Source organism: Amphiura filiformis, chromosome 15 (assembly GCF_039555335.1).
Source record: "Amphiura filiformis chromosome 15, Afil_fr2py, whole genome shotgun sequence".
NCBI lineage: Eukaryota > Metazoa > Echinodermata > Ophiuroidea > Amphilepidida > Amphiuridae > Amphiura > Amphiura filiformis.
In genome coordinates this window covers 50,768,811-50,840,899 of record NC_092642.1, presented here as the reverse complement: position 1 = coordinate 50,840,899, position 72,089 = coordinate 50,768,811, and the positions used below count along the sequence as shown (strand labels likewise).

The following is a 72,089-nucleotide window of genomic DNA, read 5'->3' as shown; positions in this document are numbered from 1 at the left end:
GCATATTAAACTAGGCATACAGATAGAATTAATGATTAAAAGTTAGCTTACTCCACAGAGATGGGTAGGCCTACTTAATATTTCTTTCTAATCAAATATTGGTCATACATATTGGGCTATTCCAGATAAAGTATGCCCACCCCCCATAGAGGATATGGAAACTTGATACTCTAAAAATCTGGAAATCCTCATACTAAGATCAAGAAAAGTCTGGAAATCCAGGTAGCAAGTGTGTTCAATGGGGTTGAGGAATAAGATTTTGATCAGGAAAAAAACTGGATTTCCATTAGCCATCCCAAAAAATTTTCTGGAATTCCAGGAGTGAGGAGCAAAAAAACTGGAAATCCAGGTAATATTGTGTTCAAGGGGGTTGAGGAATAAGATTTTGATCGAAAAAAAATCTGGATTTCCATTAGCCATCCCCCCAAAATTTCTGGAAATCCAGGAGTGGGGTTTAAAAAAATCTGGAATTCCTAAATGAAAGACAAAAGGGCATACAGGAATAGTATGACTAAAAAACTTATATAAGTGTTGCAAAATGCAAATGGAATCCCAATATAAGCCATAGAGGAATTATGCTTAAGATGACCAGAAAACTTGGAAAGCGTTAAAAATGAATGTGTATCTGATCTTCTATAAGGCTAGTGAAAGTCGATTCCGAGTTTATCGTCCCCCGCCCGCGTCACTTTTTGGAAACCAAAAACACCCGCGTCAAATTTTCAAAAATGCCAAAATAATTCATTATTTTCAAAGTATCAGTGTTTTCACCAGTTTTAGCAATTGGAAACATATATTTTTGTTTGTAAAACATATAAATTCATAACTTGGAAGCAAAACCAGGCTCTTTTCTAACTTTTCTAGTCCCTACCCATATAAAAACATGTTTATAAATAACATGTATGAGTGTGGCTTTAAATCAACACGCATTTTAGGTCAATAATGAAATCTGATGAAATAATGAAAAATGAAAAATGAAAAAGTCACCTCACCAACCTGGGAAAAAAAAAGGGACGATAAACTCGGAATTAACTTTCATTAGCCTAAAGTGAAGTGACCCAAAATAAAACAAATTAACGAAACAGCCACCAATAGGCCTATAGGCTTTTGACTAACACACGCGTCGCGTCACGTCACGTCACGTCACGTCACGTCACGTCACGTCGCGTCACGTCACGTCACGTCACGTTGATATCTTCATGAGCGAACGAACTTGCACCCGCTGGGCCTGTTGAAATCAAAACAAATCTTTGCCGGGGGTCCACTCTTGCAGTAATGTTCATGTCAAATCCGACCCCATTTAGGCCTAATGGGTTCTCTGGGTTCAAAAATCCCACTCAATCAGGCCCAGGAAACTCCACAAATTACCCTCACGGAGGCTCCCAATACCGTCTAAAAAGAACCCCAAGTGCCCCATCTACTGCAAGAGTGGACGCCCCGGCAAAGATTCGTTATGATTTCAACAGGCCCAGCGGGTGCAAGTTCGTTCGCTGTCGATATCAGCATGTGTGTATCATATGCAATAGAGCAGGCCATGGAAAACACGTGTGCAACAACGTGACCAAGTAAAACAAACACAGCTGTATGGAATTTTCCATTGAAAACTCTGAGGTCGTATTCTTGAAGACGGGTCAACCTTAGGCCTGGGAGGCTCTTTGGCCATGTCAAGTGGGGTGGGCTGGGTCATGTTATTGCGCGGTTGTGTTGTTCATTTTTTCGTGGCGTCTGCGGGTTTTTCTGCCTCCGCAGGAGGTAGTTTGCTTTGAAATTGACACCTAAAATGCCGCACATTGCGCGGCATGTAGGCCGATTATACAAATTTATATTCTGACAAGTACTCTAATTTCCGCCCAATATTGAGAGCCCAATATATATCCCCACCTCTCTGCGCCATACATAAATTCGCCTATCGCCATTTCCGAATGTTCAAAAAGGTAATCACGCTTCCTCAGCATGTGCAATAAATTAGCATTAACATTAATCTTATTCTATAGGGATTCTAGAAACACATAGCACGTGGCGCCAATGGCGTGGGTCTATCAAGTTAATGAATTATGCATTAGAATTTTTTCAAACTCATATGTTGTATAATTGAAGACCGAATTAAAAAAGACTAGATTGCGTATGCCGTCCTGTCAACCAAACCAAAAATGCCACCTCAATGCCTTCGGTGTGATCAGCAGCTTTATCGTTGAAGACAAGTTGGAAAACCGTTATGCTGTGGCAATGGGAATACACATCAAACAAGGTTTAATTTCATGATTACATGAAACCTGATTATTAATGCAAAAACTTTGGCTGGAGAAGTTGAAGCTGACGTTCATGGCGACACTTTGGATATGATAATTTGACATCATGGATTGTTTTGTGCAAAATTGGAGGTATTTTTGTGCCGCGGCGAGTCAGCAGACCGACTGGCATGCATGCTAGGCTCGACTAGGCCACAATCATGATCCGATGCATTTGAACTGCAATGTATGGTATGATACGCCTAGCCGCGCCTATGGCCGGCTTCATTGCTGCCCGGGCATTGCTGTTCAAATACATGTACTAACGTATTGCAATTTTATTGCGTTGATATAATTCGGAATAATTCGTTTTAAAGTATTTGCTTCCCAAATTCCCATGCGTGGTTGTGTTTTATGTTCTACTGAGTACTGTTGCAATATTTTTGCATGCATACCCATGACCGTTTCAAGACTTTGACTGAGAAATTTGCTTTTTGTTTGTTAGGATAAAAATAAAAATAAAATAATCATCTTTCCCCACACAATACTTCTTACAAACAAGGTGTTGATATTGGCCCTTTCGATGCAAGACAAAGCACAAATGAAGGAAACAAAACAAAACAATAATGTTTTTGATTTTTTATTCAATTACACATACAAAAGAGTAATGGCCTATAAAAGACCCCCTAAATATAATAATATTAATATTATTTTAGTACTGAATACAAAATATAATAAACAAGCATGAAAAAAATCTGATACGAAAATTTGTTACTCTGAAACGTTACAATCGTAATTTTCAGTCAAAAAATCCACGAGAAATGACTCTTGATACAACTTGGGCATATATGCATTTAACAACAGAAACGGCTGCCTGCATCTGGAACTCTTCATATCTGAAAGTTTGAAGGTCTTATTTCATACATCAGAATTATCTGCAAGATTGCAAGATGGCTTTAGGTGACCGTGGTCCTATTGGCTAATGCACAAATTTAGATTTTCTTGCTATTTAAATAATATGTTAAAGCTTATGCCCTGTAGATTACATTCGGTTCTTGAGATATGGCCTGTCAAAATGGTGCGAACCCAAAACAAAAAATTGGCAACAACTTTCTTTTTATTGTCTATATTTTAGACAAGTCCAGTTGCCAGATGATTTTCTAATTACATGTATGAATTATGCAAAGTAAAGATTTCAGATAGGCCTACAATTAAAAGAGCTATAGTAGGCCTACTGAGGCATGGTATGGGTAGAACACACACTGTAGACCTACTACAAAATTACGGTTGCGTTTTGGCAAATTTCAATTTGCATAATTAATTTGGGCCACTTAGGCCTATTAGAAAAGTTGATTAGGGTCCTAATTAATTATGCAAATGGAAATTTGCATGGAAAAAGGCATTCATGGGTTTTATATCTTATTTTGTAGCCGATCTGAACATTCTACTTTGTACAATTTTTGCATATATAATTAGAAAATAAGGCCTACCTGACATCATTGCATAACAAAAATAAAAGAAATTTGTTGCCAACTTCTTGGTTTCGCGCCATTTTGACAGGCCATATATTTTGGTAACCGAATATCCGATTAAAATAAAATTTTCAGTCTTGTAATCAGGAGAGAATGGACTCACATATTTCAATCAGACAAAAATCTATATCCAATAGCGTTACCTTAAAGCTAGCATTATAAGTGTCTCCTTAACTAATAACAAAAGGTGCCCACTGGTATCTTGGAGGCATTGTCTTTTTTAAAGACATTTCTTGTTCTGCGGTACCCAGTTCGTTGGGCGGGGTGTTATGTGGCCCACCTCGGGTGCATTCACCCAATGCCCCCCAGCTTGATAGAGGTCAAGGTTTGTTTGTAACTTTTAAGAAGATATCAACGTGACGTGACGTGACCGGGGACGTGACGCGACGTGACGTGACGTGACGTGACGTGACGCGACGCGTGTGTTAGTCAAAAGCCATGTCCATTTCATATGCTAGTCCATCAGGCTTTTGTCTAACACACGCGTCACGTCACGTCACGTCACGTCACGTCACGTCACGTCACGTCGCGTCACGTCACGTCACGTTGATATCTTCTTAAAAGTTACAAACAAGTCATACGGATCAGTTCACGATTTCGTTTAGTTTTTCCCGGGGTGTTTCCGCATCGAACCCGTCATTATCCCAGGCCCACAGTGAAATGGTTATCGGCGTGGCGATTGCTGACGGCCGCACACCACCAAATAAGCCCCATCGAAATGCACGTAAAAGGGCAAACAGATTCGCGATTTTACCTTCCATGAATTTCCAGACACGATCATTTATTTAAAAATGACTTTTTCTATGGCAAAATATTTACTTGTATTTGTATGAAAAAATATTCCTTATTAATTTTACTTGGCCTATACAAATGTAGGTCCTACCAGCTTTAAACCACGATGACGATTCGCATCACAATAGCCACGACAAACGCGGAGTGATTTTATTGTTGTGCGGTCGTAAATGGGCGACAAGCTGTCATTTACGCAATGAAGTTCAGGGCACACACCACTAAATAATCGTCCCATTGAAATACACGGGAAAATACAAGAAAGTAAGTTTGTTTTTCTACCCCATGTAACAACATTTTTAATATTTTGATCAAACCAATGTCTTAAATAAAGATTAAACTTTTATTTAAATTTAATTTTTTGCGACAAGTTAAGACAAACTTGAGAGATACGAACTCCTGAACAGCGCCATCCCGAATTTCAGCTGACACGCTCGCCTCCTTACCAGTTCCGGCCATGATATTGTTCCGAGGGCCTATTACCCATGCACATTCGATTCAGAAAATTTTCTGAACAGATATGTAATGTTGAGCTCCTATTCTATCTTTTTTTTTTTTTTAACCAAGAGTCACTCAAATTTGGTTCCCTCGGGACGCCGATATATTTCGCATAGGTGCTATTTTTTACCGGAACTATGAAGGGTTACACCAAATGCGGAAGGATTTAGTGTAGTGCACCCTTCAACATTTCGCGCCAACTTCACACCGCCGTCCAGTGGTGGCGCTACAGGGCGGCATTTGCCACCGCCCCCTCTAGGCCTACCCCCGAAATTTTTCTTCCCCTCCCGCCCCCAGAAGAAAATAACAAACGCCAAAAAATCCAAAAATGAGAAAAAAATGACGATTTTTTTTTTCAATTTGCTAGACAAATAGGTCAAATCCGAGGATTTTTGAGAGGGTCACCTCCCCGAACCCCAAAATTTCCCCCTAAAAACTTTGCTCCTCCCAAACCCACTTCCCCTAAAATGTTGGTGCTGGCGCCGCCACTGGACATATGCCTATTGGCTACCCTAAGTTTGCGAATGGGTGAGTTCTTGGTGACAGCTCCATACAGTTCGCTAGTTCGCTAGTCAGAACACGTAGGGCCTATTCCATTCGCTAGTCCGATAGCTATAAAAGTTTGCTAATCCAAATCTGAAATAGGCTAATCTGTCATCTCGCTCTAAACACTATGACTAAGCTATAGAGCCTAATCACTAGTCTGATATTTAAAAAAAATATTAAATAAGCTTCGCTAGTTTGAATCTGTATTGTAGCCGTAAACACTTAGCTCTAACCTAACATAAGTCACCCTTTGGCGTAACACTAAAATTCTAACCATGAAGAGCATCCCAAACCATAACCAAAGGGCCTACTATCCTAAACCTAAGAACCACGGACCCGCCTCCTTTTTTCCAACTTCAAGTAGCAAACCTTATTTATTATTCGGACTAGCAAGCTTTGATATTTAAATTCGGACTTGCGAAACGGAATAGAAAGAAGAAAAGAACTAGGGTTCATTGTGAGCACATGTGCACATGTGCATTTGGCAACGAATTGGCCTTGACCTTTATTTGACCTTTGGCCCCTCAACGGTAGATTGCACATCGGGTCACTGTGGAAACGTTTTTGGTAACATTTATTGTTGACCTCTGTTTTCAGGTCAAAAGTCATACGTGGGTCAAGGTTATTCAACATGTCAGGTCAAGGTCAAGGTTAATTAATTCGGACTAGGTTTGGATCAAATCCATTGAGTCTGGAGTGAGATCAAACTTTTAACACAAATGACCCCTCAATGACCTTTGACCTTGAAGCCATATAGGAAACTTAGTAGCCACTTACCCACTTGTGCTTCCCACAAGGTTTGTGGCATGTGAAAAAATGTCGTGAAATCACATTTTGGCCATATCAAGTAGGTCAAAGGTCAAATTAGGGTCATGGTCACACAACATTAATGGGGGTGGTCAGTGATTATTGTGACCAAAGCCTGGTCAAAATCCGATGTAGTATACGGGTGCTAGACTCATTTTGAAATGTTGCCAGAAAGATGAAAAATGACCTTTGACCCCTTATTTGTGTACATCTATATGAAGCATGGGCAGGGGATTCTTCTAAAATATTTTGGTGGAAATCGGCTTAATCGTCTAGAGGCCTTAGTATTTTTGTGTGAAAAAAATCACATTTTCAACTATATAATCAAGGTCAAAGGTCAAATTGGGGTACAAACCATAAATGGGAGTGGTCAGTGGTCATTCTGACCAAGTTTGGTTAAAATCCAACTTAGTATGTGGATGTTATAGCGATTTGAAATGTTGCCAGAAGAAAGAAATGCGGGTGAAAGAAAGCATTTGGCAACATTTGTTGCCAAATGCAAAAAGGGAGCAAAAGACAACCGAGACGAGAGCAAATATCCCCTACTGCGAATTATATGACCAGCTATTTACACCGCCATCAAAGAAGACCAAATAATACCGCATCATATACCTCACAGATTCTACAACACTGGCTAACGTGTTTTATAAGTCTGAAACACGCGAATGAGGTAGCTTATTTTGTTTTGATAGGCCATTTTCACGTGTGTTTCAGTGGGAGCATTATTTAGTGGTGTGCGCACTGTACGTAGCCTCCGTCGCAGGCTACTCGTGTTTTTATCACACTCATAGTTTGAGAAAAGCGAAAACGCACCGCCTGCAAAAGAGGCTACACTAAACTAGGATACGGGCTGTGGTTTAAAAGTAGTTCCAGCAATCCCGATTATTTTATTCATTGAAGCTTTGCTGTGCTTTGCGGCATTGATGAAAAGCTGGAATTCCATGGACTATTTCACGGACTATTTATCACGTAGGGAGATAAGGGTAATTGTGGAGTTAATAATTTATTATGAACTTTTGATAACATTTCAACGTGACGCGACGTGACGTGACGTGACGTGACGTGACGTGACGTGACGCGTGTGTTAGACAAAAGCCGATTGGACCAGTCTCGGAATCAGCGCTCAATGGACTTTCGCGTTCACTTATAATACGAGTATATTTCTATATTGCTGCATGGTTGACTGTGGTGGGTGTAATTAGTGGCGTCGATTTGTGGATGAAGAGGAATGGGTTTTTGGCATTGAAGAAAATAAGGGGGGAGTTGGCATTTTTTTCATAGGGCATTACGTAATTATTTATTGTTACATTATCCAGAGATGGAACCGAACCGAGACTGGGGCCAGTCTAGGTGTTATGTGGCCCACCTCGGGTGCATTCACCCAATGCCCCCCAGCTTGATAGAGGTCAAGGTTTGTTTGTAACTTTTAAGAAGATATCAACGTGACGTGACGTGACGCGACGTGACGCGACGTGACGTGACGTGACGTGACGCGACGCGTGTGTTAGTCAAAAGCCGGCCTATACATATCAATTTCCTGGATTTTTAAGCAATTTTGGACTGAAATTTACCTTATTTTGCATTAAAAAATGTTCCAAGCTTTTATTATAAAAATTGAGCCAATATTCCCAGTTTTGAGCAAAGTCTGAAATCACCCCTTTTGAGTGATGATGACTGAGTTGCATGCAAGACCTATTTTACCACTGACCTTTTAACAAGTTCAACAAAAGTCAATACTATTATGTAATTGTTCATGGTACATGGCACACACACAAAGGCAAAATCAATATTGTATTTCTTGGTCATAAACATGACTAACCTCATCTCCATGCAGTAGCTACATTGTACCTATCAACTGTTTTATTTACTGGGGTAGCCTATGCTAGAATATTTTAGCTGCATATCTGCATGAGAGAAAACAAATCTACCCATCGTCAGTGATCGTGGCTTGGGCCTTGGGGTTTTAATAACAAGCTTGATTACCGGGATTGATTGATTTTCGATCATGGATACAAATTTTAAGTTTAGCATTAGTTTTTATTATTTAGTTAGGTATTATAACATGTGACAAAATAAAAAAGTAAAATAAATTTAATAACAGGGCCTAGTATTAATGGCTACGAAAAACCCTTCTCTACAGGCCCAACCGACCCAGAATTTGTGTTTTTGAAAATTAAACAAAAAAGTATTTTGCTTAAATCATAAAAAATAGACCATATTTTGGCTGAAATTTATATAAAATATGTCAAAGTTCTTCAGATTTTGGTGATATTTTAGAGCAATTTTAGCTTCTCTCTAGAAAAAAAGCACAAAAAACACCCGACCGTACTTGAAGTTGAAAGGTCCATCTGCCCGTAGGGTGGTTTTTTCGTCGCCAAAAATACTTTTAGATTAACAAATAACATGACAGAAAAAAAAACAGACATTTTGACAATAATAGTTTTTTCTGATCATTTTAATGTAAATTTTGACAAATTGTATCAGCAAATTCATATAGCAATGAAATACCAAGCATACAGGTAAATATAAAATTTGAAAGAGGGACTCTAAATATACATTTGAAAATCCAAAAGAAAAAGTCAAGAAGTACATATTAAAATTAATTTACTATATTAAAAGGGCATTTCGTGATCCACAGCCTCATCCCCCCACTTTTCTCAAAAAAAGTTGAGATTTTTATATCACTGGAATACTCTGGCTACATACTCCTTTAAATGATGCTCCCGCCTTAAAAAAATCCGGACCGTGTTTTGTATCTGGAAAATGTCAGTACAAACTAAATGTCAGACGAATTCATCTATGGATTGCCTGAAATTGATAACATTTGAAAGAGGGACTATGAATAAAATATCAGGTTGGAGGTGTTTTTTGTTTTTTTAGTTTTTAGTTTTTTTAATTAAAAAAATCAATTTATTTGATTTAAATCGGGCGGATTTTTTTTTATTTAAATCAATTTTTTTTTATTCCAAGAACTGCTATACCCCATGATAAAGTCAAAAGAGAGCAGTGGAATGCTAGACATGTACCGTACACAATCCTATCAGGTATTTACAAAAAATCAAATCACGTTTTCAGATGTGAACATTTCAAAGGAAAATTTGGTAAAATCATGGGGAAAAAACCTGTTGAATTCTGCACCTTGAAAATGATTTTTTAGCAATAGATAAAATGACATCATAGAGGTATCTAATTGTATCCAAAGGATGTAGAAGCATTACATATGAAGTAAAACAGTCAATTCAAGAAAGAAATTAACTTAAATTTATCAAAAATGGTAAAACTGAAAAAGTTGATTTAAATCAGCGATTTTAAAAATCATTAATTTAAATCACTTGATGTAAATCGTGATTTAAGTCAATTGATTTTAAATTGACCAAAATCACTTTTTTTAGGGATCAAAAATCACATTTTAAACCAGAATATCACAATGTGAACCAAAAATCACATTGTAAACCAAAAATCACATGAATTAAGTAAATTTTACCCCAAAGTAAAAAGGGAAAAGATTTTGCTCTGTTGTTTAGTAAATTGCACAATACCGGAGTAAACGTGTTACTGAATCAAGTTTTACCATCCAAAAGAGTATGATTTTATCCAAGGTTGAGTAATATTTGTAAGAGTGTACAATTGTGCTAATTCATTTCATCTTTTTAATGGCAATCAACATGATGAATGATAAAGAGATTTTTACTTTCAAGTGATGCAAGACTACTCAACTGGTTTCTTTTTTTAATTTATAACAAGACTCTGCAGACACTGCTAGTTTAAGACTTTTGGGTATTACTTTTTTTTTTATACAATGTCACTATTAAATGATAATTGACATAGGTTCTAAATTATTTTAGTTAATTAACACTAAAAGTTTGGATTGTACACAGGCTTATACTATGAGTTTCTACTATGCACAATGCACATATTTATACAATTCACTGAATTCAGTCACATTAATTTGCTGGGGTATTTTTTGGGGGTGGGGGTGGGGAATTGGTGATTTTTGCTGACAAGGCTGCTGAATTATACAATCTTGGTATTTGAATTACGATAAATTACGGGATATATACTGGTACTTGTGAAAAATATTATGGAGACTGTAACATAATTATACACAAAATAATATTTATATAAATTATTGATCAAGTTTTAGCTTGTATGGATTTTGGTGATTTTGTCCTAAAAATTTCAGAATTCTGCACCCATGACTGCGGAAAAAAATTCCCAAATTTTTTCACGGCAGTGAAATGATGCCACTTGCCCCAACATCTCATATGCACAGTTTATCCCTTATATGTCATGTGTCTTGAATAGCTTGTAGCCCACCAACCATGTGGTAATAAGAGTCTAGGAAATAATTCCTAATATCTCATACCCTAGTTTGTATGCCTTTATCTAATCCTGCCCACATGACAGGGACTAAATTATCCCTTAAATTTGGTAATGAGTTGTTGAGTGTAGTAATTGAGTAGCCTTTTTTTATAAACATGTTTATAATTGGCTTATAGCCATCACACGCTGACAATACACATAACTGATTGGTTAATCAAAGCTAGGTAGGCAGGTCATGGCCAGCATACTGAATGTTTACTTTGTGACTAGGTTTATCTGTATTGAAAACTACACAATGGGCGATTTACTTCAGAAAACTACATGGCACAAAACTAAGTCCATTATCTATAGTTAATTGAATGTTTATTGACTCTTGTAATAACCCAGCAATGTGTGTTTAAACCTTATAATATATTTTCTGTTACAAAATATTAATTGGTGTTAAGTATGAGACAAATATCCCTGACAAAAGCTAGCAAGACCAAGACTAGCGGTGTCATTTGTTTACTTTAGTGATAGACATCTTGCAATCAAATTATATTCAACAAATTTAAGATATTGCCAACATGCAATAATAGTGGACATTTTGATACAATTTCTTCATAGTTATAGCCAAATTTGTTTCCTGTGGGTGGCTTTAAAAATTGTTTTCCAGAGTCAAGACGCAGATATCATTATTAAGCCTCATATCACTTATTTATTGTCGAGCAAAGTAGGTTAGATATGAATATTAAATGTTAGACCAAAGTAGCTCAAAGTACTATCTGAGACTATATTTATAATAATCACAGGTATACTAGTCTCAGGTACTAGGCCTATACACCTGATCCGTGACCGTGACTTGTCTTTTTGAAGACAACTTCTTGTTTCATTTCATTTTATTATTAGATGCATATTAAACCCAGTAACATTTAAACTTTTGATTGTGGAAAAAAATCACCTGGAGTGTTGATCTTGTGCCATGTCGGCCATGATATTTGGGAAATTCTAAAAGTAAGATTTCAGTTCCTCGATTTGAAAAAATAATTGATATGTTATTGACCTATAAAGTGCCATTTCATAAGAAACCCCTTTGACACTTTTACAATAATTATGCATATATGAAAAGGTTAATAAATCCACAGTAAAGTGCTCAACCAAGAATATAGCGGGAATATATTTAAAATAGACTTGGTGGTTTATTAAAGCTTGAAAAACATGCATATTATGAAAGCATGCATATTATGAAAAAGCATGTGTATGAAAAGGTAAATATATACTTGTGTTAATTTGGCTCCTACAATGTAAATGGTATTTTTGGACTGTGTTATTTATTCAGTTCATGACCGGTCAGAATGGAACACTTTGAAAATTCATAATTCGAAAAGTTTTTCCCCGATTTTGACCATCAAGATACTTCTGTTGATGAGTTATATGAACAATTGTTTGCAACAACAGCGGCAATATGAAATTTTGATGGTCGTCCTAATACCTGTGGGTACGTTGTAGGCCTACTATGTACGAGGGGCGGTCAAAAGTTCGTAGAATAAGGTATGCTACTTTGTCGCACGGTAATGAATTTGGTCTCATTTGAAAGCCTGTTCCTTCAAAACATTACTGCAAACTTATTTGATTTTTGCATCACTGTATATGGGCAGGACACTCTGCTGAGAAAGCCTACTTCCTTGAATTCACAGATACTACCCCTACCAGAAGTGAACACAGGGTCATCCTGGAAATTTGTTCCGACTGTGGTGAAAACTCACATAAAACTTAACAATGTACAGTTGCTGTAGATGGTGATGAAGTCCTTGATATTCAACAGCAACGAAATGGTCCTTAGAGTTCAAGGATGGAATGAGTGTCCTTGAAGATCATCGAAGGTCCAAAAGACTTGCTGACGTCACCACTAATGATATACGTGCTGGTACAGTAGGCCTAGCATTGATAATGAATAAAGAACCAAACAAGAATGACGAGATAGCCACAAAAAATGACAACTCTGATGAAAGTGTTTTCAACATAAATTTATTAATATTTGGGTATTACAGGGTGTCTTCTAGATGGAGTCCCAGTATCTTTATGCACAAAATTGATACCAGTTGACATAATCAGGTCAACGCCTTCTATACACTTAGAATAAGGAGCGAAACAAGTTTCGTCTATATGAGATTAAAGGTGATAAGACATTAAATCACTGGAATTATGAGTCTATTCAGTGGACGCACCTGGCATCTCCCACCCCTAAGAAGATCATCACTCAATCACCATAGTGGAAGGTCTTCCTCGCTGTTTTCTGAAATTCAGGGAGAATCTTGATGACAATTCATTTGCCAAATGAAAGTACAATCATGGGCATATATCATACAAAAATCAATCAAAAAATGAGGCAAGCCATCAAGTGAAGAAGGTTGATGGTAGGAATGGGACTGTTCTTGGATTTTGTTCTGAGATTTACCCTATTCTCAGTTTGCCAAGCTGCCATTCACGACTAACTAAATGAACCATATTATGGTCCAGGCACGGCCTCCAGTTAGTGAAACCTATTTTAGAATTTTAGACCTTCATAATAGTATACCAGGTTTGCTGGTGATCAATGCTGGTGAGCCTTCACTGAAGAGTGGCTCATGAAGCAATCTGAAAACTTCCGTTTTGTAGATAAGATTTCAAGAAAAATTGCGACAGGTGCATTTAGGTATGCAGTGACCACGTTTAAGATTGACATAGAAAGAATTTGGCTAGCCTACTCTTTCAAGTACCTTGTTCTAAGAACTTATTGACCACCCATGTGTACTAGAAGTCAGTCTCACATCGTCTATTTCAAATATATTACAATACATGTATTCTCCCAAAAGCAAGCTTGAGAACTAGTTTGGAAAACATAAATCCCGTTATTAAAACAACAAAATAGTCAGTGGAATGACTCATGGCTTTCCATGTCGGTCTACGGTATCAAGTCATATCGTGCCGGGGTCCGGGAATACTTATAGGGCCTACCCCACTAACGCATTAATTTTCTAAGAGTAGGACGAACGCAGTCTCATCCAAACTTGTTCAAATTTTAATCAACGTAATTTGTCAGTCAAATAGGCCTAGGCCTACATGTATTTGTTCACTGAAGACCGAGTGATTATTTGTTGTTGTTTTTCTTCGAAAATATGAGCACATGACACAGACAAGGTATTATTAATTGCACCATTCCATTCAACATCTTATTTATTTTTGGTAACAATAAAGAACCATTTCCTACATCTTCCAAATCTGGGTGTTTGCATTTGGAAGACGTGTGCGCACTTTATTATTAGTAATTACTCTTATCATGTGTCGTATTTTATTCATAGGTCCCAAAGAATTTATATAATAATAAGCTCTTTGACCATCCCCAATCAGGGAATTCCCTTTTAACAAAGGAGCACCATCGTAGTACAAGGTACTGTGCAACAATTAGCTTAAGCACCATCGGCGCGACATGATCGGACTCGTTCTACTTGCTGTGGCTTCATGTATTTATCATGTAGCCTATATATTATGTAATACATTTATTTCATTCAAATACAGTTTTATATTTAATATAAAAACAACATTTTGAGGCTTTAGGTATTTTAGTCTCAGCTCAAACCAAAGTAAGAAAGTTTGAATTCTTGTGCATATCCATTGACAATACAGCAATATGAAAGGTAGAAAAAAAAGATCTAGGCTCAAGAAGAAAGAACAGTATTAAATAGAAAATAATTAATTAAGGACATAATTAAGGAATTTTGCCCTAATTAATTTTTAGAAAGAACTGAAGCAAGAAATTGAGTTTCACAACCCAATCCTTTTATAGTTCGAAACGTTACAGTTCATGGACCTAAAGACCCGGTTTAACAAAATATTGCTATGCATTGAGAAAGCAAAATGGGGCCGTAGAATTGGTTCGTCAATTGAAAAAGTCCAACTTTTTTTAGTATTTTAAAACCCTCTATACCTCCATGGAATTCCAGATTTTTCATGCACAAAACAGGGTCGGAAATCCAGGTTTCTTCCTCAAGTATGCTTTGGAATTCCAGAAATTTTAGAATAAATTTTATTTGCCCACTAGGGGGGGGGGTTACATGTTTAAGGGGAATAGCCCATTGCCAAAACATCTCAGCCCCAATCGCGGGTCATATCATTAAAAAGTCACTTAATATTTTCCTTAGCCATTTGTTTCTGTGGAAGATCATCGCGTGCACCAATGTCGAAAAGTCGTCCTTTTCCCTTCTATGGAACAGGAAAATAGGGCTACCATTGAATCGCAGGTTTAGCAACCTCCTTTGAACCAAACGATAAAATTCGGTAGGCCTACTCTTTTCTAAAACATTTCTTGGCATTTTATAGGGCCTACGATGAATGTACATATAGACCGGGCTATAAATAATGATAGATTTGTTTAAACATGCTCAGTCAGTGGTGGCTCGGGAACTGGAAGAATTTTGGTAGGCCCCAAGCCGAAACGAATTCGTCTGAGCCCCATGTAGCCTACCATCAGGAGTAAATTAATTTTAAGGAATTTTTATGGTAAAATTCAAAATTAATAGTTTAATAATTTAAGATACTTCATGCTGAATTCAACCTTCTGCGCCCCTCCCGCACCCACCCCTTAGCGTTTCGCGCCTTGGACAAGGTTTCATATTGACACCCCCACCCCCATGAGCCAGCTGCTAGTAATCCAAAGTACATAGGCCTACAAGTATATATTTTGACAATTAAATGCGTCAAAGAATCCTATATTGGTAACATCAGGGTTTTTTTAAAGTTCGGTTTTGAAAGAATAAAATAAAATCTCAACAAAAAATGCCGCAATATTTTGGGTGACAACCACTGTGGGTGACAACATTAGCCTACAAAGAAAAGTTATTTCGGAGTGAACTCTAATAAACTTGATGTTTTAGTACTTAGTACTGAAAAAAGGTGTGTAAAAATCTAGATTTCGTGACGTCAAAGCTGGAAAGTCCTGGGTGGAGGGGGGGGGTGGATTTGCTACTCCTCTATGGGCCTCATGTTTGGTATTAAAAATTAGGGGGAAATCTGGATTTCCCACTATTTCCTCTATATGGGTTGAATAAGGGTTCCACACTTGGTAAGTTGTATAATGACTTTAAATTACTACTCCCCATTCCAGAAAAATACAGCACTAGGCCCTAATTCTTTTTGGATTAAAAAAATATTATCCTGTTTTGCCAAATGAAACATAGCTATAGTAGTCCTAACTGGCAATGAAAGTGAAATTTTAATTTTCGATCAATTTTTGGAAATAAGAGCCAAAAACATGCAACTTCGCATGTTTTCTTACAATTGTAGTCACAAAATTGTAAGACTTAGCACAAGTCTAAGCATTCAAAATCTTGAGTATAGGACAAGAGTTATCTCTTAATTTTAATATTATATGCTATTTTTGCTACTTGGTTATAAAAAAAGATTGGAAAATGTGTTTTCCAAAAATTAGATCTAATGCATAGCTTGAAATTAGTCTTTGTTCAAGTCTTTATGCTTGATTGTCACAGAATATGAAAAAGGTAGAAAGACGCCCTAAAAATACATGTTTGTTGGCCCTTATTTCCAAAAGTTGACCAAACATTAAAATTTTACTTTCATTGCCAGTTAGGCCTAACTAAAGGATTAGGATTTAGCAAAACAGGATAATATTTTTTTCAATCCAAAAAAAATTAGTTCTGTATTTTTTTGGAATGGGGAATAGTACCTGGAAATCCTGGTACAGTATCAGGAAAATACTGGAATTCCTGTCTGCTATTTTGAAACTTTAAAAAAAAACACACCTGTATTTCGCTTAATATTACATGAAAATCATGTTGTACAGTTGGGGAAAAACTGGAATTCCAGTCCATAAACATGTGAAAAAAACCTGGATTTCTGATATCCTCTATGGGTCCCACGTTTGGTAAATTGTGTAATGACTGAAATTAGCTGGAAATCCTGGTTCAGTAGGGGAAAAGACTGGAATTCCTGTCCATAATTTTGTAAAAAAAACCTGGAAATCCGATATCCTCTATGGGTCCCACAGTTGGTAAATTGTGTAATGACTTAAAATTACCTGGAAATCCTGTGTAAAGTAGTGAAAAAACTGGAATTCCAGTCCATAATCATGTAAAAAAAAACTGGAAATCCGAGTTCCTCTATGGGGGGTGGGCAGGATTTATCTGGAATAGCCCAATCCACTCAAACAGCTCTTCCTTAGCCAACACATAATATTCAGTTACCATGATTACACCACCCATCTCCGGCATTTACGGTAGAGGCTCTATGCACACACAAAGATAGTGTACCTATGACATGGCAACCTATATCTGTAGCAACGTACGTTTTCCAGATCCAACGAATTCACGAAAAATCTTGCTTTTTCTGTTTCATGGCACAATGTTTTTACGTACGTACGATGCCGTCCATACAAACGCACCCCCACACACCCTCCCACCCCACCCAACCTCACCTCACCCCATCATGGGAGTCAATCCGGGAGCCAGGAAGGACTGTGCCCCCCCCCCCCAATCTTTCGTCAAAATTACGCATTTTTTGCACTTTTTGACAATTTAGGCCGATTGGCCGCCCCCACATAGTCAAGCCGGATTGGCGCTAATAAAATGCCCCCCCACACCCCACTACCTTACACATCACCATCACACAAACACCACAACGTATCCGACCCCAAATGTTACGAATCTCTGTAACGTGTTTATCACAAACTAAGACAGACACAGCATAGCCCTACCTTTCAAAGTCTTTATTACCACCGGTACGATTTGATTTCCCGTCATTAGATGTCCTTTGAAGACGTTACAGAAGGTCCCTCTCCGATTTTACCATCCACCCTCAGCTTACTGCGATCTAATTCTTTATCTGTGAACACACTAGGCAGAGAGTCATGTTCTTCGCTGTCAAAACTATCATCAGTGTCAACACTGTCGTCAACATCAGCTGTAATTGACGAAGATATAAAGCATGTAGGCATATGTACATTGTACCAGCACATCACTAATCAATCACATCAAAGATACATGAGTATCTTTGATCACACTATCAGGTGCATGGTGATGTCTCCGAGAAATGTTGATGTCTTAATTTACTTCACTTCTTCACTGTATTAAGTAGTGCCAAAGAGTCTGCTTTTCTCTTATTGTTCTTGAAACAATTCTGCCTAAAATAAAGGCTTCGTAAATGCCTTTCTTTTCAGGTATGTTCTCAAACTCGTGGCTTTTGAGCTCATGTGTTGTTGTTTATTTCTATGTGTATGTTGGAGTTTGGAATAGCGTGTAAGGTCTATAAATGATAAATTTAGAAGTTTGCGGTAAACCATTATCAGGAAAACGTACACTAGGCCTACTGACATTTCCCTAATTGAAAGTCATAATACTCTTTTGAAAGTACCTGTATATTTCTAATTTAATGTTATAATTTTGAGTCGGTCGACAGGCAATCTGAAACCCCCGTATCCCATTTCACCTATAGCCACGAATCAAAATGATATCTTTATCGGTAGATCGCGATTAGATTTTTACGCCAACGCTAACTAAATACAAATGTCAAAATCACTCCACTATGACTCGTTCTCAATTGATTTACCTGCCGTCCACGTAGACGTGAACATGGACGTAATGGTGGTTTCATACTTTCTGCCCGCTTGCCGTTGAGCGGCGCGGCGTGACGCATGCCGCCTGCACTTTTCTAAAAGCGGAGCGGCACACCGCTCAGCATGACTATGAAAGCCAATGTTGCCGCTCAGCATCGCCAAAATTCGTATCTTGTTCTCATACGTCAGAGCGGCATCGCTCCAGAGTTGACTTGAATTGAACTTCCAGCGATGCTGCCGCTTGGGCAAATCGGTGAAGTGATCGAGATATCGGATTGCCGCTGGTCACCGCTAGCGTTTCTGGTGCGACTGCGCAGTGAAGCAAAATCGTCGTCAAAGCGGCAAGCGGCAGGAAAGTATAAAACCAGCATAAGGAAACTTTCAACTATTTTGACTTATCCTTCCAAATTAAACACAGTCTTTGCAAACTGTGCATTCGTGGACACCTGTATATAATAGGACACCCAGCAAACACAAAACGTTTTCAACATCATTTGCAAAAGGTTATAAAAGGTTGTTAGAAATGTCGGGTTATATAAAGGGTATATTAAGGGTATAAAACGTTTTCATAACATTAAAAACATTTCTTGATAATCAACTGCTCAGCAAACACAAAACGTTTTATAGAAAACTTTTAAATGTCGGGTTATATAAAGGGTATAAAACGTTTTTATAACGTTCCAAAAACATTTTTGAAAACTTGATACAAAACATTCTAAACAAAATGTTATTTTGGGGTAGACAAAATATTTTGCGAAAAATGTTTGCCCAAAATATTTGCAATAACGTTTTAAAAACGTTTTCATGACCTTTATATAACCCGACATTTAAATGTTATTAAAACGTTTTTTACCGAAACCAAAAGCCAAAATATAACTTATTTAAAACGTTTTTGTGTTTGCTGGGCATGTAAGTCTATAACATGGAATAAAAAAAACGATCGAGAAGATTCTATTTATATACTCGTTCACTTACCACCGTGTTCTTGGTAAGGTATTTCATAGTTTTCATTTATTTCAGCATCTGGCTTATTCTTCTTTATTAGTCGTCTTTTAAAATCATCAACGCAGCAACGAGTACGAGCACCACGATAAGTGCGCTGAGACCAATGACGATGATCTTGAATGTGTCTAATGCTCCATTCTCGATGGTTGTGGTTGTTTCGGTTGGTGAATTCGTTGACACTACCATACTGGATTGTCCTGTAGTGGACTGAATAAGGACATTTGCTGCGATTGTCGTGTCCTCGATGCTAGATACCGTGGTCTTGTCCTGGACGTTATTTTCTGTAGTAAAATTAACATCATGTGAGTAATTTCAAATATATAACATTACATTTTCAACAATTTACCAGGCCTTCAAACCTTCACGGTCACGGATCCTGACGCAAATATGGAGCGTTTCTGAAACAGAAAGTGTTTCTCATGGATGGCCGACCATTGTCGACAAAGATGTTTGATGTGAATAAACGCATACATTCCATATTGGTTTCGAAACATTCACAAACTTTGAGACACTCATTAGCCGATGTAGTGCCGAAAGCATGGGTGAATAAACCCTGGGATTTCGGCACAGCTTGATTTATTTAGGGTTAGGGTTAGTTAGGGTTAGGGTGGCTATCCTGTGATTTCGGAGCTGTCGAAATTCCGAGAAATCTCTTTCTATTTCAAAAACGAGTTTTATTATGTAAATATTTAAAAAAAAACTTGTAGAAATCTAAATGATACTTTTGCAAACTGAAGGCCCAATTGAAGCAATTTGGTGGAATTTGGTTTTTGGTGGACCATTTAGCACTATAAGTGTGGTCAAAATCAAATGTTACGAGTCAAGATAAGACCAGACTGGTCAAAGGTCAATCGGAAGTGCCACCATTTTGAAACGGAAGTTCCGTCGTTTTGTACCGGAAGTGGGCAATTTTTAACCGGAAATGACGTCAGAGGTATATAGAGGGCAATAATATATTTATCGTCATTTTGGGCGGCCCTCTATATGCAGGGTACCTCTGTAATACCAAGTCTAATTTTGCACATAAAGTTTTTCCTGCCCATGCGGCGACGATTTTACTCTATTTGAAATGTTCTTTTTACACCGTAATACTAACGCTGAGATATGATTATTTGACCTACCTGTTTCATTTTTATTTTCATATATATAGAGACACCAGGGCGACACATCTGTTAGTGGTTCTAAGCCCATAGGTAGCTCACTACCGTCCTTTGCCATCCGGTATATGTTAAAATGGGGATTGACGTTTTCCTTCATTGTGAAATAAACATCATTTCGGTACACACAGATGTTATCCACCTGTGAAAATTCTGTCTGATTGGGTGTCTGGTATAGAACAGTTAAATGTTCGCCTAGTGTTGTAGCAGTTGACACTCCGTCAAAATATATGGTCCAGAATAAGCTACCTACAATAAAATGTATGAGGGAGTGGGGTGTCCTCAAATTAGGATGGGTAAATTGAGAGTTTCGTCGTGAACATTACGTTTTGTTACCTGTAGAGATTTGATCATGTCTCACCTCCTTTTCCAGCCAAATCGACGGTAATAACTCTTGTAGTGAGGGATCAACATTTAACCACAAATTGCCTCAGGCAAAACTCACTTCCCGATATCCAAATACCACACAAGATCATTTTTATGTAACTCATTGACCCATCTGTGTTATACTGCCTCTAGCTATGACATCCTTGTGATCTGGTCAACTTATTGACAGATACGTACGACCATTTCTCTCCATTTAGTGAAACGTAATGAAAATCAGCCCTAATTATGACGTCATCCATTGGTTTTGCGTGTGGAATGTTGTCATCATGCAATACCAAGAAAGAATCTTTTTTTTTTAATGTAACATTTTATAGACATGCATCTTCCTACTATTTATACACCATATTTTTAAAGTTTAATTCTTAAAATCTTGAGTCCATAAATATACGGACATCCTGGGCAAGACGGGCCACTTGATATGGCCATGGTTTTCTTACCATAGCTAATATTCATTTGAGAACAGAATATACGTACCCAAAGAATCAACATCTACTGACGAAAAATCCGTGACACCATCATCTTGATCACTGATTGGTTCTATTGTACCACCAGGGGTGACTCGGAATATGTCACTATCTGCTAACCAGTAAAGATCACTTTTGGAATAAAGAGGGAGAAATTAATACAAATTATAATTCAAGATCAATACAAGTTGAAGCCAAATATTATGAAGCGACATACGGGTATGCTCCACCGGAAAGACCACCCTTTTGGAATTCGCAGCTCCGAAAGACCCCCTATATTTGACCGAAAGACCCTTTATGTCGATAATTTCAGCTCTAAAAGACCCCAAAATTGCTCATTCTCATATTTCTGTTTTTTCAGGCAATTTTCAACCAGGAAGCAAAAAAAGACCCTTGATTTTGACTCTTCGCAGCTCCGACAGACCCCTTTTTTACCGGCGCGCCGTCAGCTCCCAAAGACCCACCACCTCAAAATTCCGGGGAAGTATACCCAGCAAACACAAAACGTTTTCGACATGATTCGCAAAAGGTTATAAAAGGTTGTCAGAAAACGTTTAAATGTCGGGTTATATAAAGGGTATATTAAGAGTATAAAACGTTTTCATAACCTTAAAAAACATTTTTTTTTATTTACTGCTCAGCAAACAAAAATGTTTTACAGAAAACGTTTAAATGTCGGGTTATATAAAGGGTATAAAATCGTTTTAATAACATTCCAAAAACATTCTTGAAAACTTGATACAAAACATTCTAAACAGAATGTTATTTTGGGGTTGAAAAAATATTTTGCGAAAAATGTTTGCCCAAAATATTTGCAATAACGTTTTAAAAACGTTTTCATGACCTTTATATAACCCGACATTTAAATGTTATTAAAACGTTTTGAAAAAACATTTTAAGAACATTTTGTGTTTGCTGAGTGCAAATATTTTAACATAATGTTATTTAAGTGTTGACAAAATATTTTGCAAAAATAGTTTACAATAACATTTTTGAAAACATTTTTAAAATATTGTTGTAGTGTGTTTTCATACAAAACGTTTTAAAACGTTTTCATGACCTTTATATAACCCGACATTTTAATGTTATTAAAACGTTTTTATGTAAACCAAAAGCCAAAATATAACTTATTAAAAACGTTTTTAAAACGTTTTTGTGTTTGCTGGGTACCCACCAAAAGTTTTTGATGTGCCCCCCGGGCATATGATGTAAAGCACATCAGAACGTCCTCCCTTATGAAACCCGTCATGATCATGATAAATCTAATTCTGCTCATTATGACAGATGTGTGCAGCATCTTGTTAGCTCCAATTTGATACCCCATTTTACTACCAAAAGCTCGAAATTGACAAAGCTTAATACCAGTATATTTGAAATATTTCAAAACCATACGAGTACGACCTTGACACCAAATTTTTGTTTGTTCGGAAATGTTTGTTTCCATAAAAAATAATACTCTATAGCGATTGCCGAATAGGGTGCAACTCTACTAGTCTTATCACAAGACTGCCCTACCCCAACCCTAAACTTCGTAAACGAGGACTGGGCTCAAGTCTAGCAAGTTGCACCATATTCGGTAATTGTACCAACGTACCCTGTATCCTGTTCTACTGATATATCAAACCATCTGTACGAAGCTGGTTTTTCTGCAAGCGTCTCCATTTCCTTACCATTCATCGCAGACCGTTGCAATTCCAATGTCGATCTATTGGTTTTAGACACCCAGTATATGTATCGAGATTTAACGTCAATATCAATAACGGGATATCCTGTATACGCACAAAGGAATGTCAGACATTGGGCTATTCCATTTAAAATCCATACTACCCCTGTGGAAGATTATGGAAATATCTTCCACAGGGGGAGTATGAATTTCAAATAGAATCAGCACATTAGGCAGCTCCATTTGAATTTCATACACCCTGTGAGTAAGATTCAACCTGAATCTTCCACAGACATGACAGAGGGAGGTTTGAGTTTCAAATAAAGCTGCCTAATGTGCTGATTCTATTTGAAATTCATACTCCCCTTGTGGACGATATTTCCAAAATCTTCCACAGGGGGAGTGTGGATTTCAAATGAAATAGCCCATTGCATTGGCGGTAGAGTAAAATATGATGGCTGTAAAAGATCAATTTAAATTAACTTGATATTTTTATTTATAACATTCGGCCGAAGCCAGGCTAAGCCCAATAGTGCTCAGAGGCTACTAAATTTAAGGGATGACATCCGGATATGACGGGACAGGGATATGGGAAGAGGTCCGATTTTAGATGCAGGAGGAAAACCGGAGCACCCGGACAAAAACCTGCGAGGACGAGCATGGATCGGCAACCAAACTCACATGTGGCACCGCGGGGAATTGAACCCCGGTCACAGTGGTGAGAAGTGAGTGAGAAGACCACTACACTAACCCGCCTTCCAAATTAATGTCCCTTAATGACTGCATGCCGCAAGTGTGCCATCAATCATATGCTGCTAGGGATTCAATCATGTTTCAGTCACCGTGGTTTATTACGTTAACTCGCGTGTGGTTCACTTTTTGATCGGGCAGCTAAAACCCCCTCCCCTCTCACCCCTCACTCCCTCACACACACACCCCCGCACTCTCTCTCAATCCTATTATCTTACCAAAACATTCGCCACCTGCGTTAATCCCTTCCACCACATATTCCGGATGTCTACCATCGAAATCAAATCGCCCAATATTTGTAAACGGCGAAACGCAGGTTTCTTCTGTAATTTTCCAATCGTGCGCTTGTTCTATCCAGTATATTTGGTCCGAAACAGGATCATAACTTGCATCATATTGAAGTATTTGCGTGGATCCTAATCCTGGTCGGTACGGGGGTCTTGGAAGCTCAGCATACTGAGATATTGAATATACCGCCCTAGTTCTCATTGGGAGAAGGCCACCACATGCAAGAATGAAGTCATCTGTATAAGAAATGATAAAACATACTGAGTGAACTATTTTCATATCGTCATAACGATCGTGTATCGTCAACACGAGCTAAAACGATCGTCTCACCGAATGACGGTCCGCCCGTAGAAAATGGTTTTGTTTTTTCATCGCCTTAGCTTTTTTCTGAATGTTGTTTCCTCTTTGTAATAGGGAACCGTTGAAATGACATTGTAAAGAAACAAATTATTTCAATCCAGGCATCGACTTTAATAGTAACTGGGGCCCGAGATGGTAACTCGGACCCCGTGATAATACCTCAGATCCCGAGATAACTCGAAGACCATTAAAAATTTGTATACCAACAACTGTCAGCTAGTGAATAATTAGCTGGATTGGGTGCTGCCATGCTTCCGTACCCAATGGTATACCCCAACCACAAGACGAGCAGCTTGCTGATCTCAATCTCAGTTTCGTCATATAGCAAGCTCTTGCTGCTATCCTGGCGTGAAGAGATGAAAGTGTGAAGCAGGTACAGGTGAAGGAATCTTCGTAGCTGTCCAACTGTCTACAATTTCAGTTCAGTTCAGTTCAGTTCAGTTTTATTTCATCAAATTCCATCCATTCAATAATTACAATATAAAAAAGCTTTTACAAACATCGTATAATATGGTGAAAATGATGAGGATGCCACTGAACGCAGAGCGTGTTGTTGTGGCACCCTTTACAAAAGTTAGTATATTAAATAATTATGATAAACAAAATTTTAGAATAGTAATAAATACAATAGCAAGACATATGCCTTGTGGGTTAGGTATATTAAACTTATTATCACAAGAGCTAAGCTTTCAATTATAAATCAATGAGTAATGATGGTGAAAATAACAACCAAACCTACACAGTAGGTGTAAAGGGGTTGTAAAATCCCAATATCTATACTAATAAAATAATAAGCGGGCTGTATCTGTCTGTCTATCTATCTATCTATCTGTCTATCTATCTGTCTGTCCGGCTATGCGTTTCGCCGTGCTTCGACGCATCGCGCTCAAATTTCGCATATAGGTAGGTATCGGGAAAAGCATGTTGGCCATGTGGTTTTGAAGGTCATCGGAGGTCAAGGTCAAAGGTCAAAATTTCAAACTTTGTCCGATCGGGCCCAAACTTGGTGGGTGGCATCCTTGATGCGAGGGGAATATATGCCCGAAATAAAATCGAGGTCGACCGAGGTCAAAGGTCATTGCAGAGGGGTCAAATTTCAAACTTTGTCCGATCGGGCTCAAACTTGGTGGGTCGAAACCTTCGTCTGAGGGGAGCATGAAAAACATATGGAGGTCATCCGAGGTCAAAGGTCAAAGGTCATGGATTTCAAACTTTGTCCTATCGGGCTCAAACTTGGTGGGTGCAATCCTTGATACGAGGGGAATATATGCGCAAAACAAAATTGAGGTCAACCAAGGTCAAAGGTCATGTAGGGGCTAAGGGCTCTCACAGCCGCAGGTGCACTAGTAATATAAAACAGTTCAGGCATGGCATATTAAGTATTACGGTACAATAACAAAAGTGTATTTAGCCCGGGTGAAAGCATAAGGGTCAGTCCATATGATATCAAGGAGGTCCCCCACCTGACCCCCTCAGATTTGCTTTATATTTTAGTCATATGTTGTACCTGTAAAAATATTAAAAACCTGCAAGTTTGAGGTCTGTAGCTCTTACGGATTTTCTGTGGCAGCCATTTAAAGTTGGAGTATGTGGGTCTAAATGTGGACTCAAAAGTTGCCCTTGAAATAAATTTCATCTTTGGGAGTCTGCGACTTCTTTACAAAAAGAGAGAGAGGTCTGAAACCTTGTATACACACTAACTGCATGCCCAATTTGTCAAAAAGTAAAAAAAAAAAATTTCTGTAATTGCGCGTTGTGTCACAGGGTCATTAAATATGCAAGAAAAAATGTAATGTTTTGTAAACTGGCAAGTTTAGCCCCCCTAAATTCACATTTTTTGTCAGATTAATTATTTTTTGTTGTCATTGATGCTAAATATAGGATAAATACAATACATATCCAAAAAATTGAGGTCACAACTCATTTACATTTCGAACAGCGCCCTCACGAAGATGAAATTTATTGCAAATTCAACATTTTCAGGGGCCCAAAGTCGATGTGGTCCACCTTCAAAATTTATAAAACATCACTTTTATATGACTACTAGTCTTAAATTACAACTTAGATAAGTCCCGGTAATTGTCTAGGTTGACTTCATATAAAACGACAAGCCCAAAGTTGACCATTTTCTTATGATTGCATGTACTGCAAATGTGCCGAATTTGGAAGGCTTAAAAGTCAAATTGGCCACAATATCGAAAATAAATGATTAGATGCGTAGTTATTGGCCCTATTTACTTTTATTTCCATTTTATTTTCAATATATAGATTTTCTGTGGCAGCCATTTAAAGTTGGAGTAGGGGAATCTAACTTTGGACTCAAAAGTTGCCCTTCGGAATAAATTTCATCTTTGGGAGCCTGTAGCTTCCTAATAGAAAAGAGAGAGAGGTCTGAAACCTTGTATACACATTAATTGCATGCCGAACTTGTCAAAAAGTAAAAAAAAATAAATGTGTGTAATTGCGCGTTGTGTCACGGGGTCATTAAATATGCAAATAAATGTAATGTTTTGTATACTGGCAAGTTTAGCCCCCCTAAATTCACATTTTTTGTCATAATAATTGTTTTTTGTTGTCACTGATGCGATATATAGGACAAATACAATGCATATCCAAGACATAGAGGTGACAATTTATTTACATTTCGAACAGCGCCCTCGCAAAGATGAAATTTAAGTTGCAAATTCAACATTTTCAGGGGGTCCAAAGTCAATGTGGTCAACCTTCAAAATATTATTCATAAAACATCACTTTTATGACTACTAGTCTTTAAAGTACAACTTTGCCCAATCCCAGTAATTTTATAGGTTGACTTCATATAAAACGACAAGCCCAAAGTTGACCATTTTCTTATGATTGTATGTACTGCAAATGTGCCGAATTCGGAAGGTTTAAAAGTCAAAATGGCCACAATATTGAAAATAAATGACTAGATGCATAGTTATTGGCCCTATTTACTTTAATTTCCATTTTATTTTCAATATTAGGGCCAATTTGACTTTAAGCCTTCCAAATTCGGCACATTTGCAGTACATGCAATCATAGAAAATGGTCAACTTTGGGCTTGTCGTTTTATATGAAGTCAACCTAGACAATTACTGGGACTTAGCTAAGTTGTAATTTAAGACTAGTAGTCATATAAAAGTGATGTTTTATAAATTTTGAAGGTGGACCACATCGACTTTGGACCCCCTGAAAATGTTGAATTTGCAATAAATTTCATCTTTGTGAGGGCGCTGTTCGAAATGTAAATGAGTTGTGACCTCAATTTTTTGGATATGTATTGTATTTATCCTATATTTAGCATCAGTGACAACAAAAATTATTAATATGACAAAAATGTGAATTTAGGGGGCTAAACTTGCCAGTTTACAAAACATTACATTTTTTCTTGCATATTTAATGACCCCGTGACACAACGCGCAATTACAGAATTTTTTTTTTTTTACTTTTTGACAAATTGGGCATGCAGTTAGTGTGTATACAAGGTTTCAGACCTCTCTCTCTCTTTGTAAAGAAGTAACAGACTCCCAAAGATGAAATTTATTTAAAGGGCAACTTTTGAGTCCAAATTTAGACCCCCATACTCCAACTTTAAATGGCTGCCACAGAAAATCCGTAAGAGCTACAGACCTCAAATTTGCAGGTTTTTAATATTTTTACAGGTACAATATATGACTAAAATATAAAGCAAATCTGAGGGGGTCAGGTGGGGGACCTCCTTGATATCATATGGGACTGACCCATAAGCACATGATTGCACGTGCACTTGCAACGAGTCTAAATAATAAGCTAAGTTATAACTTACATAGCAGGTAACTATTTAATGTAATATTTTGTGAATTAAATCTACACCAAGATATTTAATGCAATGATAAATTAACATGGTAAATGGTGTATAGTTCTGCAGAGCAAAAAACAATTAAATGCAAAAGTGATAGTCTGCATACAAGGCCAAGCGAGCTGACAAAATTTATCAAATAGCACATTTTTAATATAACAAAATAACAATAATAATAATAACTAAAGACTGGAACAATACAAACAGACAGACAAACGGGTCCGATTTGATGTGGAAAATATATACTGAATTAATTTTATAAAAATTGATCCTGACAAATGAGAAGAGGAAAAAAACACACCAAAAAACAACAACTGCAGGTGTAGGCTAATCAGTGTTGTACATAATATGTGCTGATGAGGATTTTTTTAGAGTTGGATTTGAAAGATGGTACTGAACTACAAGATTTGATAGACTGGGGAAGTGAGTTCCAATAAAGGGCTCCTTGAATACTAATTATATTATCAGCCAATTTGGTGTTGGACATTTTAACGTGGAAATCATTGGCTTGTCTAGTATGGTGATGGTGAATGCTTTTGTTAGTTCTAAAAATCTCATTAATGGACAAATCTTTTGGGAGGAGATTGTGGTGGTATTGGAACATAAATGTCCTGAGTTGATGGAAATAAATATCTTGCACCTTGAGAGTATTGAGTTGTTTAAAAAGCGGGTCTGTATGGGCAAGCCAAAGAGAGTTGGTGCATGTCCGAATAATTCTTTTTGAATAAGGAATAATGAATTTATATGGGAATTATTTTTGTCAGCCCAGATAATGTTGCAGTAGGATAAGTAGGGTAGAGCAAAGGTGTTATAAAGTGTATGTAATGATTCCTGAGGTAGATAGGGGCGAACCTTACGGATAATACCATTATATTTAGAGACCATTTTGGATACATTGGAAGTGTGAGATTTCCATGAAACATCGTCATCAATTAATATGCCTAGAAATTTAGTTGTGTGAACTTTGTCTAAAATATGATTATCTATGAGAATTTTAATATCTTTGTTATGAATATTACTGTATTTATTTTTGAAAATCATGAAATTAGTTTTTTGATATTTAAGGAAAGTTTATTTAGTTTAAACCAGTTCGAAATGGTTACTAGTTCATGGTTAACTAGAGTTTCAAGGAGTTTTGATCTTTATGTGAAAAAAAGAATATTGGTGTCATCGGCAAATATGACGAAGTCCGCATTGTTGGAACAAAGAGGAAGGTCATTAATATAAATTAAAAACAAAAGTGGGCCCAATATCGATCCCTGTGGTACACCGCATGTGACAGATGTCATATCAGAGGAAATCTGATTGAAAACTACATATTGTTTTCTGTTATTAAGATAGCTGCGTATCCAATTATTAGCAGTGCCTCTAATACCATAGGTGTCAAGTTTATTTAAGAGAATTTCGTGGTTAAGCGTATCGAAGGCTTTGCTAAGATCTAGGAAAATACCAACTGTATGGAGCCTATTATCTAGATAATTGGTAATTTTGGTGTAGAGTTCATTGATAGCCATGTAGGTGGAACGTTTTTGTCTGAAACCAAATTGTTTGGGACTAAGGATATTGTGAAATGAAATGAAGTCATAAATTCGGTTATAGGTAACCTTTTCAAGTAGTTTAGAAATAGCTGGAAGAATTGAGATGGGTCTGTAATTTGAAAAGTCATGGGAGTCCCCTGACTTGAAAATTGGAGTTACTTTGGCAATTTTAGTTTGTCAGGAACAATGCCGTTTTTGATTGAACAGTTAAAGATATGACAGAGGACCTTGCTGATATTATTAATAATTGATTTTAATAGAATAGTGCTGATGCCGTCCACGCCCGAACTATGACTAGCGTTTAATTTTGCACATAATTTAGTTAGTTCATCTGGTGTTGTTGGAGATAGAAAAATGCTGTTCATTATGGAAGGTGTGGATCGAGCCTGAAAATCCCTGTCAGGAGATGGAATTTTATCAGCAAGGTTAGTTCCAATGTTGGTGAAGAACTCATTGAATTTGGTGGCAATTTCATGTGGATTAGTGATTTTGGTACCAGAGCTATCAGTGAAAAAATCAGGGAGTTTAGAATGTTTGTTTCTTCCAAGTAGACTGTTCAAAGTAGACCACATCTTTTTCATGTTATTATTATGGAGCTCAATTTCTTTGGTGAAAAAGGATCTCTTGGCAATTCGGAGGAGACTATTAAGGTGGTTCCTATATTTAGTATATTTAGTTTTATTATCAACAGTGGGTTTAGATATAAATTTTTTGTATAATTTATCTTTAGTTTTAATAGAGATTGAAGGTTGCAACGCGGCACCCATTATATGCATCAGATGACATTGATAATTATGTGATTGTCATACACGACTAATTGAATTTCAACTCTTTCAATTTAAATGCATCCCCACCGACTTCAGTTTCTACTTCAACTTCCTCTCCCAACAAAGTCTGTGCTACAGACCGTTTACCTATATTACCCATAGGGTGATAAACTACTGGGAACCACATACTCTTGGAAACCACGCTCGCTGCTAGCTCCGCTAACTATTTGCCTGGGCTATTTGTGGGGCATCGCGGTTTGTGACTCGCGGCTCATGTCCCCCTAAATCGTGAGTAGTTCTTGACAAAGATTATTCCAACATGGATTCGTCAAAAACGTCTTCGTCAACCGAAACACATCAATCAATGCATTGTGATTACTTGCTTTCTAGTAGCTTGTTTTACTTTCAAGTCAAAATGTTTGCTAAATAGGCTTCAAACCTCTCCCAGTATTAGTTTTCAGGAACTCTTCTGCATTGAACGCCATACTGTACATTCACTTTAAATTTGAGATTCAATAAATAAATGTTTTCTTTTTACCACTTCTTACCATGTGTTCCCGGAAAAGCCCCCAATTTTTTACGAGTCGTAGACTCAAATACACCTTTTCCAGTTATCACACGAATGCAGAGCAACAGCACACTGTTTGATTTAGTTAACAATATCTGAATCTTTAATGCAAAGTATAATATTTTTGACAATGACCATAAATGCATACACTTTATATATCACACTATTGTTTATCCGGCAGTCGTCTTCTTGTTGATTACAAAGTTCTGTTGCACTCAATGTTCCTGACGAATGATGTATTTCCTGGTTTTAACTTGTCCTGCGAAGACCACTGTTCAGAGAAGTCCACTGTCATGACTGTATACTTGAATTATATATCTATTGCGAATAAAATCCTCGCTTGTTAATTGTTGGTTATACATGCCTAGACAATATACAACTAGACTTAGCTGTGGTCTAAGACCACGAACACAGCCGTGTTTTGACCGCTTAATGACCTTTGACCCAAAAATATATGAAAACCCCATAGACATTGGCTAATGTCAATGTATGCGTGCACGTGGCATTACTTTGCCATGTTATTTGTGGCAGAAGGGGCATTTTGAAGGTTTTTCGTATCAGACCGGAAGTGACACCTTAATGACCTTTGACCCTAAATATGTGTACACCCCATAGACACTGGGTAATAACAATGCATGTGTGTAAGTGGCATCACTGCCCTACGTAATTTGTGGGAGAAGGTGCATTTTAAAAGTATTTCGTTTTATACCGGAAATGACCCCTTAATGACCTTTGACCCCAAATAAAAAAATACCATATATACATTGGGTAAACACAATTCATGTGTGAACATACCATCACTCTCCTATGTTTTTCTTAGCTAATAAAAATTTTTGAAGATATTTCAATTTATACCGGAAGTGACCCCTTAATGACCTTTGACCCAAAATCTGTGTACACCACATTGACACTGGGTAACAATAATGCATGTGTGCAAGTGGCGTCACTGTCCTACGTAATTTGTGGGAGAAGATGCATTTTAAAGGTATTTCGTTTTTATACCGGAAGTGACCCCTTAATGACCTTTTGACCCAAATAAAAAAATACCACATATACATTGGGTAACTGCAACTCATATGTGAACATACCGTTACTGTCCTATGTTTTCCTTAGCTAATAAAAAATTTGAAGGTATTCCGTTTTATGCCGGAAGTGACCCCTTAATGACCTTTGACCCCAAATCTGTGTACACCACATAGACACTGGGTAATTATAATGCATGTGTGCAAATGGCGTCACTGTCCTACGTAATTTGTAGGAGAAGGTGCATTTTGAGCTGAAATCACGTTTTTGACCCCTGTGACCCCTGCGTGACCTTTGACCCCACGAGTTTCATGTGACACGTAGGGGCACGGTCAATGATCATTGTGACCAAGTTAAGTCAAAATCGATGTAAGCATGTGAGTGCTAGAGCAAATTTAATGGTCGACAGAAGAAAGAAGAAAGAAAGAAAGAAAGAAGAACCTGTAAGAAAGAAGACACAGCCGTGACTAACGTCACGGCTGTGTAATACTTTATAACCCACCACTTGAACTGGGTTTAGCCAAAGCAAACACAGACCAGATCTATTTAAGAATTCTATAGACGTAGGTAGAAGTTTATTATCGTCTGCAACAATAGGATTATTGATTGGTTTAAAAGGTGTTTGACTGGCACTATCAAAATGAGATACATGTAGCACCAACTTGAGGTACCTATGAATACGACCTTCATGCAAATTTTACACTGTAACTCAGAATACAATTTGCCGACTTTACGGCTGGTTTGTGATGGATGGTCACAAATAATCACCCCCAAATTGTCATTAGACACCAACTCTTGCATAACTATACTTGAAACGGGATTTCCCTTTCTCATATCTCTCATGAAATAGCTTTAAATTGTAAACAAAGTTAAATAATCAAATTAAATTACTCAAGGCACATCACAACAATACACTGGAAATCAATAGTATTTCCAAATTACGCCTGCCTATCCACATACTTGTTTTGTAGGATCGCGTCATATTTTATTTACTTCGTATATTAGTTAGGGGGTGAGGGCGTCATGTATAATATCGCTTATACCTACCTCGGGAATACACAAGACCATTCAAAAGGTATATCATCAATGCAACTACCAACACGTATCTCTCCATCTCCATCAGTTAGTGTATCTGCATGAAATTGAAAACAAATCATGACGTCAGCTCAATTAACTAATAGTCTGGCTGCCAGTGGGTATGACGTTGTTTTGGTGTCCATAGTTTTTGTGTCAGTTCCTGCAGAACTGACACCTTTAGTACAGGTTTGACGATCACGTGACAATTCGAATCATCATATCGAAATATCACGTGCTCTGTAAAAATGTCAATATCGATATCGATACTATTCGTCAATTCAGCCCCAAACCAAATCGCCCACATGCAAATTCGAACCCTGTATATTGATGTACAAAAAAAAGTTGGCCAAATTTAACTATTTCGTGATTTTCTCCATAACCGTTGTTTTTACACCAAATCTGTATATTTAGATGAATTGATGTCTTGCATTCGGTCACAAACCAATTCGTTGTACTTTGTGCAATAACCCTCTACCTTTTAAACCAAATATCCTAAAGAGTCGTGTGATATGTCGAACTTTTCCTCTGGTCATAAAGAACAAAACAAGTCAGCGTTCGCGTATCTGTACGTAGCCGCAGTTTGTGGCCCTCACAACACGGGCTTCCGGTCCTAGGAAATGGAATATTACCGATAAATATATAAAGATGGCAAAATCAGTAAACCAGTTTAAGTTACAAATAAAGAAAAGTCTAATAAAAATTACATCTAATATTTAGGGATTATTTAATGACCTCACCCCCCCATCTCCACTCCAACTATCAATTTCTTGTGTGGACTGATGTGGAATGTCTATATGAAATGTTATAAATATTTATATTGGTTCTTTCTTTGCATGTTCTTCTCCTCTTTCTTTTTCTTTTATTTGTTAACTTTGTGTAATTGTATGTTGTAACTTAAGGCAGTGTAAGGGGGGTGCTCGCTTCAGGCCTTTGGGCCTTTTGAGCATCTCCTCATTCAAATGTTGTGTCTTTTATATTTTGTATGTTGATTTGAATCGTGCCATATGTCAAATTTTTCCTCTGGTCATAGGAACAGAAAAGTTAGTGGTCGCACTCTGTAGGATCATTGGTTAATGAGATATAGTCACTTTTTTTTAATTTTGTGCACTTAACCCTCTATCTTTTTAACCAAATATCCTCGAGTCGTGCCATATGTCGAATTTTTCCTCTGGTCATAAGGGAAAAAAAAAAAAAAAAAAAGTCAGTGGTCGCATATCTGTAGGATCATCGGTTAATGAGATATAGTCACTTTTTTGTACGTTGTGCACTTAACCCTCTTTTTTTTACTTCTGGATATCGTTTGGAGTCAAATGATTTTTCATTTTAAAGCTTATGATATATTTTCTAAACACGAAATAAAACAAAATTGACCGCGAGCCGACTTTACAGCTGTTTCGAGATGGACGGTCACATATATGCATTAACATATTAAATCGTTTATCCCTTTTGGTCAATATCGAATTGGTTTGTGGCTGACTTAGCTTGGGGCCAAATGCATGAATTGGCATATGGCCAAGTCAACTGTGGACGAATTGATTTGGCCGAATCGATCTGCTTCCATGCTGATACCATACCAGGAAGTGCCGAAAAATTACGTACTTTTACAAGGCAAAAAGCAATTTTTCTAGACATTGTTGACATGGTGCCTTCGCCCAAAAACGTTTCCTACTATAAAGACCTAACTTTTGAGATGGTTTGTATGTTTGAAGGTGCAAAATTAACAATAAGCTTATAAAAATAAGGCCCGGTTTACCGCCGAGTTTTGCAAGCCCATCAACGACTTTGACAGATGACGTCAGACACTTATCTCCATGGAGCTATTAAAGATGGAGAAGAAATAGATTACGTAACGCATTGAAACCTTGTGCCGATTTGAAATCTGACAAGCTATTCATCGAAAGGTACCTTTTGTTTTGACCTTTACACAAATAAACCACCAGCCCCCTTCTTCATCACATACAATATTTTTATAAAAACATCCAGCATGTCCAGTGTTAATTAAACAAAAATCTTTTTGTATTGCGCTGGTATAAGAGTTGCAAGGGCCTGATACTTTGCTGATATCGAATGATGAAATTCGCCATCTTCCTCCTGTGAAAAAATTTGAAGAATAGAAGGCTGACGTTGCACCAAAACACGCACGCCTATGTAAGTGTATAATTAGGCCTATTTAATGATAAAATGAACTACCACTAAATGTTCTTGTCAGTGCTGCAGTGCAAAACTTCTCTTTAACATTACATTAAAATAATAGTTACATTGTAAATTGGAACTGACACCAATTTTTTTTCAGGAATACTTGTTTGATAGATTTTGCTTCTCAAGACCATGAGTTACCATGTTTTTTGCAAGCAAATGTAAAACTCTGAAGGGAAAATCTTTTTAAGCTTTTGCCTTTTTACCAGGAGGTTGTGGCTATCATGGCTATGGGTACGTTTACTCAGGTCCCGTTATATTAAATTAGCATTCAGTGTAATTTATCGGGAAGAGATGGCTATGAGAAGGATTTATTTCCAGGTTTACTCAGGTCCTTATCAATTATTGCATTCATGTAGAAATTAGGCCATATTACTGATTAAACGATCTTCTTTCTCACATTTAGAACATGCCTGGTGATTCTCAGGAAGTAATATAGTTATAATATAATATAATATAATATAATATAATATAATATAATATAATATTTGGCCTAATACAATATAACATAATATAATATAATATAATATAATATAATATAATATAATATAATATAATATAATATAATATAATATAATGTTGTCATTTATAATGTTGTATCAAAGCGCTTTACATTTATTCCGCTGTCGTTAGAATATGTCAGCTGCCATACAATGCCCAAGGCATGCTCATACCTTTGGGCGGCGCTCAATGGACAATATTCATAACAGCTTCCCATTTCGGTAGAGAGAGGCAAATGAGGTAAAGCGCCTTGCCCAAGTGCACAACATGATGGCACCGCCGGTGCACGAACTCACAACCGAGTCCGTACCACTGCACCACCGTTGCCCCCATAATAATTATAATATAATATAATATAATATAATATAATATAATATAATATAATATAATATAATATAATATAATATAATATAATATAATTGGCCTATACACTAGGCATATAGCATGTTTAAGGTAAAATATAGACGTCGTTTTGCCAAATATTCAAAGATTAAGGTACATTAACTTACTGTTACTTAGAGATAACAAAATGTTCGACTGCAACTGCATGTGCCAAGTTTTCGAGTAAGAATACTGAAGCCAATGAGCGATTATCAATTCTCATGGACCTGTTTGCGTATTGCCATTGTATTAATGCTGACTTTAAGGTGACGCTGAATATATAGTCATTCAATATTTCCAAGTATTTGTTCATTTTTTTTCTATAAAGTACTGCTAATAGCCTACATTGTAAAAAAATAGTGTCTTCGCAAGCTTCTGGCAATATTGTACTGACATTAAAAAGGAAGTGTACGGAAATCAAAACATTATGTCTTATATATTAGAAAAATAATGGTTTTATTTAAAACAAACTCATATTATTAAGCATAAAAACGAATAAAAACAGTCATCTCTCAACACGCGATATTCAAAATTCCTGCGCCGAAATTGTTTAGAGCAATGACGTCATGGTTATTTGTGCTCATTTGTCGTCAGCCTTCATTAGATTATTGGGACGTCATTGCTCTAGACAATTTCGACACGGGAATTTTGAATATCGCGAGTTGAGAGATGGCTGTTTTATTCGTTTTTATGTTTAATATGAGTTTATTTTAAATAAAATCATGTGCGTGTTGCCAAACTGTTCAAATGTGTAGAACACGTCACCTGTAGGCCTACCTTAAACATGTTAAACCAACAATATATACAATAAAGAAAAGAAATGGAAGGAGACAAAAGAAGTGAAAGAGACGATTTCATTGTCTATTGGCGTAGGTATAATATCGTTGAACTTGAGATCACGGTTGAAATATTTCGTGTTCATTATTTTCTTGAAATCGTTTGGACAAAAGCTTATTATATTGTATACAATTTCACTGTTGTAGTCATTATTTTGTGCCAATTTCTGTGAACTTTTTAGATCAAAATAGTCACAAGATTTAAGATTTACACAGTGTTGCTTTTCATATTTACCATTGCGAAAATGTAAAAGTATCGAAAAGGCTTTCAAGGTAATAATTATGAGGCCGGGGGTAAAATTTCCAAATTGTAAATTGTGTACCAAAATTTGCTCCCCTCCCCCACTTGCACATGCCAAATTTTTGGGATCCCAATTTGCAAATTATGGTCTAGATCTGTAGCCATGTGTTTTCCGTGATACGGAAACGGACTAATTTCACGGAATCGGTGGTAGAAAACGGAAAAGAGGATTTCATAAATAAAATTGAAAAAATTGAATAAAATAATATAAAGAAAAATAATCAAACAATGTGTGTCTGTTGTTGTTTTTAATAAAATAAAAGTGCGTAGTTTGTAATACTTCTTGTAAAATGATGGTAAAACGGACACAACACGGAAAGCCATGCACAGAAAACGGAAAAAGCACCGAGTGACATATTGACAAAATGGAATTTAAAAAGTAGAAAAGGAAAACTTTAACTTCACATTCCCTCTCATGGTTCAAGTAAAAAAGTTAACCCCTCTCAGTCCAACTTAATTAGTCAAAAAAGGGTCCAATTCGACTAATTAAACTTAGTGATTCATCGTGATTTAATTAGTCATTTACATGGATTACTAAATTGACTGACTACTTATTGACTAATTATTAACCGAAAATCAGATTTGCGATTAATAATTAGTAATTTCAAAATTGCCTAATTTCAATTCGTTTTCAACTCTAATTCTCTTTTAGCATGTTTAGCAAACATTTCTTTTGGAATTAAGCTTAATAGAGGCGATACTGCATTTGTTTTATGCCCTTATGCCAACATGATCAGCAGGATGATTATATAAAAACAACTTACAACACTCCTTTTAACATATTTATATCTAATAAAATGATAGGCTCCTAACGTAGATTTCATGACTTATTTTATTTGAAGTTTATTTGAATTTTGCACATTAAGCTATATACGAGGGTCATTCAAAAAGTTCTACTTCCACTCTTATAACTTTGGTTCTGTAAATTGACATAATTATGCCTCAGAATGGGCTATTCTAGAAAATAGATGCACACCCCCTATAGAGGACTTTTTGTCCATTTGTGATTATTGTAAATCCAGACTTTTAAAGTGTCTAAAGGCAAACAAATCCAGCAGAAAAATAATCCAAAGTCAGAAATCCTGGCCAAACAATTTTTTTGTTACGTTTTGTTGGGCCAAAAAACCCGTTTTGGGGGATTTTCTCCAAAAATGAGCATTTTGGCCCAAATTGGACCTCACAGATGAATTCAGCAAGTCATTTCCAGTCTAAAAATGTATACTTTTATATTCTTTAGACTAATAATTTAGCAGTTATGAAGCCCGAAAGTTTCCATAATTCCAGGGTTAAGACCACCCTTAAGAGCTCATTTTTGGCATTTCTGTGATTTTTCCTTCATTTAATTGGATTTCTCAAGCGACATTGGCAACTGGAATTCCAGTCGTTTTCAGAAAGCAGACTTGGAAATCCAGACATTTCTTTGATTAAAAAGTTACTCCTCTATAAGGGGTGTGCATTTATTTTCTGGAATAGCCCAATCAAATAAGATTAGATTTACCGGAAACGGTAAAAAGTCGTAAAACATTTAAATGAAAATAATGTATGTATATCCCTCTACGAGATTAGCTCGATGTGAAGTGTTATGATCATAGGTTAGGAACTGGGGGCTTGGGAGGGGGGGAAGGCTCAGTCCCCTCAATAATTTTGGTGCGGGGCTGGAATACCTTTCAGGCCCCCCCCAAATAATGCTAGGTGAAGTCAAAAAATTGTGATAAAATATACGGAAAATGGGTATTTGTGGCCTATATTTTGCTCAATTTTCTGACTCAGAGGGGGACCCTCCCCCCTTGGGCACCCTCAAGGTGACCCACCAAATATTTTTCAATTTTCAGTCCACCCCCCCATGTTGAAAATCTTCCTAAGCCATTGATGATTATGCTAGGCTGCTATAGCAGATTATAACTGAAACAACATGAAATATGTAACCAAACATCAAGATACCCAGTTAAATAAAAATGCATTTTATCTTTAAAAACTTATACCAACTTCCATACTGTTACGGTCTTTCAGAGCATGCGAATCTGCTTGCGGACCATCTGTGTGAACTGACTTTTAAGTTCCGTCTGAGAGATGAAATTTAAAAATAAAGATACACAATCACTTTTTGTCAATATTTTCAAATTAGTTCCTTGGTATGGTGTTTAATTACCAAGGTGTCATTTCCATAGCAGGCTTAATATTGCTTCCAGCTAGCACTTTTTCCAATACAGGCAATTTCTGCATAAATGTCTTTTGGGCATTTCTAAGAAAAACATTAAATTTGATTACAGTCTGGTCTGATCTTTTCTTTGCTAAAAACAACGGTTTTTGTTGGAGTGGTGCAGGTATTTTTGTCATTTTACATAATTTTCAATATTTTTCCTTATTTTGAAGCGACTAAATCATATTTTATGGTAACTTCAATTTGGTCTGTTTGTGTATTCTTTGTGGATATACCGTATGTACAGATTTTCTCCGTTTCCGCGGTCCTGAATCCTGGTTTTATTTTTACTTCGCTTACAATAAACGGGAAAAGATATTAAAAAAAAATTCCGTAACAGCTAGTTACGACAATAATTATTGAAGTATACCTTTATCCATTGATTTTTGGATCCTATTTTTAACACATTTCATTGATAATTCATGATTTGGGATATCGTATATCAGTATCAAATTTTTGACATTTTTGGCCCAATTTTGCTATTAAGTTGTCAGACATGCAGATCTTTTGTAGATTTGCGCCCACTGCACCCCCCCTGGCTAAGGGCCCGCGTGTACTGATTTCAATTAATAGCAAATGTCATTATTTAACGACTTTTAGTTTTGTAGTTTTGTTGTAAGTTTTTGCTTTTTCCTGGCAACTTAATTTGTAAATGCATGATTATTATTAGTTCTTGTATAAATTGGGTATCCCATGCTTTGTTAATTAGTTGTTCAATCTCATTTTGTGAATATGTACCTGCTCAGTTTCTAACATGCAATTTTAAATACTTTTAATATGCATATTTTGTATGTTGTGATGTCATCACATAAAAACAGTTTTTAAGAATAATCAATGTAATTTGTTATTTATTTTATTGTGCGTGATGGCAGTGTAAGTTTTGATGTAATTTGTATTTGAATATGTGATAGGGACATATGGGAGAACAGAGGAATATGCCTACTTAAATTTAAATCTGAATACCAACAAACCAGGTTCTGCAACAAACATACATACATACATACACCCGGGGGGGGGGGCACTCAACACAAATGACCATATATACGGGTATGTTCCCCTGGAAAGACCCCCTTTTTGGATTTCGCAGCTCAGAAAGACCCGCTATATTTGACCAAAATAGAGCTCCGAAAGACCCTTGATTTTGATAATTTCAGCTCTAAAAGACCCAAACATTTCTCATTTCTCATGTTTCTGGGGTTTTCAGGCGATTTTCAACCAAATAGCCAAGAAAGACCCTTGATTTTGACTGTTCGTCCTCATTTTACTTGTTCGCAGCCCAGTTCGCAGCTCCAAAAGACCCCCTTTTACCGGTACGCCGTCAGCTCCCAAAGACCCACCACCTCAAAATTTCGGGGGTGCATACCCACCAAAATTGTTTTGATGTGCCCCCCCCGGGTACATACAACCATTTCAAGCTATTTCAAAGGTTTTTGGAATGGTTTACATTTTACGCACTAAAATGCGTAGAAAAGCGCTATGTTCAAATTTACATTTTACACTTACATACATTTAAATGTCCTGTTCACTGTACGTTCAGATCATGATTAATAGGCTACCGGTATTTGTACCAGATTTTTAAAAAGTGGGTTCCCCGAATGGACTCCAAATCCAGGATACAAAATATGCAGCCATCCGGCCTCGCATCACAACATGCACCACCGTCTATTTCGCCACCACCATGCACCATTAGTTAAAAATATTTTAGCTCAACAGCATAAAAGTGTCAAAGGTAGTTAAATGAGGGCGTGTTGTTTCCCTGCGATCGACGTCCACTTTCGACACACAGAGTTGAACTTTGAATGCAGCCACAGCGATGCATCTGAGCTGTGTGCACGGGGATGCAATACTTTAAACAATAAAAGAAACCATAGAAAACATTTTTCTATTTTTTCAGACACAAAAATAATTTGCAATTTCTAGAACTTAATGATCTTATTTAACTGACCAGAAAAGGAAAACTGGCGAACACTAAACGATTGGAACTTGTTACTTGATAACCCAAACCCTAAATTATTAAAATAACAATGTGCAAAACGATCAGGTCCTACTATGAAGCATAAAACATCGACATTGCATTTCGAAATATTTTGAATATATATTTTAAGTTTAAGCTCAACTCCATAATATATTTATGCTTTTCATCATAATTAAATCACTCTTGTAAAACAAAAAGGACCAGAAGCAACTTGACTGTCACTTTCTGTCGCACGCTTCCTTTGAAACTCATCTTGCTGCCCGAGTCCGCTGGGTCTGTACATAGCCTTCATTAAACCTGTTTAAGACTGGTCGTTTGCTTATAATCCATGACTTGAAACAAAACTCCATTATCTTAATAACAGAAGTTCTAAACATTTACAAACTTCGCCAACGTTTTTGAATTATCGCGCCTCGTCACCAGCGCTACAGCGCCAACTTTATTGATTGTGACGATTTTACTATAAATATATTCCGACCCGCTCGCTTAGTGCGCAGAAGCTTCCAGCCCACTCCATGAATATATTAATATCATAATCATTGTTGTGCAGGCTTCATCATCATCATTCTCTGGAATATATATGATGATAAAAACACGTATTTCATGGTCAATATATAAATATTTCTTCACAATTTATTCTTCGACGTCTAAACCGATAGTTCGTCAAACAGTGAGCATATTTCCGTGGACCGACTGAGCACCAGGAAAGGTACGTAAGTCATCTTATTTTTTAGTTAAACGTCAAATTTAAAGGGCCTTGGTTAAACATGTACAGTGTGCATTTGTACATGACTGATTAACACAAGCTGGCTGATGATTTCAACAAACTGGAAATTTCTTTTTTTCTATATATAGCTTAGAAAATATATTTCTTATAATCAAAGTGCCAATTTTCGGCATTACATTTTCGGCAACTGATAGACGGCATCTTGAATGAGGAGAGCATCATCTAAGGCAAAATTTGGCGGGATATATACACCGCAAACCTGACGTCATCAAGATAATATAGTCACAGACGTTCGGCCTTTAAATTGACCTTACATTTTGTTAACAACAGGGTGGTTTTCTGTGGAATATATTAAAAGATCACGAGCGGGAAATCTTTGCCGATTTTTGGCGCGGTTTTAGGGAAAATCGGGGCGGGAAATAGAGCAGAGTTTGGCACGTGGATTCCTAGGAAACATAATGATGATATTGAAGTGTTATATCCCGCCATATCTGCTGAGTATTGTAGATTTGACAAAAAGAGAAATGTCGAGCAAGGTTTCACCATTTAATCCCAATATTTTTATTATACAAATTATAACAAAGATTTTATTTTGGTAAGAATGAAAAATGCCAAATTTGCGACAAAAGTGTGCCGAAATGTTGTCATGTTTCCATGCAAACACCTTGGTGTCATTACAAATGTTTTGGGGTTAGGATAGTATATGAGCTGTTCGTGATTTACTTAAGCATGTATTTGGTTAAATAAGGTGGATTTTGTTCTCATTATTTCATTCAAAATTCATTTTTGGTAGTGGAAAAATCAGACAAAAATAGCGCGCCAAATTTCGGCACGATAGAACACAACGCCATTAGCGAATCTTGGGCATAGCATATCCCGCCATTAGTTGTGCCTATACCATTAGTATGTCACGCTGTGTGTGTACAGCTAGCTGGTAGCGTCGCTTGGGTCTATTAAATATGCATGACTTCATATGAAAAGCATTTGTCAATTTGCTGATACCAGTCATCTTTTACTCGCAGCGGAAAGGCGGTTTCCGTGTTGACGAAAATCGTTGTTCGTCAACACGTCGGCGGAGTCGGCTCGGAGCGCCTGAAAGTACCGGGACATTTGGCTTGGGGTCACAGGGTATCATGAGGGTTGTATATAGATTGAATAGGGCTGTATTGACAGAACACAATGGACTTTACTCTTAGCTATTTGTTTCATCAAGGGTTTTTTCTGTAATTGTCAAAAAGACGCCCACGACTTGAGCGATTAAAGAGACGTTGTACAAAAAGAAACAGTGTTGCGGTAAAATGGCCTTTGTCGAGACCCTCAAATTATAGACATTTCAACAGGCCCCATATATAGTGAATACTAGCTTATTTGACGTATTGTTTGAGGGGAAGAGAGAAGAGTATTTACCGTCCATGGAAACATAAATAAATATAATATTATTTCCCTTTTGTCGTAGATGGCGTTGTTCGGCACGATGCATGTAAAAATGTGACAATTGCCAAAAATCGGCATTTTGCCGGTCTTTTGGTATACCATGGTATGGTAATGGATTGTTGGCCTTTACCTAGGGTAACCCGCTACCATTCTTTATTAACGTTAAATGGCAGTGTTGAAGAAGTAAAAAATGAATTTAAAAACTTTGATTTTAAAATAAATTCAAAGGGAAAAGTTAAACAAAAATGTCACCAATGAATGTCGAAAAATCGTCATCGTTTCTTTTGCGGATAGATCTACTTCTTAACGCGCCAATTTCCGTGTGTAACCTATGCGGTACCAGCTCTAATATGTACCAGGCCTACATGTTCAGGGATTTGAAGATGTCCCGCTCAGTATCCTAATCTTTTATTTTGCATTCTTATCATTTTTTTCCGAATCTTATCAATTGTACTGTTTCAATTCAATTCAAATTAAATTTGTGCCAAATTTCGGCATTTTAACGTTCATTTCAGTCCAGGTAACCGACCCATATGGATCATATGGGTTTAAATGCGGGTATTAACCAAAATTAACATATATCCGCATTAAAATGATATTAAATTCTTCAAAATACGCATCAAAAAAGAAAACGTGTTCTCGTAAGAAAATTGAAAACACAAATTAATAATCTAAACAAAAATGTTGACGAAGTATGTTCAAATTCGTCACCATTTTCGGTGCTTCTTTATTCACCAAATTCTCGCGGTCATATCCTTGTGTAACACGTCTTATAGTGCCTTTGAAATGCGTGTAATCACCAAAATTAGCATATATCCGCATTAAAATTATATTAAATTCTTCAAAATACGCATCAAAAAAAGAAAACATGTTCTCGTAAGAAAATTGAAAAATAAATTAATAATCTAAACAAAAATGTTGACGAAGTATATTAAAATTCGTCACCATTTTTTAAAAGCTTAAAAGCATTTCATCCATTCACCAAATTTTCGCGGTCATGCCCTCATGTAATACGTCTTATAGTGCCTTTAAGTGTATGCAATCCACAAAATTAGCACATCCACATTAAAATTATATTAAATTCTTCAAAATACGCATAAAAAATTGTGTTTTCATAAGAAAATTGAAGAACAAAATAATCTAAACAAAAATGTTGACGAAGTATGTTAAAATTCGTCACCATTTTAGGCGCTTCTTCTATTCATCAAATTCTCGCGGTCATATCCTCATGTAACACGTCTTATAGTGCCTTTGAAATGCGTGTAATCACCAAAATTAGCACATATCCGCATTGAAATGGTATTAAATTTGTCAAAATATGCATCAAAAGTAAAAATATGTTGTCGTAAGAAAATTGACAAACAAATTAATAATCTAAACAAAAATGTTGACGAAGTATGTTAAAATTCGTCACTATTTTAGGCGCTTCTTCTATTCACCAAATTCTTGCGGTCATGTCCCCGTGTTAGGCCTATTATACGTCTTATAGTGCCTTTGAAATGGAATAACTGAAAAATATAATATTGGTAAATTTTCATAAACATAGACATCTTTTATTTTGTCAGTGTAGATGTCTTTTTTTAATCAAACGTAAAACAATCGTGGAATCTCAAAATTTCAAAATGTGCCAAAATTCGGCATTTTGTGTTCCGCATGGGGTTATCTATGGGTCACGTGGGTTCGACCAAGAGTTATCGATCTAAACAAGACACAAACATTTATTAAAACTGTTTTGATTACATTGTCAAGTGATCTGATGCTCGACAAAAGCATTGACAAAATGAAACTGATCCAAGTAAGTGAGAACAAAGAATCATAAATGATGGTCGCCATTAATCTGATTTGCTATTTCTAACCTAACTATTGGTTGCGTCAGCATACTATCGTACATCGTACTGAACTTGTCTGATCGGCTATATTAACCCTTTATGTGCTATTGGGATAAATAACATGCACGTATACTGTAAAAGACACACTTTGTTTCTAATTTCTATTTTAAAGATAATTTTTGCAAATCTTTGTTAATATTTTTCAATGATTTTACCAAGTAAAAATCGCAGCGATTTTGTGAATATTCCAATCTCACTGGTCTTTATGCTGAAAACAGAACTCACATTGGCATACGGATGGTGGGCCCACGTTAGATATACAGTAAGCAGATAGATATTTTCATTTGTATGAAAGGTATTATATTTAATTTTCGTACAAAGGATTAAAGATGTTTCATTATTTTTCTATATTTTAAAAAAGTAAGTCGTCAGCACTTAGTTATTTTTGCGAAGTAAGTCAATTTGGACACCAATATAAACGGGCCTACGTGTACTAACAAATGTCACTTTCAAATACTGGTGTTCTATAATCCATAGAACTAAGTGTAGTAAGTTGATCAAATATTGAAACAAAAACTATTTTTCTTATAAAATATGTTTTTGCCATTTGTTTGCGCAGAACAATGTGCACAATACATTTTTTGCACAAAATTGGGTAATATTTGAAGTGAATTTGTTCTCAATGTTATTAAAATGATATTAACATTTCTTCTTTCTTAAATTCAATAAGTCGTATTCACTCCTCACCTGGCTGAACTCTTAGTTAAATGTCTGCACAAAAATAATTATTCTGGCAGCTTGAGAAAAGTAACAAATTTTAGAAACCATCGAATGTCCTATTTTTTAAAGACCCGTGCACATCGGGACAGGATTGCCAACCTATAATAAAGCAAGCTATATAAGACATTAAATTAAAGCAATACTTACAGTATCTTACGTGAAAATCTTAATAAATTGAACAAATTTAGAAGCATAATTTACTTTTATGAGAAATATAAACAAATATAAAATATGTGTGACCAGAAAAAAATCGTACATGTATATAATGTGGAGTTCGCTGTATTGTTGCCGAACGGCGCCCTCTATCAAAATGAACATAATCCTATATCTTTATAACCAAATGGCCATTCTCACCTGGTATGGCGCTGGTCATATTGTATGTTGCTGCCCAGCCATGTCATGACAGGTTGGTATTTGTGTCAACATTTTAGGTGTAATTTTAGAAACATAACTTTGGTTGATTTGATTGTGAATTTCTCGTGTCTTTATTTTTCAAGTCGTTAGAAAATTCGTTTGATTTGATGTTAATCCAGAAAAATACTATATGGAATCCAAGTACCGGTATAAACCTATCAGACACGGCGTCCTCTCTCAAAAAGCTTGATCACTACTCGCGCTCGGCGAATTCATATCGCCCGGCACTTAATAGATAGGGACGATTTATATTAGCTTATATTAAACCGTTACTCATCTCTCTGCTGAATTTATATGCCTGATGATTGGCCCATAAAGAAACTTTGCTCATCATTTTTTTGTCTCTCTTCTTTAACAGGCTCAATTTAAAACAGATAAAGCAGCAGTGTACTATCAGAATGAGTGAGTTATCAGAAGTTAGCCGATTTCGTTGGCTACTTGCTTCGTTAGCAAACAACCTCGCCCCTGAAGAAATTCACAAAGTTCAAACACTACTATCAGATCAATTAAGTGGTGTTGACACTGGAGATGGTGCTCTTGGCGTATTCGACGCTTTGGTAAAACAGAATCGAATTCACGATGAGGACATGGGACTACTGCGGGTGCTGTTTACTAGTCTCGACCGTAGTGATTTGTTAGAGACGGTAGAATGTTACGACAGAGAAAAGGGTGCAGTGGCGAAGATATTGAAGAAGAATTCGTCAGTTTTTGGAGGTAAGATTATAACAATTTGCTACACTACCTATATTAAAATGGGAGTGTTCACGTATAGTATTTGATGTATTTACCCATTTTAAAGTCTTTGAACTCGAAGTCAATAAAATAAAACATAGGAAGGATAATAAAATTAAAGAGAAAGTATTTGGACCATTAATTATGTAGCTTGGTCGTCGTTTCGGGACGCAACCACTGGCCGCCACTTTAAGTAATGCAACTATATATGAAGTGAAAACATTATTGTGGGTGACACTTTGCGCGTTTGCACTCATATATTGAAACAAATAAAGCTGACACACAAGAGAAATGGGATGGGTTCAATAATGGAGATCCCACAGCTTAAGGGGTGTCATTTCCATCGTATGATTTTTTCTCAGGAGGTATAAGAAAACACAAACAACTTTGGGTTTGATATATTATTGGCCTCTAGAACTGCAAGACCTATGTAAACAAATTTGCGAAATTGGCTTCCTTGATCAGGTGTTGACTCATTTTCTATGAGATCGATGTATCAGTGTTAAGAAATACACTGCAGTTTTCTATTTTATTTAAATGATAAAGCTGGAAAACTTGGCTCATGCCATCCCACTCGTCTCAAATAAACGTCCCCTTAGTGTGTCTAATTGTGTTGAAATAGGAAATACAAACAGTTTACTTATTATGTTTTCTTCATTGTATTAATTAAACTTCATAGGTCCTTTCTTCGGACGCCAAGACATCCTTTCAGACATAGTAAAAATCCTAGACACAGACTATGACCACATCCATGCCATATCGGTCACCGGAGAGGCTGGAATCGGCAAAACCCGTATGGCAAACGAGGCCTGCATTCGAATGAATGGCACCTACAAACTAGTCACTGTTGACCTCAAAGGGCTTCCGTCGATGGAGAACGTCTTCTTTGCCATCATGCATTCCTTTGGAGTGGAGAGCTTGGAGTATGATCTACAACAGTTGTACGATTTGCTGAAAGGATACGAATGCTCAGGACCTGATGGTACGTTTGTATGTCGTTATCATAATTATGTATGTATTTTGGAATAGTAGGCCTACGGAGGGCTATGACTGACATGCAGCTGATGTTAACATGATTTATTAATTATTGTCTATAGTTCTATGTTCTACAACTCATCATGTTTAATATGAAGCGTTTATCATATTTGTATCAAGCCAGTGCGACAATATGCATAATTAAGATGTTTTAGACTTAATATTTAACTATTTTCTTTAAAGTGAAATAATAGCCAAGACCGGCCCAATTAAGTGAAATAATATCCAAGATCGCGTGCCGGCTATTGCTATTTTCAATATACTAATATAGTTTTGCTTTCACTTCGACAAGCCACCGTACATGCATATTGACAAAATTGTCACATATGAACATTCCGAGAGAAAATGTTGACAAAACAATTTCACTATCTTTTGGCTCTGCGTGATACATGCTGTTGAAAATTAAAAAACTTTACAATTGACTCCCGATGTGGGCCAAAGTAGAGTCATGTTTTACATCAATTTTATTTTCGTCTCTAGGCAACACGATTTTGCTCCTTGACAACGCCGATTCCATGTTGAACCCCGGCTCCGTAGCTCAACCCAACCCAGCGTATAGACAGTTTACAGACGCACTGAGAACCATCACAACTATACCCAATCCACGAGTAAAAATAATGATGACGTCATCGTATCATTTGGACATGAAAGCAAGATTGAGTTCAAAGGTAAAATTGGGTTTCACGCGCAAAAAAATGCAATAATGACGTTGTTTTCTGTTTTAAGGAGCTAAAAGTGATCAAAAGTGATGCAAATTACTTTTGACAATGATGATGATGATGATGATGATGATGATGATGATGATGATGATGATGATGATGATGATGATGATGACGACGATGACTAAAACGGCGGTGACTACAATGCTACAATGCCGAAGACGACGACGATGATGAGGCCAGGGTGATGAGGCGGTTGATGATGAGGAGGAGGAGGAGAAGGAGGCCCGGGTGATGCTCAGGCGGAAGATGATGATGATGATGGTGATGATGATGATGATTTTGATGATGATGATGATGATTTTGATGATGATGATGATGATGATGAGACGATAGCGATTTTGTTGATGATGATGTTGACGACGATGACGATGATGATGATGATGATAATAAGACGTGATAATGATGATGATGATGATAATCACGACGATGACGATAATCATGACGATGATGATAATCATGACGATGATGATGGGACGATAGCGATGCTCATGCTCCACTGTGCATTTTGCTACTTCCGGTGATATTAACAAATTATTTTTGTGGGGAAATCCAGGTACAGGAAAACCTTCCTTGTTCAGTCGTTGATCAATAAGCGTTCTATCATACGGAAGTAACTAAGGGCCATGCGATTCACTTGGGAAGTCAGGATCTCGTGATCACGAGATCCTGAGTTATAAAGTGAACCACATGTACGGTGTCTGATCTCCGCCAAACTCCCCCTTTTATAATTCATATCCCCAAATTTTAGTTTTCCCCTTTTTTGCGAAATGCTTTCCCCCTTTTCAAATATTTCCCCCTTTTAACTTTCCCCGTTTTCAAATAGTTTCCCCTTTTCGACTTCCCCCCTTTTCGACTTACCCCCTTTTCAAATAGTGTTCCCCCCTTTTTCCCCTTTTCCCCCTTTTCGACTTGCCCCCTTTTCAAATAGTTTCTCCCTTTTCGACTTTTCCCCTTTTCAAATAGTTTCCCCCTTTTTTAAATTTCCCTTTTCAAATAGTTTCCCCGTTTTCGAATTACCCCCTTTACAAATAATACCCCTTTTTATTTTCACCCATTTTGTAAAATTAATAGTTCCCCCTTTTTACAAATAATCCCCTTTTAACTTTCCTCCCGCTTTTTCACAAATAGGTTCCCATTTTAAATAGTTTCTCCCTTTTTAAATAATACTCCCTTTTTGTTTTTAATACTCCCTTTTTGTTTGGGTACTCCCCGTTTTTTCCGTGCGTAGGCTTTACCAGTAAGCCTGGACCCTGGAGAGTACCGTGCACTCACTAGAGCTCATTTCGCTACATCCATTATTGGAAAGGCGTTCTACATGAATTTGGATACCAACGTAGGTAGATTTATAGCCTGTTGTGCAAGCGCCGCTAAATTCAATGGGTTAGGGATCCGTCAACTTTTATGCACGTTTATGGAGGGGCTGTACAAAGAGCAAATCCGATATGATTGATAAACCAAATGATGTTCAGAATGTTAAACGGGTGAAATGGCATGCATAAATATTTATGCTGGTCAAATTCATAGCAATGATGTTTGAAAGTCTGTGAAGAACTTGTCTATAAACAGGGATATGTCAGAGACAACAAACAACTGGCTGCCATTGTTACAAGTGTTACAGAAGCCTAGATAATAAGAATTGTTTGTGCTATATAATTATTCAAAAGTGTTTTTTTATTTTAGCTCCAAAGTTTAAAACAAGCGGTCTTAACAGTGAAATGACAATAAAAGCATACATTTATAAAACGGGCCTGGACAAAATGGGCATTGCATATTTATGACAAGTGTGGCTGTGTGATTTTATGCAACTTTATTTTTAAGCCAGTTCCAAGTAATTTTCGCTATCTTTGTTTGTCAACAATCCCGTTAACAATAAAAATGTGCTTTCTAATCAAAGGCTCTATGGCGTATATTCAATTGACCAGACAAATGAACCAGGGACTTCGGTCAGTGGTGCACGCCTCAAAAATCCAAAAAGAATTAGTAGGCCCTATATGTTAGATGAAGAATTATGTAGCAATTAAGTATTTACTACACCCCTGCTCAATTTTGTGCCTATTGTTGCATTTTGCTCAAAAATTATGGCGCATTGGGGACAAGTAAGATATGTATATTATAGGGGCAAGGACTACAACTACTGCACTGGAAATTTTATTTCAGCACAGCCAACAGTTGTTGAGTTACAGTCAAAAATGAGGGAAAACCAATATTTGATCAATAAATCAATAACTACTTGCTTTGTGTTGCTGTATTTTCAGTACAGTAGTTGTAGTCCTTGCCCCTATAATATACATATCTTGCTTGTCACCAATGTGCTATAATTTGTGAGAAAATTGCAAAAATAGGCGCAAAATTGGACAGGGGTGTAGTACCCCCTTAAGCCTAGTCTTTTTTAAAAGTCGAGACAAGTCCAAAATAATAACGATTAATAAGCCAATCTAAGGCTAGCTTCAGACTCCGTATTGTACGTACAATATTGTATGTACAATACTTTTCGTGACGTCAAAAAGTATTACACGTGCAATAAATATACGTGCCACGACGAGTTGAATCAGATTAAATAACGCGCTATAACCCTGACGGTTCATTGTTTGCTAAATCCAAGCGAGGTCACCAGAAAATCTATGCAAGAGAAATTTCTACTGCTGCTGATGAAAAATCCTAGAGTGCATTTGGAGGTTTTTTCTGCACTTTACCAGTAGCCCTAATAAATTCATAAAACAATAAAAATCAAATAAAGATTTAGGGCAAATGTTTTTACTCACTGCTCATCTGATCCACTTTCCCAGGAAACTAAATACCGATACTCCTTAGTTTTTCCCTGACTTTCCAGACATAATTATGAGTAAACATCAAATTTAATGTTTACAAAACAATCAAATATATATACATTCTTTTGCATTTTGTACATAAATATTGATATCAATAATGTAGGCCTACAAACATTAAAAAAGGGGGCCTAAGAGTATGTCTATTTTTAATAATATACTAATTCCGCCATGCCCAAACATATCTTATTATGAAATCGTGTAATGGAACCCAAATTCCAATCAAAAATAAAAACAAATTTGTTATCAAATACACTAGGCCTATACATTGTATTATATGACTTTAATAGATGGTTCATTTTAATTAATAAATAGATTAACACGGGTAATGGACAAGAAATATTTGGCAATACCGGATTTACCAGAGAGCCAGTGGATAAAGAAATTAATTAAAATTAAAACAAATTAAATGAGAAAATGAAAGCAAGGACATTTGGCGAAGTATTGTTTTAGAATTCGAAGGAGTCCTAAATGTTATCCTGGCCCCAGGACACTGATTAATGTAAATTCGACCCATAGTTATTTTATCTACTTTTGCCAGCATTCAACCTGTTCAATGTGATTTATGCCTATTTTTAATAAAATTCCGAAATCTGACGTATCAACGTTGTATCGTGCACGAATTATGATTCGAGACTACACTCTTATTTCGCCAATTAAAAAAGTCTTAAACAATCTTAATCAATCTTAAACTCGTGTTAGTTACGTGGTCCTCTCGTCGAAATATTGGTTAAGGGCCCTTAATTTTCTTGTTGTTTAAGGCTCAAATCAATAGTTGGTTAAAACTTTTAACCAATGAATGCATATAGCACTTTAACCAGCTTCAAGTTTAAGTGCTTAACCAACTAGGTTGTTAAGGTCTTTTAATCAATATTTGCTTAATAACTCTAAACAGATAATGATTTATATGTTCTATTTTATCTAAGGATTGTTTAAGAAACACAACTGCTTAATCAATGGTTGTATTGGATTTAATTATGATTGGGACTTTCTTTTCTTTTTTTTTTTTTAAAATTTTATACTGAAACATAATTCATGATAGATTTGAAGTCATCAGATCTTGGTCAACTGTGAGATTCGTTCAAATTTCATGCATAAAGTTTTTTTTTTTTATCAGTTCAACCCGCTATGTATCCGGGCAATGTATCCGAGTAAAAAATCTAGTAAGCCTTTCTCTCTCGCATGCATTACGATACAATGCTAAAATACAATACATCAACGCTAATAAATTCACACACTCGATACGGTATCCAGCATACCGATACTTCAATGCATCTCGTCTACATTGTAAGCTATTGTGCGTATGCCCAAAACTGAACATCGCGGTAGGCCTACACACATTGGTGATATACATGTACCGTGCACGTAGAACAGTACAGTACAGTATCGCTAGAATGTCAATCCCAATGACGTTGTTAAATCTAGCAAATGAACGCATCAATATCCATCCATGTCTCAACGATGTCTATGCATAACTTATCAAACGAATCTCGAGTTTGGTGCAACCTGATTGACTCAAACCTACCTATTTGAACGAAGTTTCAGAAGACCATAAGCAGCACGACCAGCATTCACTCGTGGCCGCCATTTGCTTTTGTCATTTTAAACAATAATTGGTTAAAATTCCGTGGCGCGAGATGTATCGTTAAACAGGTAAAGTACAATTCCACTAAACATTACACAGTTTAATGCCTTTTAACGTAACAAAAAATAACCACCTTTATACGCTCGAGTTTAACAGTCTTTTAACATACGTTAAACTTTGCAGATTAGGCGCAAAATCACGCCTTTGAACATTAATCTTAAACTTTTCTTCTTATACTTGGCGACTGTTAACTGCCGGAACAAGAGTGTATTTCATTTGACACGGTTGTATGGATTTCAGAAGATCGGTCCTATAATAGATATCGATTAGAGAATTACAGCAAGAGGCTTTGAGGATGCCGTAATCCTCTTGACCATCAACCAATCAGAGAGACATGTTTCAGAAATATATTCGTAGGCTTAAAACTCTTTCAACTCTGAAATATATATTTCAAGTAATCTCGTTTCACACTTTGGCTTGCAATAAAGCCACGAAGGGGCGGTAATGTTAATATACGATTTTAGTCAAACATTGGTGCAAATATACGATTTCGGTCAACTATTTGGCTATCCTTTGCCCAAAATTATGAAATGTTTATTAGTAACAACAACTCTTAGGGCGGTTTTCGAGTAATTTTAGCGAAATAATGAGGTTAAATAAAAGAAAACCCACTTACAATTTTGGACGCTTAACTGTGGTGTTCTAGGGGAATTAAAATATCACAATTAACATGTTTAATTCAAAATCGTTGTCCTACAAGCACATGTTCAGATTGTGTGAACATGACAAATACAAACAATAAGGTTGAAAAATAAATAGCCATTTAAAAATGATTTTAAAAGATCGTCTATTTTGTAGCTTTATGACACTGAATAGGCCAAATATCTGCCTCTGACGAAAAAAAATGTTTTTCATGCTGATTTGTTTTTGTAACAAGTACCGTATGTCATTTCAAAAAAAAGAAAAAGGCGGATATTACTTTTTAAAAACTCAACGCATTACTATTATTAATACGCCTATAATTAATGAATGAAAAAGTATAGAAGGCGTTGCATCCGGTTCTGATGAGGGGGGAGGGACACAAGCCGTTTTCGGCAGTTTTCCTATGGGATTTTCTAATATTTCAGATCAATGGGGGGGCTTTCGTGCCCTAACGCTACGGTTACTGCATTAACACGTTTATGGATGTATTGTGATGATCATAAGTAGGCCTATCATAACATGCCTCAACGATATCAATATGTAACAAGGTGTTGCAAATTCATAACACAGCGTGTTATAATGTAACGAATGCTATGCCAAAACTTTTAAAAAATTAACAAAAATATCAGTATCAATAAAATCAGAACCAGAATAAATACAAAGACCTACAAATAATACTTTTAAACTTTCTAAATCAATATATGACTAAATATCAGTATAAATGAATCTCTAAATCAATTAATCAATCAGTTATCAATCAATCAATAAATCAATAAATCAATAAATAAATAAATAAATAAATAAATAAATAAATAAATAAATAAATAAATAAATAAACAAATAAATAAATAAATAGGCCTAAATAGATAAATCTATAAATAAATAAATAAGATCTGAATGTGCCATTTATATTATTATTACAATTTTAATATTATTAATATTAGTATTAATACGACGTATTATTTACTTTAAAAAGGTGCCCATTGATTATATAATAATTCAAGTACAGTTGAATCATGGTAGGTATTATGATACCTACCATGGTTGAATACAAGAATACATTAAAAGATGTTCATCATTCCGTGCACTCACTAAATTTAGAACTCTTAGAAATTTGGCAACTCCGTATCAATTAAGCAACCTATGATTGTAGCAAAATATATATTTTCCCGGTACATACTATTTATTGCACGTGTAATACTTTTTGACGTCACGAAAAGTATTGTACATACAATATTGTACGTACAATATGGAGTCTGAAGCGCGCTTAATTGATTCGAATTCCAATCTCCTGGCCTTTTCCTGGGTCTTTATTTAGTTGCATGATATAATTCAGATTATGATTTTTCTTAAATGTAGATCTATATCCGATAGAATTCATAAATTACATAATAAGTATCATTTTATTCATTTTATTTAGCTCAAGAATTTGTATCAGACAATCACGTGCTTTCAACGTGTAGGCCGGACCTATTTCAATATCGAAGTACATGGGACGTGAATGCACGGTACTATAGATGGTCCGTGCCTACTGGTAAAGCCTACGCATCGTGAAAAGGGAATAAAAAAAAAAAAGGAGTAAAAAAAAGGAATAAAAAATAAGGAGAAACTGTTTTAATGGGGGAAAAATCTGTAAAATGGTATTATGTAAAAGGTGAAAAGAAAATTCGAAAAGGGGAAACTATATGAAAAGGGGAAACTATATGAAAAGGGGAAATTCGAAAAGGGGGATACTATATGAAAAGGGGAAATTCGAAAAGGGGAAACTATATGAAAAGGGGGAAATTCGAAAAGGGGGAAACTATATGAAAAGGGAAAATTATATGAAAAGGGGAAACTATATGAAAAGGGGAAATTCGAAAAGGGGAAACTATATGAAAAGGGGAAATTCGAAAAGGGGAACTATATGAAAAGGGGGAAATTCGAAAGGGGAAACTATATGAAAAGGGGGAAATTCGAAAAGGGGAACTATATGAAAAGGGGAAATTCGAAAAGGGGAAACTATATGAAAAGGGGAAATTCGAAAATGGGGAAACTATATGAAAAGGGGAAATTCGAAAAGGGGAACTATTTGAAAAGGGGAAAGTCGAAAAGGGGGAACTATTTGAAAAGGGGAAAGTCGAAAAGGGTTAACTATTTGAAAAGGGGGAAAGTTAAAAGGGGGAAATATTTGAAAAAGGGGAAAGCATTTCGCAAAAAAGGGGGAAAACTGAAAATTTGGGGAGATGAATTATAAAAGGGGGAGTTTGGCGGAGATCAGACACCGTACACGTGGCTCTTAGTTACTTTCGTATTATCATAAGTATTATTTTATTTTTACGAGAATGTTATTGTATTTTATTCACAGGTGGTCAATGGATTCCGACTTTTTCAACACAATGGACTTGACTCAGATGCCGTAATCGGTATGTTCCGATATCACGCCGGCAACACTGCAGTAACTTACGACGACGCTGAGGACGTTGCCACAATGTGCGGCAAAAACCCACTGGCAATCAAGGTACTATTTATGAATTTACTACTTTAGCAATATTGCAACAATTCTGTCTTGTTTATTCTCATCTCTAAACAGAAATTTTACGAGGGCAAAATTGTCTCCAAAACATGAAAAAAGGATCTGTGTTACCTGAAACTCGCCAATTGCCGCTTTGTCATTATTTCGTTTCTCATGATTATCTGCAAATGAACTGCACTTGGACGGTCGTACTGAAAATAGTTGAGTCTTTTTGAATAAATATAGGTTATTTTGACGAATTTGTGTTAATTTGTTTTTGTGAAATTATATCAAATCGTTTCTATTTTGATAAAGTTAAACTATTTTGACTAACTCACAAAAAATATTTAGAGACACACAGTACACATTAAAGACTATGAATAGAGTTTATCAATTTTTTTATATAAATCTATACACTCTTAAAACAACGTGGTCAAAAGCGACCACGTGCACCTTATCCCTAAATTGTAACCACAAAAGGATCAAAATTTAACCACAATTTAGGGGTAAGGTGCATAAGTAATCTACTACGTGGTCAATTTTGATCACGTTGTTTTAAGAGTGTAATATCGTTATTTGCTATCACGTATAGGCCTACACCAAACGCCCTTCTTTCATTATTCCTTCATCAGATCACAGCCAGTAGACTTCAAGATGGAAGCCTCACCATAGAAGACTTACATCCAACGAAGACATCTCAAAAGACTGACGATGTGACGAACTCACTTTCCGGTCTTCAAATATCATCAAAAGACCAACTTCAGCAGTGCCTACGGTCTTCCTTTGAGGCCTTGCCAGAAAAACATAAACAGAACGTTATAAAACTAGCCGTAACACCCGGGAGTTTTTCACTCGACGCAGCACGCAAGATCCTGAAAACACACAAGAAGCGTTTATCAGTGCTTCAGTATGACCTACAAGAATTGAAATATCTGGGGTTTTTACAAGTGAAGCAAGTAGAGTTTAAAGATCTTACTGGAAAGACTGCAGTGTACAGCATGCATGCAAACATGCGCAGCTTTCTCATTCAGTTTGTTAAGCAATCTAGTGACTATTCTAAAGTGTTTCACAAAGCACAAAGGCGGCACTTCCAGTTCTACGGCAAGAAACTGAGGAAAATCTCCAAGATGGTACAAGATGATCTGTGTAATGCGCTGGTAAGACTGCGAGAGGACCAAGCCAACTATATCGGCTTCCTGGACATACTTAAGATAACGGACGGTTTCAGACCATCAGAAAATCTCTGGGTCCTCGTCGCATCAGAACTTCTTCTTTCCCCTACCGAAGGACAGAAGTTCTTCGGATTCATGGCAGAACAGGCTAAGAAGGATGACGATTTGTATGCCTTTGCAGATCTTAAGTGCTACCAGTTAAAGTATCTGAACAATGTTAAGCAAGATCCGGAAGAACTTCTTCGCCAACTCACAGAAGTACAAAACATTCTTGATAAGAAGATCAATGGCGAAGTAGACGCCTTCAGCAAGCAACTGAGTCTAGCTACCTTATGTTGCCTACGTGGTGAGCTCCTCACACAGACCAACAAGACATCAGAAGCAAGACAAATTCTACAGCAAGCAGAGGGTCTTCAGAGACAACTTGATGGGGCCAAGACGTCACATCGGTTCCTGGTTTGTCGCGCAGTCAATTCCTTGAAGAATGCAATGAAGCTGACGACCAACACGCCCAAGACTCTCGTTGTGAAGGTAAGAATATTTTGTTTATAGATTTGAAAACGTATCCAGGATATATATTCGATCGCTATTCAGGTTGCTATTTTCATTAAACTTATAAAAGTTGATTCCTGAAGTGCATTTGTCGCCTCAAAGCATCAAAATCTTGTTCACAACATGGCCTTTCTATTCATTTTTTAAAATATCAATATACACAGGGAAAAAGAATCACGCATCGCACAATAGAACATTTTAACATGACATTATAATGGGAAATAACATGCATAGGCAGATAAGCCAAAGAAAAAACTCTGGACATATACCTGCCTGTGCAGGGACTCGAACCCAAGACCTTTGGATTGTGTGATTACTTGATGCTAATGAATATTCACTTTGATATATGCAGGGACTCGAACCCAAGACTTTTGGATTCTGTGATTACTTTGATGCTAATGAATATTCACTTTGATATTGACATAACTCATAATAACCTCTAGAAAAAATTATTACTATTTGTTATATATTTCTTATTTTGGTTCCAAAACAGAAGGAAACCAAGCAGAGCCCAGTTGTAAGGAAGGATGTTCGAATCCCAGTTGGGGACGAGGAGTCGAGTTCATCGTGTTCATCGGCACTTGAGGGCAGACTTGTGACAAAGAAGAAGGGCAAGTCTACCAAACCAGGTATGCAAACGTTTTCTGGTCAAAACACTCTCCATTGTGTCCACTTGCGTAAAATATGAGACTTGGTGCTGACAAATTATCATGATTATTGTAATGTATATCTTATTATAATGCCGCTAAAGCTTCTGATTTACCACTATAAACCAGTAGCTACCAGTGGATTTCAACTGCAAATTGCGCTTGGCTTTCTGATCTTGTGCCACATTCTGATGTCATTAACATGCTTTAAACGGTCTGAAAAATCTGGCATTGACTTTTTCACGACCGTTGCCTTCATTTTGCATGACATGGTGACATACATGCCGAAATTGGATTTGGTGTGGATCTTTGCTTTCTTTTAAGATTTTTAAAATATGTATTCTCAAAGAGGAGTTTGTCCCAAGTCGCTTTGAAAGAGAGATGGGCACTCCCCTCTGCATATGTATAACCACTGGCATGTACCTTTACAAGCATTTAGATAACTTAGTATTCCCATTCTATTTTGCAGCCTACTCATCGTCAGACGAGTCAAGTTCATCATGTTCAGATACTCTGGAGGTTAGACTGCCGAACAAGAAAAAGGCGAAACAAGTTAAACAAGGTAAAATTATTTTTGAAAATACAGTAATTTTAAGGTGAAGTGCATGGCGGCACCAGTTTTTTTTCGGGGCGAGGTGAGGCAAAAAGGAAAAGTGACATTTCAGGGGGCAGAAATCAATAAATATTTCCAAAATTGCGGCAAAGAGTGGACATTTTCGTAACTTTGGGTTTTTACTGGGGAAATCTAGGAGGGGGAGAGTTCTGACTGGGGGATTTACCCCTCATGCCCCTTGGCTCCGCCACTTGATAGGTTCCGCGGAAACAATTATTTATCTTAAAAGGTACAGATATTTTTATGGACGAGATAATTGTAACCGATGTGACGGGCAAGGAAATGACATACTGGTATCTTCAAAGACATTCCATTAAACAGTTAAAATTGGTATAGCTTGCAATCTCATGACTATTCGAGTGGGAGTTGTCTAAATTTGGTGTGAAAAAAGAGAGTAATTATAACGAAGAGAAGTGGTCATTAAAATGATTGTTTAATAATAATACCCCATCACTTGTTTTTCGATGCATTGACAGAACTCAAAGAAGATGATTCTAGCTCGTCTTGCTCGTCCGATCTAGAAGCTAAACTGCCGCCTAGAAAGAAGGCTACACGTCCCAAACAAGGTATGTAATAATTTATATAAGATATAAATATGAAGTATTTGATGATGAATATTTATCCGAACATTTCATCGTACATATAGGGTGTATCAAAATGATTGGTACCCATCAAACACCTGCTTCTTCCAAATTCAATATTGGACCCTCTTGAAATTTAATGTTTGATGACCTTTAATGACATAAATGTACAAAAAATGGTTCTAGATGCTATACTGCATTTTGATGTGGAATTCTTCATGTTTTTGTACCGGGTGTCCCACTAAAAGGTTACATGTAGATTTTTGAAAACAAATATAAATATCCTTTTCATGACATAATCTATGTACCCTCTACTAGTACCCCTGTGAATGTCAAGTTCACAACTTACGTACTTAGCCCGCATTCCAGGCATTCCTGACCAAGCTCTTTACGTGACATAATGCAACACGAAGTTCATTATCGCCACCGTGGCGGGGCACTTGAGTAGGCCGAGCCATAGCATGGCAGATGTAGTAGGATATTTTGATAAACAAAGAATAAAACTTGTTCAATTCTATTTCAGTCAAAAATGTAAAAACAAACAGCAGCGATTTCAAGTCAACAAAATCCAAGCAAGGTCTAAATGCAAAAGATTGTTATTTATTTCACTATGTTAATAACAGGAGACACAGCGTGCAGAACTCCTTTCACCAAAAACGTGTTCTTCTTTAATGACCATCTTCCTTAATTTTTACCAACAAGAGTCAAGAAGAAAAACTGATTTATTTTCAGTGTATAATATTTAATTTTTCAATATTTTCTTTTGTGCAATAAGTTCAATAATGAAAAATAAGAGAAACATAAAATATAATAAAGAAAAGATCTCAAACAAAGGTGTGCTTATGTTCAACTTTTGTTGTGCGATATCTTGATGGTTAGCCACTCTGGACACCCCTGTCATCTTAGGCTCATAAGTTAAGTTGCTTATAAGATACGAAAATGAAACCTATCAAACAGTTACAAGAAGGATACATAAATAATATCTGAAAAAATCACATTGTTTTGTTCTACCATCACAAAATGCGGTTCATTTTCTACATGTAACCTTTTTATGGGACACCTTGTACATACTCACTGGATATATTTTGGATACCAACTTTTTTGAAACACCCTGTATAATGGGCCTTCTGTATACGTACCCTTCCAAATGTGTTATTTATAAAATCTGCTCTCAGTTCACAAGCACCGCAACCAAAACATGCAAAACATTCCCTGATGCAAAAAGCTATTTCTGCCCTCTGCCGACAACTATTTTATTGGCATCGGACCTGACTGGCACACACCACCTCAATGCCTTCGGCAAAATATTTCCCTAAGTTCAGGTGTGCCATTTGCGCATGCGCGAAAGTAGTTTGATTGACAGATTTCACCTCTGACCTCGATCAGCTGTTTTTGCGACAGTCATAACACTGACAGAAGTATCCAGTTGCGAAAATCGACTTATTTGCCTCATTTTAGCGACGTGCTTGGACTAGTTTGCAATAGTAATATTAGTATTCAATTCACTGAATATTTAGAGAAGCAAATGACATGATGGATAAGGACAGTTTAAGGCCACGGACATCGAATATACCACGAAAACTAGCTCGTTCACGTAGCGTTTTCGTTGTCCCACACTGGCCTACTACACGTAGATTGCCTGGCGATCAGAGTGTTATCGTCAGAGCACCTCGGACTACACGAAAACATGACGAGATTTGTCCCATTCACCACTGCATCACACAGATCTGTTGTTCATGCACTGTCATGACTGTACATTCATGATCATTGCAATACAGTGTATGTCGTGTATGTGTATACCGTTCTCCTGGCTGAGTATGTTGGGTGTGTTGTTTGTACCTCGACTCTGCAAGGTGAGTTTCTTTTTATAACTCATTAATTTTTTTAATGCACAAGTAAAACTAAACGACACAACATTAATTTTAACTGGCAGTGAGGATTCGCTATAGTATAGACGAATCCAACGAGCCAAGTCATGGTCAGGATTTGGTCGGCCATTAGGCCAAGTAAAATAAAAAACATGTTTCACGTCCGGTTTTCGAAAAAAAAGGAGGAAGAGGGTCTTTTATTTTCTATTTTTATCACAAAATTGGTGTAAATAGCCATACTTAGAGCTCAGTGTTTTAGCGTATACAATAATGCCTGGAAAAGGAGGAGAGTTACACCCCTCAAATGATCACAAAACCTTCCTAACGTGTTTCTTGTATCTTAACAAGGCTATAGAAAGCATCCTAACTTCCTAGACATATATTATGAAAAGTTATAACCGAATTTCAAAAAATAAAAATATATTTGAAGAAACCTCAAAACAGGAAGCGGGAGGGGACGTGAAACATGTTTATTTTTTTATTTGGCCTTATTAGGGTCCCTGCATGCACCAAACAGGTGTTGTGAGTGCCCAATTGGGTGGATTAAACCCGCTTAAAATTTGATGTGAGATTCTTTTGTGTTGTAAACTGTCATCATTCTTTTGTCTGCGTGTAACACGGGTGGTAGAATGCAGTTTAAAATATCCTTCAAGGGCGATCATTTCACATTTTAGGTGAGATAGTTTGTCCCCGTCGCGGCTATGGCCGCCATTAAGGGGCAGGAATGTGTGAAATTTGATTCGTCTAGAGGAAAATATGATTTTGACTTCATCTTCAGTCTCAATCCCAACCCACAGCAAGTGAGCAAACATAAAGTCTTGATTTTGCAGAGTATGTAGGCCTACTATATGTTTACAAAGCAATCGTGTAAAAACAGAATTTTGAAAAATATTCAGGGCTTTCCCTTAGCAAATGTTACAATGGCTTTAATTACAATGTCATACTGTATTGTCTTTCCAGAAACTGGCACACTAAAGGTCCATTCAGCAAGGCATATCTTCCAAAAATCTGAACTATAAACACACGCTGAAGCAAAGCACCTGCAACCGAACAGCACAGCTTTCCTTATTGAGGAGGATGTAAGTAATTTCATTTACAAAGTTGTAGCCAAGTGGGTGCAGCACACCACACAAAATGCCAATACCTTATTCCTATGTGTTCCTATATTTAATTCTCAGGCACGACAGGTATATATGAAATGAAAGTGCCCTCTGACAAAAAAAAAATAAAAGAGAAAATCAGAAGGGCAAAAGAAAAGAAAAGGGACAAGGAACCCTTTTCACCGAAATTAACCTGATCATGACCGAAAATAGTGTAAAATACTTAAATTTTTTGCGTACGTCCCAATAAAGCCTTTTTAGAAGCTCAAAGACATACAACCTCTCTATGTATAATTGTATGATGCAACTTTTTTGCAATGCAGAGTTTTTTGTGTACCACCTAAGTTTTATTTTGCCCTCCTTACTAAAAAAAAAGATGGCTATGCCCATGAAACTATGCACGACTAGTAGACTTAGTAAATTACAGATTAGTGCTTTAAATCTGTCTCCGCTCTCACAGTTCATAAAAAAATTAAAATTGCAAAATGATTGCAAGTGACTACTTTTGACTTTATGACCTTTGACCTCACACCTATTGAAATAGCATATCATGACTCTGCTACAATAATTTATCATTTTGGAAGGAAAATCTAAAAATTTAAAAAGATAGTACATTAAGGCTTTAAGGGAGTACTACACCCTGGTTAATTTTGTGCTTATTTTTGCATTTTTCGCATAAAAATTATAGCACATTGGTGACAAGTAAGATATGTATAGGGCAAGGACTCCCAACTACTGTACTGAAAATTCAGCAACTCAAAGCAAGTAGTTACTGATTTTTGATCAAATATTGGTTTTCCTCATTTTTGACTGTAACTCCACAACTGTTGTCTGTGCTGATATAAAATTTCCAGTGCAGTAGTTGTAGTCCTTGCCCCTATAATATACATATCTTACTTGTCCCCAATGCCCTATAATTTTGAGAAAAATGCACAAATAGGCACAAAATTGGGCAGGTGTAGTACCCCTTAAGGCACACAAACAGCCTAGATACCATAATCCTGATAATAATGTGTAATAATTAATCATTGGCTATTATTTTATTTTATTCCAATTTCCAGGTGCAGCAGTACTACTGAGGATACTGGTTTCGTGAAAGACAAACAGGATGATGGTTTGGAAGTCAACAGCTGGCATCTGTTATCTGTCGCATCACTCGCTAGCCGTACTATAGGGCTTTTTAAACACACTATATCCGAGAACTGCTAAAACCCACTAACCGCTCCACCCAAAAGGGGGAATTACAAAGTCAGGCGCCACTCTGCAAAAATACACAGAGTCAGGCGCCGATCTGCCTAAAATAGAGGGGCGCGCGCCACGCGCCCTCTAAATCCGCCACTGGACGTCAATGTCTTTTTCATGGCTGCGCCACACTAACCACCCTTTTTTGCTACACTATTAACTATACTCACACAATTCAATACGGCGCCCACTAAAATATGCACCTACGTCACTACTGAACTTGAGGGGAACCAATGTATAGCCAAGGTTCCCTAGTCCAAAAATACGGATCGCTAGTCCGAAAAAATAGGAAATGGTTCACAAGTCCAAAAATAAATAAGGTTTACAAGACCTTAGCAATGGAAAATCTGCAGCCATTAGGACTAGCGACCATTTTTTTCTTGGACTAGTGACATTTATGACTAGCACACCTTAGGATTAGCGGATGCAGGATAGAGTAATTGTAGACCAAATTGTTTAGTAGCTGCTACTGGTTTACCTTCATCCCCGTAAATATGATGAGTATCCAGTCCACTAATCAAGGGTTTAGGACCAGAAGGCCTAACTGCAATAGCTGCCCCATAGACATTTTGATAATTTATCTAAAATATGACACTTGGCAGCTATTGCAGATAAGGCCTCGTTAATGTCTGTTATTTATTAAATAAATAAAAGAAGACCCTACATGTAAACCCTTAACATAAAACTAAAATAAAAGAAGGTCCTACATGTAAACCCTTGACTTATAAATGCTTTTAAAGGAGTGTAAGTGTTCATAGTTTATTATTGGCAGACACTGTTTCTTTCATGAAAGCTGTGACTGTGCATCAATGCATTCACACCCAAAGCCTTCAGGAAAGACTAGCCGATGTCAGTCAATGCTACAATGTAGTCTTTTGTGAAGGCACCATATTAACACACAAGCTGGACTCGAATTTCAGTCAGGGCCATTGCCTGCAGTTTTTCAGTTTTGGCCTTTGTGCCCCTGATCTTTGTTAACTTCAAGGTGTTCTTCATTCCTCTTGACAAGTGGTGCCAAATGGCCTTGACAAAGGGTCCCCCAAATGAAGGTCTGAACAAAAGCCTTCTCAAAAGACTAGTGGCTGCCAATAGACTGTAAATAAATGGTCTTTTTGCACTCATTATCTCATACTTCATTACTAAATGTATTTTTACACCTATTTCTCTGGTACATAATTATTAGAAAGACAAGAGTTCATGAAATAAACAAAAATGCATGGTGAATATGTAGCTTTGATCATTGTTTTAATTTATTTTGAGATCTGTAAGGAAGTGAAAAAATAAAAGCACTATTTTTTCATTAAAAAGTATGAAGAAGGAAGTCCAACAAACCAAAACAGTTGAACACACCTACTTAATAGATAATAAATGATGGGGATTTTTTTACTACATGTATCCTCTATTGTGTGATGGAAGATATCCAATAAAAAGAATGCACAAAAAGTAACACAGCTGAAATATGCCTATAAGTTCAGAACTAGTAATCGTTTCCACAATATTTCTACATAGAAAGAAGGATGATTTATTTACGCTCATTTTGATACCCCATTTGTGAAATGTCGCTCAATACTGATAACACAGTACATAGTGCTTTTAAAGAAAAACCACAAATTTAAAAGTTGCCATTTACAGCAATCAATGGTTTCAATCAATGACTTCATATCAATACAAATAACCGCAACTTTCAATTCGGGTATTTTTCTTTAAAAACACTGCTGTGTTGTTATTATTGAACGAGATTGGACTAATGGGGTATCAAAATGCGCGTAAATAAATCATCCTTCTTTCTATGTTGAAATATTGTGAACACAATTATTAGTTCAAACGCTACAGGCATGTTTATAAAGCTGTTATTTTTGTGCAGTCTTTATTTTTATAATACAATTCAGCATATTCCCTCTAAGTGATTGTGATCTGGGACAAATCCAAAATTGGATCTAATCTATTAGAAATATTCAATCTAGAATTCAATCTTATTTGATTTTTAATCTAAAAAACATTTGGATGGATTTAAAAAATCTAATTTGAATACATCTAATTTGATTTTAATCTAAGGGGTTAAAATCAATCTAAGCAATTTTAATCCCATATATTAAAATTGAATTAGATTGAATTCTAATCTATTGGATTGAATATTTCTAATAGATCTTAATAAATTTTCACACATTCTGTTACACCTAATTTATGAGTCCCGACTTTCAACACAAGTATTGTTCTTCAATTAGTGAGATTGAAGTGCGTTTCTGAATCCGGTCATTATTTCAGTCCTTTTTAATATTTCATTTGTTCCATGACTTCCATCTGCCTCCGCTGCAAAATGTGACATGAAATGGCTCACAGTGGCATTGGTTAATGGTGTCTGGCAGTTGGTTGTTACTTGTACAGTGTAGCTCTGACCTTTTAGTAGGCCTGAAAAGAAAAAAGAGGATTTTAGAAAATTTGTCAGGGTAAAGCTGGGACAGTGGCACAATCCCCCGCAGGGGGCTGTTACGGCGGCTTGGTTTGAAATCCTCGCCCACCCACTTCCCCCAAATGTATTCCTCAGCCCCCCCCCTTGGCGGTGGTGGCAGATTTACCCCAGCTAGCTGTTCCTTGATTGCAATGAAAGTGTAGTTTTGCCACTGGTGCCCCCAATCCCCCCTCCACCATCGGTTGCACACCACAGGGTTCATTTATGTGCCATATTAGGGGCTGTGCAATAATTATAGCTAATTATCGGGGGTAATAAAATGTCCGAACGACCCACCAAAAATAGCTTGCCCCCCCCCCCCTCTCAGCCTGCAAAATAATCGCTTTCCTCCCTCTTTTGGCCTGCCAAAAATCTTTGCCCCCAACACATGCCAAATTTTTGGGATCCCAATTTGCAAACCTTAAAAAGGTCTAGATATGTTATGAGCACAGCGAGCATGAAAATTTGCATATTTCAGCGTTTCCATACTGTTTTCCTAAGCCTTTTTAGAGCATTTTATTTAAAAGGCACCCCATGAATGTGTGCCAAAATTGCTTGCCCCCCTCGGATCGCTTGCTTGCCCCCCAATTTTACCCTCCTTCCAGGGCTCATAATTATTGCACAGCTGAGCCCCTTATAGGTATAAGGGGCTATCATTTTCTTCAGAAGGGGGGTCATGAATATACTGGGGGTCATAGAATTTTAAGACCAAAAATAGGGGGTTATAATTTTGTAGCAATCAAAATAGGGGGTTATAGAATTATTAAGGGCTGGCGACTGGTGTAACTTTTCTTACACTTTTTTGAACAAAATGTGCACACAATCTTTATACAATGTAAGATGTTTGCGCTCTCCGTGAGCCTTCTTTACGCTTATGGTCAAAAATTTTAACGTGTTTCGTGTACTCCGCTCTAAAATTTTGACAGAAGGGGGGTCCTAAAATTTTTGACCCACGATAGGGGGTCGAAAATTTTAGCCCGCGATCCGCTGATGGAGGGGGGTCATAAAAATTGACTTCAGTCACCGACATATTCATGACCCCCTGTCAAGAAAATTACATCCCCTGAAAGGTGAATTCAGTCAAATTTTGCCATCAAACACTGCATCATTTTATATCAAATTAAACTCCTTGATTATAAAGAAAGCCAAAACTGAAAATCGTTTTGTCATAGCACTTTCCGTAGCAAAATTACATCTTGTCACAGATTGACTTTCATGATATCATCAAAACATTCAGCCAACATTAGAAGCTTCAATTGGCAAAACAAATCAGGATCTAGGCTCATGATGGAATTTCCGGCTCATGACAGAGCAGCTTTTCTACGGTGCGGGAACTGCTATCAAAATCCCTCTAAAATTCCATGTGCGATTCTCTCATTACCAAAATAAATCATATATTTGGGTCAAGTGAAGTATTGACAACATATTCATATAGGTTTCCTTGACCGATCTTTTCTTTACGAGGAAAATTTACAAAATATTGTTGTATTTTAGCCTAGTCGTAAGAGATTCCCATTGAGTTTACATGGGCTTTTGTCTAACACACGCGTCACGTCACGTCACGTCACGTCACGTCACGTCACGTCACGTCGCGTCACGTCACGTCACGTTGATATCTTCTTAAAAGTTACAAACAAGTCATACGGATCAGTTCACGATTTCGTTTAGTTTTTCCCGGGGTGTTTCCGCATCGAACCCGTCATTATCCCAGGCCCACAGTGAAATGGTTATCGGCGTGGCGATTGCTGACGGCCGCACACCACCAAATAAGCCCCATCGAAATGCACGTAAAAGGGCAAACAGATTCGCGATTTTACCTTCCATGAATTTCCAGACACGATCATTTATTTAAAAAATGACTTTTTTCTATGGCAAAATATTTACTTGTATTTGTATGAAAAAATATTCCTTATTAATTTTACTTGGCCTATACAAATGTAGGTCCTACCAGCTTTAAACCACGATGACGATTCGCATCACAATAGCCACGACAAACGCGGAGTGATTTTATTGTTGTGCGGTCGTAAATGGGCGACAAGCTGTCATTTACGCAATGAAGTTCAGGGCACACACCACTAAATAATCGTCCCATTGAAATACACGGGAAAATACAAGAAAGTAAGTTTGTTTTTCTACCCCATGTAACAACATTTTTAATATTTTGATCAAACCAATGTCTTAAATAAAGATTAAACTTTTATTTAAATTTAATTTTTCGGGACAAGTTAAGACAAACTTGAGAGATACGAACTCCTGAACAGCGCCATCCCGAATTTCAGCTGACACGCTCGCCTCCTTACCAGTTCCGGCCATGATATTGTTCCGAGGGCCTATTACCCATGCACATTCGATTCAGAAAATTTTCTGAACAGATATGTAATGTTGAGCTCCTATTCTATCTTTTTATCAAAACAACCAAGAGTCACTCAAATTTGGTTCCCTCGGGACGCCGATATATTTCGCATAGGTGCTATTTTTTACCGAACTATGAAGGGTTACACCAAATGCGGAAGGATTTAGTGTAGTGCACCCTTCAACATTTCGCGCCAACTTCACACCGCCGTCCAGTGGTGGCGCTACAGGGCGGCATTTGCCACCGCCCCCCTCTAGGCCTACCCCCGAAATTTTTCTTCCCCTCCCGCCCCCAGAAGAAAATAACAAACGCCAAAAAATCCAAAAATGAGAAAAAAATGACGATTTTTTTTTTCAATTTGCTAGACAAATAGGTCAAATCCGAGGATTTTTGAGAGGGTCACCTCCCCGAACCCCAAAATTTCCCCCTAAAACTTTGCTCCCTCCCCCCACTTCCCCTAAAATGTTGGTGCTGGCGCCGCCACTGGACATATGCCTATTGGCTACCCTAAGTTTGCGAATGGGTGAGTTCTTGGTGACAGCTCCATACAGTTCGCTAGTTCGCTAGTCAGAACACGTAGGGCCTATTCCATTCGCTAGTCCGATAGCTATAAAAGTTTGCTAATCCAAATCTGAAATAGGCTAATCTGTCATCTCGCTCTAAACACTATGACTAAGCTATAGAGCCTAATCACTAGTCTGATATTTAAAAAAAATATTAAATAAGCTTCGCTAGTTTGAATCTGTATTGTAGCCGTAAACACTTAGCTCTAACCTAACATAAGTCACCCTTGGCATAACACTAAAATTCTAACCATGAAGAGCACCCCAAACCATAACCAAAGGGCCTACTATCCTAAACCTAAGAACCACGGACCCGCCTCCTTTTTTTCCAACTTCAAGTAGCAAACCTTATTTATTATTCGGACTAGCAAGCTTTGATATTTAAATTCGGACTTGCGAAACGGAATAGAAAGAAGAAAAGAACTAGGGTTCATTGTGAGCACATGTGCACATGTGCATTTGGCAACGAATTGGCCTTGACCTTTATTTGACCTTTGGCCCCTCAACGGTAGATTGCACATCGGGTCACTGTGGAAACGTTTTTGGTAACATTTATTGTTGACCTCTGTTTTCAGGTCAAAAGTCATACGTGGGTCAAGGTTATTCAACATGTCAGGTCAAGGTCAAGGTTAATTAATTCGGACTAGGTTTGGATCAAATCCATTGAGTCTGGAGTGAGATCAAACTTTTAACACAAATGACCCCTCAATGACCTTTGACCTTGAAGCCATATATAGGAAACTTAGTAGCCACTTACCCACTTGTGCTTCCCACAAGGTTTGTGGCATGTGAAAAAAATGTCGTGAAATCACATTTTGGCCATATCAAGTAGGTCAAAGGTCAAATTAGGGTCATGGTCACACAACATTAATGGGGGTGGTCAGTGATTATTGTGACCAAAGCCTGGTCAAAATCCGATGTAGTATACGGGTGCTAGACTCATTTTGAAATGTTGCCAGAAAGATGAAAAATGACCTTTGACCCCTTATTTGTGTACATCTATATGAAGCATGGGCAGGGGATTCTTCTAAAATATTTTGGTGGAAATCGGCTTAATCGTCTAGAGGCCTTAGTATTTTTGTGTGAAAAAAATCACATTTTCAACTATATAATCAAGGTCAAAGGTCAAATTGGGGTACAAACCATAAATGGGAGTGGTCAGTGGTCATTCTGACCAAGTTTGGTTAAAATCCAACTTAGTATGTGGATGTTATAGCGATTTGAAATGTTGCCAGAAGAAAGAAATGCGGGTGAAAGAAAGCATTTGGCAACATTTGTTGCCAAATGCAAAAAGGGAGCAAAAGACAACCGAGACGAGAGCAATATCCCCTACTGCGAATTATATGACCAGCTATTTACACCGCCATCAAAGAAGACCAAATAATACCGCATCATATACCTCACAGATTCTGCAAAATGGCTAACGTGTTTTATAAGTCTGAAACACGCGAATGGGGTAGCTTATTTTGTTTTGATAGGCCATTTTCACGTGTGTTTCAGTGGGAGCATTATTTAGTGGTGTGCGCACTGTACGTAGCCTCCGTCGCAGGCTACTCGTGTTTTTATCACACTCATAGTTTGAGAAAAGCGAAAACGCACCGCCTGCAAAAGAGGCTACACTAAACTAGGATACGGGCTGTGGTTTAAAAGTAGTTCCAGCAATCCCGATTATTTTATTCATTGAAGCTTTGCTGTGCTTTGCGGCATTGATGAAAAGCTGGAATTCCATGGACTATTTCACGGACTATTTATCACGTAGGGAGATAAGGGTAATTGTGGAGTTAATAATTTATTATGAACTTTTGATAACATTTCAACGTGACGCGACGTGACGTGACGTGACGTGACGTGACGTGACGTGACGCGTGTGTTAGACAAAAGCCGATTGGACCAGTCTCGGAATCAGCGCTCAATGGACTTTCGCGTTCACTTATAATACGAGTATATTTCTATATTGCTGCATGGTTGACTGTGGTGGGTGTAATTAGTGGCGTCGATTTGTGGATGAAGAGGAATGGGTTTTGGCATTGAAGAAAATAAGGGGGAGTTGGCATTTTTTTCATAGGGCATTACGTAATTATTTATTG

The 72,089-nt window shown here is 36.9% G+C and overlaps 2 protein-coding genes and 1 long non-coding RNA gene across 3 annotated transcripts; 2 read left to right on the top strand and 1 right to left on the bottom strand.

Moving 5' to 3' along the window:
* Positions 1–21,296: 21,296 nt before the first annotated feature.
* LOC140171012 (uncharacterized) lies at positions 21,297–33,248 on the bottom strand. Its single transcript, XM_072194196.1, has 4 exons — positions 33,164–33,248; positions 23,950–24,255; positions 22,913–23,087; positions 21,297–21,450 (listed from the first exon to the last, which is right to left on the bottom strand). Exons 1-4 carry the CDS (start codon positions 33,234–33,236, stop codon positions 21,297–21,299), a joined length of 708 nt encoding a protein of 235 aa, XP_072050297.1. The 5' UTR covers positions 33,237–33,248.
* Positions 33,249–42,090: 8,842 nt separating this feature from the next.
* On the top strand, positions 42,091–61,115 carry LOC140171011 (uncharacterized). The gene is made up of 10 exons (XM_072194195.1): positions 42,091–42,292; positions 47,126–47,481; positions 48,179–48,481; positions 49,015–49,202; positions 56,716–56,868; positions 57,495–58,565; positions 59,080–59,215; positions 59,703–59,795; positions 60,323–60,412; positions 61,051–61,115. The coding sequence occupies exons 2-10, from the start codon at positions 47,166–47,168 to the stop codon at positions 61,113–61,115; spliced, it is 2,415 nt and encodes an 804-aa protein (XP_072050296.1). The 5' UTR covers positions 42,091–42,292; positions 47,126–47,165.
* A 597-nt stretch (positions 61,116–61,712) lies between these two features.
* Positions 61,713–64,633, top strand: LOC140170654 (uncharacterized). The gene is made up of 3 exons (XR_011861556.1): positions 61,713–62,280; positions 63,256–63,374; positions 64,457–64,633. It is a non-coding gene; the product is annotated as an uncharacterized lncRNA (long non-coding RNA).
* The last annotated feature ends 7,456 nt before the right edge of the window (positions 64,634–72,089 follow it).

Bases quoted from the DNA above. Each gene is read 5' to 3' on its own strand.
- LOC140171012 (XM_072194196.1), bottom strand. From the start codon at position 33,236: ATGGAGATGGAGAGATACGTGTTGGTAGTTGCATTGATGATATACCTT. The intron at 24,256-33,163 runs GTAGGTATAAGC...TTTCTTATACAG, and splicing joins TGGTCTTGTGTATTCCCGAG to ATGACTTCATTCTTGCATGT. The intron at 21,451-22,912 runs GTACGTTGGTAC...TTATTCCAAAAG, and splicing joins TCAGTAGAACAGGATACAGG to TGATCTTTACTGGTTAGCAG.
- LOC140171011 (XM_072194195.1), top strand. From the start codon at position 47,166: ATGAGTGAGTTATCAGAAGTTAGCCGATTTCGTTGGCTACTTGCTTCG. The intron at 48,482-49,014 runs GTACGTTTGTAT...TTTCGTCTCTAG, and splicing joins CGAATGCTCAGGACCTGATG to GCAACACGATTTTGCTCCTT. The intron at 49,203-56,715 runs GTAAAATTGGGT...TTTTATTCACAG, and splicing joins AAGCAAGATTGAGTTCAAAG to GTGGTCAATGGATTCCGACT.